The sequence below is a fragment of the Squalius cephalus genome (assembly GCF_949319135.1).
Source record: "Squalius cephalus genome assembly, chromosome: 5".
Classification (NCBI taxonomy): domain Eukaryota; kingdom Metazoa; phylum Chordata; class Actinopteri; order Cypriniformes; family Leuciscidae; genus Squalius; species Squalius cephalus.
Window position 1 is genome coordinate 43,282,821 of NC_137126.1, and position 60,948 is coordinate 43,343,768.

General features: G+C 36.3%; 4 protein-coding genes across 5 annotated transcripts; 2 read left to right on the top strand and 2 right to left on the bottom strand.

Moving 5' to 3' along the window:
* Nucleotides 1–311: 311 nt before the first annotated feature.
* Nucleotides 312–14,031, bottom strand: pes (pescadillo). The gene is made up of 15 exons (XM_079871774.1): nt 13,872–14,031; nt 13,468–13,547; nt 11,664–11,817; nt 10,482–10,591; nt 7,270–7,441; nt 7,077–7,166; nt 6,736–6,852; nt 6,559–6,636; nt 6,378–6,467; nt 4,992–5,122; nt 3,623–3,748; nt 1,957–2,141; nt 1,733–1,872; nt 1,420–1,587; nt 312–1,062 (listed from the first exon to the last, which is right to left on the bottom strand). The coding sequence occupies exons 1-15, from the start codon at nt 13,893–13,895 to the stop codon at nt 982–984; spliced, it is 1,746 nt and encodes a 581-aa protein (XP_079727900.1). The 5' UTR covers nt 13,896–14,031; the 3' UTR covers nt 312–981.
* Nucleotides 14,032–14,063: 32 nt separating this feature from the next.
* Nucleotides 14,064–21,645, top strand: p2rx2 (purinergic receptor P2X, ligand-gated ion channel, 2). Its single transcript, XM_079871775.1, has 12 exons — nt 14,064–14,932; nt 15,494–15,629; nt 15,864–15,935; nt 16,040–16,115; nt 16,823–16,919; nt 16,996–17,076; nt 19,135–19,273; nt 19,381–19,511; nt 19,814–19,904; nt 19,990–20,055; nt 20,284–20,361; nt 21,333–21,645. Exons 1-12 carry the CDS (start codon nt 14,739–14,741, stop codon nt 21,426–21,428), a joined length of 1,257 nt encoding a protein of 418 aa, XP_079727901.1. The 5' UTR covers nt 14,064–14,738; the 3' UTR covers nt 21,429–21,645.
* A 1,638-nt stretch (nt 21,646–23,283) lies between these two features.
* pole (polymerase (DNA directed), epsilon) lies at nt 23,284–50,069 on the bottom strand. Of its 2 annotated transcripts, none has more exons than XM_079872424.1 (49): nt 49,920–50,069; nt 48,802–48,937; nt 48,602–48,682; nt 48,371–48,415; nt 48,193–48,285; nt 46,689–46,843; nt 45,305–45,449; nt 45,128–45,208; nt 44,847–44,954; nt 44,604–44,714; nt 44,332–44,417; nt 44,043–44,162; nt 43,816–43,948; nt 43,174–43,287; nt 42,840–43,052; nt 42,637–42,744; nt 42,382–42,510; nt 42,126–42,228; nt 41,551–41,697; nt 41,253–41,398; nt 40,767–40,915; nt 40,518–40,610; nt 40,271–40,415; nt 39,968–40,125; nt 38,721–38,916; nt 38,333–38,547; nt 37,827–37,929; nt 37,617–37,697; nt 37,282–37,404; nt 36,989–37,198; nt 36,143–36,355; nt 34,703–34,846; nt 34,165–34,305; nt 33,798–33,951; nt 33,535–33,641; nt 32,967–33,143; nt 31,853–32,076; nt 31,258–31,478; nt 30,397–30,601; nt 30,107–30,280; nt 29,627–29,752; nt 28,421–28,553; nt 28,080–28,269; nt 27,532–27,663; nt 26,591–26,784; nt 25,793–25,993; nt 25,458–25,583; nt 25,243–25,332; nt 23,284–24,718 (listed from the first exon to the last, which is right to left on the bottom strand). In XM_079872424.1, exons 1-49 carry the CDS (start codon nt 49,979–49,981, stop codon nt 24,617–24,619), a joined length of 6,843 nt encoding a protein of 2,280 aa, XP_079728550.1. In that variant the 5' UTR covers nt 49,982–50,069; the 3' UTR covers nt 23,284–24,616. The 2 variants fall into 2 exon arrangements, with proteins under 2 accessions (XP_079728550.1, XP_079728549.1); XM_079872423.1 differs by having other exon boundaries at nt 28,080–28,284.
* Nucleotides 50,070–50,549: 480 nt separating this feature from the next.
* On the top strand, nt 50,550–60,340 carry lztr1 (leucine zipper like post translational regulator 1). Its single transcript, XM_079870966.1, has 20 exons — nt 50,550–51,072; nt 51,156–51,218; nt 51,299–51,355; nt 51,444–51,523; nt 51,927–52,035; nt 52,151–52,231; nt 52,322–52,379; nt 52,527–52,666; nt 52,973–53,174; nt 53,989–54,099; nt 54,186–54,278; nt 54,398–54,493; nt 54,865–55,048; nt 55,315–55,484; nt 55,572–55,728; nt 55,834–55,960; nt 57,566–57,715; nt 58,077–58,182; nt 58,792–58,872; nt 59,302–60,340. Exons 1-20 carry the CDS (start codon nt 50,903–50,905, stop codon nt 59,416–59,418), a joined length of 2,352 nt encoding a protein of 783 aa, XP_079727092.1. The 5' UTR covers nt 50,550–50,902; the 3' UTR covers nt 59,419–60,340.
* The last annotated feature ends 608 nt before the right edge of the window (nt 60,341–60,948 follow it).

Below are 60,948 nucleotides of genomic sequence, written 5' to 3' on the forward strand. Positions count from 1 at the left end.
TAGTATAAAAGTATATATATATATATATATATATAAATCTTATCTTCCACAGTTTTGTACTAGTATTTTATTATAGTAAAAAATAATTTTTAAAAATAATCGATTTAAAAGTTTTTAATATTTTATTATAGTATTGTATAAAAGTAGATAGATAGGTTTTTTAAACCTCGTTTAATTAAATTGGTTTCTAAACACTCTACACCATAGGAGGGATGTGCTTGACTTCCTGTCTGCAATCCAGATCTAGCTCTATTGAAAATGTACGGTCCATCATGAAAAGGAGAATCAAAAACAACGATGACCAGACTGTTGAGCAGATGTCTTGTATCAGGTGAGATTGGGCAAAAAGTCCACTTGCAAAACTTCAATTAATATCCTCAATTCCCAAACATTTAAAAAGTGTTATTAAAAAGTGTGACACAGTGGTAAACATGCCTGTGTTGCAGCCATCAAAATGGTTTATATTTACAAAAGACACTTAAGTTGGTCAGTGAAAACTTTTGTCAGTTAAATAAAGGTTCAAGAGAATTAACAAATCACAGATTCTTGATTTCATTGCATTTTACAAAATGTCCCAAATTCTCTGGATTTGGGGTTGTACTAACAATACTGTCATACCAGCTTGTAGTCAGCAGTTCGTTTTAGGCAAGTTGATTCTAAATGTAATTGCATTTATCCCAGCTAGTAAAATTTCACATGAAACAAAAAAAGAAATGAAACTTTAATTCATTTAAGATAATAATAATCTTCTTTTGTTTATTAGAAATGTTTCAAACAAAATTAGGCCCAACACATAGACAGACAAGAAATGCAGAATGAAAGTTCGGTAGTCACTGAAAATGACATCGAGTTCAGCGATTCATGTACAATCCCCATTAAATGCTGCAAGGAGTTGAAACCAGAGAAGAAACACTCCTCCAAGTCTCTTCACAGAGGGGGGAAAAAGCAAGAAGAACTTTAATACATGTAAAAATCAGTCCTTCAGCACTTTTTCTTTTTCTTCTTCTTGTCTTCCTTGCTGGCGTCATCATGGGCTTTCCTCTTAGCAGCTAGCTTGTTAGCCTGTTGGAAAGGGTGCATTAGACTCATGAACAATAAAGTCGATCAAGGTCACTGGAGCTCAAATAATGAGCCAAATGTAGGTCAAGCACCTTTTAAAAGGTCTTTGACAGCCACTGTTCCAGCTCTTAATTAGTGCCACCATTTACTCCTTTAACCATTAACCAAAGCACACATTTTCAACATCATAGACTTTCTTACTGCATAAAATAATAAGAAAAAAACCTAGGAAATAAAATAAAGCTCATTATTCTGTTAAATGGGTCTAGTTCTATACAATTCTTTTTTAAATTATTTACAAAAGAGAGCATATACGATTGTAAAATGGTACCTGGCACAACTATTTCAATGCAGTCTTACCTCTCTGACGTTTCTCTTCTTGCCAAACATGATCTTGTCATAGAGGTATTTCTCTCTCTTCTTCATCATCATGATGGCCAGCCTCTTCTCCTCTGCTTTCTCCTCCTCTGCGGCTCGCTTACGGTTCTCTGCTTTGGCTTTCCCAGGAGTCACCTTTACTGACAAGCTCTGAGGGAGAACCAGCACATGACAAACTTTTACACTTATCTTTTTTACATTTATTTAACATATTCCTCTAACTTTATGGGTTTAAATGAGTCAATGGCGTCAAAAAGCGAAACTGCAAAAATCTCCAAATTTAAAACTATCTTACTTTTCCCCGAGATCTCTTCTCCTCCATTTCAGCTAGATTTGCCTCATCTTCAGCCTCATCTTCTTCCTCACTTTGATCATCTTCCTCGTCGTCCTCCTCCTCTTCTTCCTCCTCCTCTTCCTCCTCATCTTCTTCCGTTTCTGTGAAGAGTCCATTTTTGAAGTCAACAATCACTCAACATTCACATATAATCATATCAAAATCAGTATGGCAAAAGCCCTCACGTGGCTTCTCTCCTCTCTGCAGGGCCATGAGCTTGAGCTTCTCAGGAGGCACATAATCTCCCTCAGTCTCCTCCACGAATGGTGACAGATGGGGCGGCAGTGTAACTCCCAGGAAGTATTCCTCTACAGGTAACAGTATTTTAGCGTTGACAGAGTCATACACCCACTGGGGCTGGATGTAGTACCTGCAAAGATGAGAAATGCATTAAGTACAAGAATATACATTATTGATGTTAACACCTGCCAATCATTTTTTATATAATATTAGGGGTGTAACGGTTCACAAAATTCACGGTGCGGTTCGATACGATACACTTGTGTCACGGTTCGGTTCGGTACGTTTTTGATACAGCAAAAAGAAAGAAATGCCAGAGAAATTTCCTTGATTTAATTTTTTTTTATTCTTTTTTTTTATTAAAACTAACATTATAAAGTATGATTTTTTTACTTTGAGCAATTCTAGAGCTATAATTGACTCTTCTTAGGAGCATATAAAACAAAACAGCTCCTTGGAAAAAATGAAATGTAATATTGTAGTAGTTATAAACAAAGGTTTATTTTAGTTCAGATTAACATTTGAGGGCAGCTGTACTCAATGTCAAAATAAAACCGACGTAATGTTACTTGAAGGCATTATGCCTACTATTCCTGCCAAACTTCCATGGTTGCAGTAAGTGTTACTACAGTAAATCCATGGTGGATGTTGCTGATCTGTGGACACTATAGTTCATTCATGGCACAATGTTTCTTCCTGGTTTCCATGCGCTGTTTGATCCGTTAATAACGGAGAAATGTGAATGTTTCTCACTAGATCTCGCAGCGATGTTATTACTTCTGAGGCGAATTCAAACGCTTTCTTTACTGGATCTCTTATTAGCGCTGTGTAGTGACAGTGTCACATGATCACGATCGGCTCGCGCTGCACTGGTCCAAACTGATAAACGGTCCGTCAACCACACAATAACGAGCAGTTTCGTTCAGCTTGCATTACGTTTGCCATTTGATGTTGGGCAATGTTGTGGTCGCGCCGGCGTCATTATGAGCGCGCTTGCCACGCGCCTACATTTGAAATAACGAAATTTTGGTCGGCAGGAAAAATGGTCCCACGAACCGTTCGGTTTGAAAATGCGTACCGAAAACCGAACCGAAAGCCTCGTACCGAAGGGTTCAATACGAATACGCATATCGTTACACCCCTATATAATATATATACTTTTTTCAATTGTTGCATTTTAAAAAGGCATGTGAAATGATAAACTAAGTGCAATGTAGTGTTGTGTACATGAAGCCGCCTCACAGTACTAAATTGAGTTCTTTTTCGCTGCTTATTGCGCTATTGTCAAAACACAAAATAATGTCAAAATACCAGTCTTTGCAAGTATTCACGCAAACACAGTTATGTTTTAAGTGAAAGTAAACAGTTGAGAAAAAATATGCATGTGTAACAGTATAATGGGGTATTAAAGTGACAGCAGCCTAATATACCTGCTGCCAAATTATGAGATAATATTAAAAAAAACATCTATATGGCAGTTTTTCCTCATGGTATCAGTCAAAATTGTGGCCAGTAAAAATGTAGAGTGGCTAGTAACTTTGGAAAACCACTAGCCACAGTGGCTGAAGTCCTAATTATTATGCATACAATCAGAGAGAGTTGGTGTCAGACCTGTTGATATACTGTTTGTCAATGCTGGGTCTGTCCACAATGTGATGTGTGATCGTTTCGTCTGTGGCATCATATGTGCTGCCAATGCACAGTGATTTATCCCAGGACACCTCTCCACCGAAACACCTGCACAATAGAAGACATTCTTACACAAAGACAAAGTAAAACTACACATACTATAGCCTTAGAAAAACACACACATCTATGAACAGTTACTTGTAAATCACAGAGTAAAACCAATCACACTGTAAACTTATGGCACTTTCCACAAATAGGGACTTCGTAAAAAAAATAAGGAAGATAAAATAAAATACATTTTGTTTTCTTTAATACAAGGTTTGCAATTTTAAAACCTAATTTGTTTAGCTTTTGCGTTTTTTTCGAATAAAAAAAAAAAAAAATTATATATATATATATATATATATATATATATATATACACACACACATTAGAAAAGGTAATTAGGTTTTAAAATGGCAAACAACTTATGTTTAGGTTTGTATATGAAGAGTTCAGATGCAAAAGCCTCTAAGTGCCATCTGAAATTTTTATCAAGGTCGTATATATAAGTTCAGATAATTTTACTTAAATGACAATTAATAGGCAATTTTCATTGCCATTTAAGTGAAATTACTGAACTTAAATATATGAGCTTGATAAAAGTGATCATTCTACAAGAAAATTTCAGATGGCACTTAGAGGCTTTTGCATGTGAACTCTTCATATGTATGTGTGTGTGTGTGTGTGTGTGTGTGTGTGTGTGTGTGTGTATATATATATATATATATATATATACGTGTGTGTGTGTGTGTGTGTGCGTATACACATATACACACAAATAAAATACATATTTTGCCTGAATAATGTAGTTTGGTAGCAAATGGTTGTTTGTAGTTACTAGTTATTGATAACATTATATTTTCAATCATTTAGAGAAAAAATATTGATTAGATAACTTTATTTGATTACAATAACTTTGATTATAGGGTTGAACAGTTGAACTTGAATACAAGTTGAGAAAATTCAATTATTCCTTTGTGTTCTCACCATGCTGTACAAATGATGTCACAGAGAACGATACATTTTTTAATTAAGGAAAATGTTACCTATGCAGTAATCATTTAAAAAATATTTCTACAGTGAACTGAATATCAATTAAACAGTCACAATTATGACATTATAGCATGATTTGTACTGCCACATTCATTTTTCACAAAAATATTATCAAAAATATCTAATACCTCTTAGGAACATGGGATTTGTGCCTTTATTCCTTTGAAAAAAACAACAACAAACCAATTTGTACCCTATTTAAGGAAAGTGCCATAGACAGAATGACGTGTGAGAAAAATGAGCTGGCATGTCACACCTGATCACAAAAGCCAGCGATTCCCTGGGAACTTCTCTGTTTAGGAAAAACTTCAGGCCCTCGAAGAACTTCTTCTGTTTGATCTGCTCCTGCTCCATCTTCTCTCTCACCTCCATCTTCTCCAGGTCCTCCTGTATTTGAAAGTGCATATATAAATAAAGCTCAATAAAAGCTGCATTAAATAATGAGGACAAAGTTCACCTGCAGTCACGCTGGTTTCATCAGAATGTTTTTTTAACACCTTCACCGTGTAACCATAGCAACAGTCTCCCTCAGTGAACATGAAACATGAGGTCCGTCCAAAACAACAATTAATCAAACCACCCGTTAAATGCTTCACTGACTCACTGACATCTTGTGATGTGTGACTAAATAACAAGCGTCTTGTGACACTTTCTTTTAGCGAACTTGAAGAGTGGAAAGTTATTGTGGATTCATATAGTTGCAGTAATTACAGAGGCCACGTGTGCTTTAGCGAGGAATCTGACGGCTTTGAGTTTGCTACCATACAGCTCTGCAAAATGCTTTCAATATTCTGACCTGTGAACCACTTGGAGCTGCATTTCATGAAAGGTGCTCTATAAATAACTTTTTTTATTAGTTATTAAATTTAAAAACTTTGAACTTTGCATCACGTTTTCATGTCTGCCATTTTTGCCTCAAACTATTTTTGAGCTATTTTAGGTCTAAATAACAACATTATTAATTTAAACTGTCCAAATAATCACTGGTAAATTTGGTTTTTAGTAAGTGCACAGGTTTTAAAGGGGTCATTCACTGTTGGCAAAATGGACATTTAATAAAACTTGGTTGCATATGTGGTAGAAAGGTGAATTTTTTTTAAATCGTTGCTACCTGACTAGAGAAAACAAGGCTGTGGTCTTCCCTTTTGCCAATTAGGTAGGAAAACTTTAACACCCACAATGCATTGAATATGTTACTGTCCAAGGCCACTCCCACCAGTCTGCTATAAGCTTAACAGAGTCATATAGCGCCTTGCTTGAGTAGGAAACACTTCTTAGAAAACTTTTATTCACAATGGTACCGACTTGTATTGTTCCCGAGTGCAAGAATTCATAGAGTAAACGTTTAGCAGGAGTGAGTTACTATCGGTTTCCAGTGAAGAATCCAGCGCCTTGTAGACAGTGACTAAAGGCTGCAAAGAATCGCAAATATGGAGAGAACGCTGTGAGGGAAAATCTGAAAAACCTCTGTTTATAGATGCCATTTCAAATTAGACAACTAAGAACAAATCTGAAAGAAACTGCTGTTCCATCAGTTACACAAAATACAAAAAATTTACTGTGACAAATACATTGGAATTTTTAAGTCCAGGTAACAAGGAGAAAGAGTCCCTTAAAATGAAGACAGCTGTCACTCGCTCACCCCTTCAATAGGGAAATGGTCCAGTTCTGTCTCCTCCTCCTCCGCTGATGGGACCATACGGGCCAGACTGGCACTCAACGCTGACAGTTTCTGGAGGGAGATGTGAAGAGGGAAGTCTTTAAACACACTGTAATATTTGGCACATGTTGATATGAAAAGAGAAAATGAACTAGTCTTGTACCTCAGTATAGCTTTCTGATTCCAGGGCATAATCTTCTTCAAACTCTGGCTTGAGACTGATCTCTCCTTGTCCATCAAGCTAAGATGGAAAAAAAAGAAGATAGAGATTCAATTCCCAACTGGAACAAATTGGAATTCTGAATAATATAAAGGCATTTAAAGGAAGCACATTTGTTACCTTTGGCGGATAGACAAGGTTGAGTGTCTGGTAAAGACGGAAGTTGACAAAGCCAAGCAGTGTTGTGTAGAATTCGGTAAACGTGGCCATGACTCTGTAGTCCACATCTGTAGGGTGCTGAGGAAAACAGGGAGCGTTATATTAAACGGTCATCATGAAAGACCTCAGCATTCAAAAAACTGCATTATACAAAGACACTGACCCAGGTGATCAATGATTTTAACATAGGTAACAACAGCAATATGATAAAGACCCTATTTGGGATCAAACCTGCTTCAAGTTTATTTCACGTGTGGTACTTCAGTAAAATAGGGCGGGAAAATCAACTATTTTATACTCACATCATGGGCAAACTGATATGGTATGATCCATGTGATGGTTTGCCCCAAGACCTCTGCCTGGTAGTAAATGCCCTTAATGGAAAGAAAAACCTGAAGGAAAAAATAAATCATAAAGAGTCAGAGAAGTGTAATATTAATGAATAATTCTTTTAAAATTCACACTTTTTCACTCTTAGCATATGCAATACAACACCTTTCTCAGGGAGCGTGAGGAGATAATGTAGTTCATCCACTCGACACTGAGTCTCCGGCACAGCTGAATTGTCTGAACGTGGCATTTTCCCGTGCGAGCAAATGTAGAGAACAGGAAACACATAGAGAGGGAATCATCTACATCTCGAAGAGCATCAATGAACGTGGGATATCTGGGAAAAACAAACTTATTTTATAAACCGTACACAACACACAAAAAACAGAAATTTGATCAATGTGGCAGCTGAACAAAACCAAGTGAATTTGAGACAAAGAAGCTAAAAATGGTGGCAGATTTTATAGAAGATTTGAGAAGTTATGGTAACAGTTTTGGAAATTTCCCCACTCAAGTAGATGTTAGAGGAAAACCGGAAAGAAGGCTGCACTTGTCAAGCAATTTCATGGTATTTTCTATTGAAATTAGGGGTGGGCGATATAGCCTCAAAATTATATCACGATATTTCAAGAATATTTGCGATAATGATATTTATGACGATATAAAAAAAAAATTTGACAATTTTTTTTATTACATTTATCTCACCTAAATGTTTGCTCACTCATTGTGTTTTTACAATTGGGTAATTTTGTATTTCAGAGTTTACACAACACAAGGAAGCTTGATTTCAATCTTTGAATTAAATTGAAAAAAGTTGCAAAACATATATACAAAATAATAAAGATACAAATAAAGAGAAACGTTTTTGGGTAGGTCTAACACTATTCAGAAATACTACAGAAACTGAATAAGGTAATCAAATGTAAAATAACACTAGTCCTGACTAAATTAAATTAAAGGCTATTAATTCTGATTCCTTACAATGAAAGCTATCTTTTGTTGTTTTGACGACAACATTAATGACAGACACATATGGCTGCTGTCACTTTTAGAGCTAGTGCCCGGATCCATTACTGTTATACTGTCTGTCACACTGTCACGCACGTTTTATGGTTATTTCAGACATAACCGACTGTTTACGAATATGCTAACCATGACCGGAATTTTTACACAATTTTGCGTGTTTTTTCCCCCGTTAAAGCAATATAATCCACGAAATAGAACTTTTGTTACTCGCGAGCTGTTTGTGAGGCGGCTTTACTGTATGCACGCAGAGTAAACATCTCTCAGAGAGCGCGCGAGAGTCCTGAATAGTTTAAAATCGCAAATGTTTAAACTGATAAGACTTAAAAAGAAGTGAAAATGATAAACTTTAGTTACGATGCAAGTGACAAAAGACAATTCCGTCATGTCCTGACTGCTAAACACAAGAGTGTGGTATCGACGCTTGACTTGTGCAACCCATTTTGAAAGCGAGAGAGAGAGAAGACGCGGCACCGCTGAAAACTCACGCGGTTTGTAAAATCAATATTTGCGGGGGAATTTCCCGCATTTTAAGTGGTAGACCTGCGGGAATTATTAAAATACTATTGAAGTAGCTCCTTTTTAGGTACTAAATCGTCATTGGAGGCTGACTTGCTGCTCTCGCGCTCAGACAGGTGTTGTTATTGTGCGTGCTAAGGAACGTAATGCGCCATACGTCATTGCATCGCTATATCAGTGATATCGCGATATGACACTTTTTTATCATGTAAAAATGTATACCGGTATTATCGTGGACGGTATGATATGGCACACCCCTAATTGAAATGAATATAAATTGCAAATACAAGTCTATATTGTAGTATTGCAAAATTTTCCCAGTCATAATAGTAACATTTATTTTTTTGTTTTTTCTTTGAAAGAAATGAATACGTTTATTCAGCAAGGATAAATTAAGAACGACAGTAAGGGCATTTATAATGATACAAAAGATGTATTTCAAATAAATGCTGTTCTTTTAAACTTTCTATTCATCAAAGAATCCTGAAAAAATCGTTTCCGCAGCACAAATGTTTTCAACACTGAAAATAGGAAATGTTTCTTGAGCAGCAAATCAGCATATTACAATGATTTCTGAACGATCCTGTGACACTAAAATACATTAAAACAGATCACTTTAAATTGTAATAATATTTCACAATATTACCAAATAAATGCAGCCTTGTTGAACACAAGATACTTTCAAAAACATTTCAAAATCTTACCGACCCCAAACTTTTGACCGGTATTGCATGTTCTACTTGGGGGATAAATAAATAAAAACTTCACATTCTAAATCCCAAACCCAAAACCTGCTGATGCAACAGTTGCGAACAGAGGCAGATGGACGGATGAAGAGACAAGCGGTCTACGAGACAGTGAGTCGGGCCAAGATAATTAAAGTATCGTATTCTTATGATTTCTCACAACTGATCTGTTTTGTGGACTCTTCCCAGGCTCACAACAGTGTTTAGACACAAATAGATGCTTATCACATAACACTGTCTGGACACACATACCCCTTTTCCACCAAGGCAGAGCTGGTGCTGGTTCGGAGCCAGAGCCTAGTTTCAAATCGGTTCTTTGTTTTTCCACCGCCAAAGCACCAGCTCCGAACCAGTAAAACTGGTTCTTAAGTAGCACCAAATCATTGCAGGGTCTAGAACGGAGCCAAGAAAGAACCGCTTGCGTCAGAGGCTGGGGGCGGGGTTACCGTGACCAACAAGACGAATAGAAACTTGTGACCGCCATTTTTAAATAGCAGCTAGTCGAGCTAATAGCAGCTCGATTATAATATTCGTCTATGTAAGTTACGGCGAGCTGCACGAACGCGTTGGATTCCGATGTATTTTTGCAAACCCATGAGCATCCATAGTATTGCAACGTCCGTTATTGTTGATGGCTTGTTCGAGATGCATCGGAGCGGCAAGGACCGATCGGAGCTGCGGGAGTGTTTGGAGAGCATACGACTCCTTGTGCTTTTAGATCGCTATCGCAGTGCTTTGATGTCATGCGGCGATCGATCTGCGAGAAGCCGATGCATCTCGAACAAGCCTGGCGTGTTTGTGTTTGGCGCTACCGCACTAGCGGTTGCTGGGCAACATGAGACGTATACAGTGACGTAAGATCTGGCTCTGTTGTGGCTCTCTAGCCGGTGGAAAGGCAAACCGGTTCTTAGTAAGCTCGTCAGTCGAACCAACTCTGAACCAGCTCTGGCTCTGGCTCTGAACCAGCACCCGGTTCTTGTTGGTGGAAAAGGGGTAACAGAAAAGTCTTTAACAGCATGTTGGTGTTGAGCGAGAGAGAGTTGAAGTGTGTCCTCTGCAGGCCACAGACAGCACTGCATATACGCTCACCTCTCCTTGATGATGTGGTCCAGTTTGTACACAGGCTTGTTCTCTTTCAGTCTCTCCACTCCACCCCACTCAGCCTTGCCATAAGCCTTCCGCAGTTTGCGCACAAAAATCTATAATCAAGTAATATACAGTGAGTACACAGACTGTCTGAGGGTGTGCAAATAATACTGCATAAGTTACTACTAGATATTTATCAGTCGATCAAAAACTAATTCTGGCCACAAGCATGAAAAGATCGGTTATTTAACACTGATGATTTATTAATAATAAGCTGGGTACATTTTTATGTCAGGTTTTTTCTGCTTCTAATATTAAAAAAATACCCAAATAAATGAAATCTGCAAAATTTAAGGCATGTTGTCGGATGCCCCTTGTACGCATTAAACAGGTTCTGTTGGTAAAGCTTCAGAGTTTGACAAGTTACTCTTGCAACTTTTCTACTTAAACAATAAAAAAAATCAGAATGTCATAATTTTTTTTTTCCAGAAGTTCATGTGGCAACTAATATGTGATCTACTTGCATTTCTTTAATATTAAAAAGCCTAAAAGAAAATTTTCTTCAGGACAGAAATTTTTCAAGCGTGACCTTTTCAACGTAATTGCGTATTACGTGACGTCACGAACGCGCATCACAGAACAGAGCAAGGTGAGCATTTGTCCTTATAAAACTTAAACTTTTTTATTTATTTTTGAAATGACCGATCGTTTCACTAGATAAGACCCTTATTCATCGTCTGGTATCGTTTAAAGCCCTTTGAAGCTGCACTGAAACTGTCATTTGGACCTTGAACCGTTTGGGTCCCATTGGAGTCCATTATATGGGGAAAAATCCTGGAATGTTTTCATCAAAAACCTTAATTTCTTTTCGACTGAAGAAAGAAAGACATGGACATCTTGGATGACATGGGGGTGAGTAAATTATCAGCAAAAGTTTTTTTAAAAGTGAACTAATCCTTTAAGGCTCGGCAATAAAAATGCCACTGCGAACGCCAAGCTAAATGTTTTTTTTTGGTCCGGACCAAAAAACAAAAAAACAAGCCAACCGAACTACAAGTGTGAACGCACCCTTATATTGTCACTGACATTTCTAAAAATATTTTTTTTTTATGTAATTCAAGACTTGAACATGAAAAAGTGATCAAAATGGGAAAGCTAAAACTGCTGTGTGTTTAGAGTTCTTACCTTGTACTCTCTGAACTTGCCAACGATGGGCTCATGCAGGAGGAAGCGGATGTCCTTCAGCAGGTAGAAGGTTCTAGGGGCTGTCGAGCCCTTGTTGACCTTCTTTTTGTGTTTGGGCTCATGAGGATAGATTCCTTTCAATATACACAATCGCCTATAAAATGAGGTGCATGTATTAATTTACAATGAATTTTACTAAATGCATAAATATGAAACAGAGCAGGTTACAGTACATACATACATCTGTGGTTCATAACACCAGGGAAGAAATACTAAAATGATAAAGCTAACTAACTGCATAACTGCCCTTACAAAATAAGTTTATAAGCGTGCAATTAATATACTTCTTTTAAACTAAAAATAAGTATACTTTCAGTCTACTTTTCATGTACTTCTCAGAAATATACTTAAAATTACACTCAAGTATACATGACTTATACTGATAGAAAAATCTAAGTATATTTTGATCGAGATATACTTAAAAGTATAAATAAGTATTGTCAGTATACTTGGCTTGTAGTTGTGTTTGCTCTTTTGATTGAGTAGTCTGTAAAATACTTTTTTCACATAGTTGCTGTCTTATCAGCTTACATTTTTTGAAAATATTGATTCATAATGAAAACAGATATGTTCCTAATTCTAAGTATGTGAATTTTTGTGTAGGCTAGTACACTGGTAGTGTACATATGAATATACTCAAAGTACAATTAAAGGTATATTTCAAGTATAAAAAATTATTACCTAAATAGGAACATAATTCAAATGCAAAAAATAATATATACACAGTAAACTACAAGTATGATGTTAATTTCACTTACAAGTATACTTGCAGAATTAAACTATTAAACTTGAAGTTTACTTAAAGAATACTTCAAAGTGTATTTTCATAAACTAAAAAAAATTGTATTTGACTAGTAAACTATCAGTATACAGTATCCTAAGTTAAATTGTAGTTGTAGTACAAGTGAAAAACGCAGTTGTAAACTAGTTGTGTACTCAAAGTTTACTACTGTTACACTTAAAGTATACTTTTATACACTAAAAAGTTGGCCAATTTAGACAAGTAGTATTAAAATAGTACACTTACAAGTATACCACTAGTAAATTGATATTAGTATACTTACTAAATAAACTTCAATTGAACTTTAAGTATACTTAATAAAATTAACTTATTTTTGTAAGTGTATATAGTTGAGAAGATGGCAAAATAAATAGGCTTAATATTATCTTTTTAAACTAACTTTTAAATACACTTTGTTGCTGATGCCAAAAGTCACATGTCCGCACAGATTTAGTTGTCATTTAGAAGCTAGTTAAAAACCACTGACATAGTACACTGCAATTAATATGTACATACCGCTGAATAAAGTAGGGCTGTCAAACGATTAATCGCGATTAATCGCATCCAAAATAAAAGTTTGTTTTTACATAATATATGTGTGTGTACGGTGTATAATTAATTTCTATATATAAATACACACACATGCATGTATATATTTAAGAAATATTTGCATGTATATACTATATATATTTATATTATATATAATTTATATTATATATAAATATTTTATATATAAATAACACATTTTTCTTAAATATATATGCATGTGTGTGTATTTATATATAGAAAATAATTATACTCCATACATACACACACATATGTAAACACAAACTTTTATTTTGGATGCGATTAATCGTTTGACAGCCCTAGAATAAAGTATATTCTATATGCACTATACAATTATGTAATATATGATGAATGTAAAATGACCATTAAATCTGATGCTTTGTTTTGTTAACTAACCTGAAATCAGCCAGACTCAGGCTCAGCTTCTTGCGGGCTTTATTCCTGGTGATGTAGTTAGTGGCTGATCCACTCTCATACTATACAGAAACAAATTACAGGTCAGCAAGTGCTCTGACATGACTCGAGGATGATTATACAGAAATAAACACCCATTTTCACTGCGTGTCAGATCTTCTGATGAATTAGGCTTAAGAACCCTTATTAAGCAAAGCAGCAAACAGCTGAAAAATCAAGTCACAATTATGCTGTAGATCTTCATACATATCTTTATCATATGTATGCATATTTAAAATGTTAGATGTATACAGTATAATGTGCTTAAGCACACACGTCTGCAGGGCCTTGCGCTCATCAACACATGTTTTGTTTACCGACAGTTTTGGTCTGAATCGCTGCCTTACCTTTTTCTTTTGTAATCCGCCCATTACAGCGGACGGTATTTCCACACGACAAAACCTAAAATAAAACCTATTGCAGTAAAACTGTAAAAAGATCCCAGATCAGAGCCAGTAGTAACGTGCTTCTTCCGAACACACGTGTTTTATGTGACGTCAGTCGGCTGAGACGCTAGGACCCTTGAAATGTATGCGCCCGCAGAAATGCCTGCATAGAAATGCATGACCGTGTCGTAGTGATAGAATACGTATGTCTGTGTAATACTAACTGCATGTGTAATATTACTATACTATATATAATATGTTTATGTGTTAATTTAAATACTCAATATATCTTTATCTAAGGCATAAATGAACAATACATAGCCTAAACACAATAGGCTACACTGAATATATAGGCTAATTGACTTGAAAATGTGGTAAAATGTAGGCTCATGTATAGTATTTTATTAATGTAGATCTATCTATCTATCTATCTATCTATCTATCTATCTATCTATCTATCTATCTATCTATCTATCTATCTATCTATCTATCTATCTATCTATCTATCTATCTATCTTAAATTGCATTTATAAATAGGCTACTTGTTATGCAACAAAGATACATTGTACCTCATCATCAAGTTTGCTGTTGTTCCATAGCCTAAGCTTTAGTAAAAATTACACAAATCTGAATTCTTTCAATAAAATAATGAACTTGATCATAATCAATATTTAACCACAGAAAAAAGGACAAGGCTGCCATCATTTGGGAGGGAGAGAGAGAGAGAGAGAGAGAGAGAGAGAGAGAGAGAGAGAGAGAGAGAGAGAGAGAGAGAGATGTAGTAGGCTACAGAAAGGGTATCACCATACAGCATCAGTTCAGCGGTGAATGGTGACGATTAAGACATTCATTTTGCAGGAACAAGTAAGGAATTTTATAAAAATGGGTTGTCTAAAATTCCTTAAAGACTTTTTCCTGGGTTTTTGGGACTATGAGACTCCACAAGTTATGGTGGTGAAGGACAGAAAACTAGGGGTCATATACAGAGCTGTGCAGTTGCTGGTGATCACATATTTCATTTGGTAAGAATCTACTTTCATCTGTCTCTGTTTTTTTAACTAAAAAATGACCTTTAGTCAATCAACAAAATTGATACTTTTAATTGGTCATAAATGATCTTTATTATATTTGCCTCTGAGGGATAAAACTGCAGAACAACAACACGGAAACTCAAAATAGAGTAATTTCAATGTCTCTTGAGTTTGTACTATAAACCTTTGCCTAAGGACTGGAGTAGTTTTTTTTTTCTGCATCTTGAAGAAGACAAAATATATGCAGTAGAAATGCAACAAAAATGTCAATAGCAATAAATAAGTGATATAGAGATTAATGCATCCTTATATAAATATTATGAAATGTCAAATCTAATTAGTTGTTCTTATGGTTATTCATATCTGATTTACAGACTTCTGTGAATTTATAGCTTTGGTTTTTGCATTTTCATTTATATCTTTGAATATGTTTAATCTTCTAATGTTGATCTTATAGTTCATGCAGCATTTATTCTGTTATACCCATGAAGGTGTTTTGCCTTTAAAGTCTGCAAATAATGGATGGATTGCTGTTATGTTTTATGTGTGCAGGTATGTATTTATCAGTCAGAAAGCATATCAGGAGACTGAGACGCGTCCAGAGAGCTCGGTGTACACTGAGATGAGAGGTGTGGCCATGCTGGGAGACTTCGTTCAGGACACTACAGAATATGTCAGACCATCTGAGGTGAGGGACCAAAAAACAAAAAATAAACTGTACATAAATTCATAACATTACATCATCCGTTTTTTACTTGAAGAAAGTTTCCAGGGCAGACCAGTTATCCTTTATTACTTCAGATACTGTAAAGTGATTAAATCATATTTTCCATGCTAGATCATAATATATAATCTTACTTGGTCAGCATTATATTAATTGGTTGTAAACTGATTAGAAACTAAATAATTTCTTCACGCACAGGGTGGTGATGTGATTAGTACAATTCTTAGAAGAGAAGTGACGTATGATCAGACGCAGGGCACATGTGCCGAGGTGAGAGCAAAAACTCAACAACAATATAAATACAAATATTCATATTTTGGTTGGAGTGCTTGGTCTGAGTCAAACAGCATTTTTTTTCTTCTGTGCTTTTTCAGCATTACAGTGTCGCCAATGCAAACTGCACAAAAGATTCTGACTGCACTCAAGGGGAAATTGATTTTGATGGTCATGGTGGGGTTTACATTCATAATGCATACATAAATACATACATACAGTACATACATACATACATGCATACAGTGGGGTCCAAAAAGCTGAGATCACTAGTTTAAAGTCACCATGAAATCAAAATGGATTTTTTTTTAATGGAATTTTCCAGTATTTATCATAAATAATTTATCTGTGCACATCATTCTTTTTTTTAAATTTTTTATCTTTAAGCAGAATAACTTTCCTCGTGCAGCGACATCTCTTCTCTTCTCTGATGACGTGTTTTCTGGCGAGAGGGCGGGGCAACCTGTCACTCACATGAAATCCACCAATAGCAAACCACAACTATCCAAATAATTCCTGATGGACAAAATCAAGTCCCGCCCTAATTTTTTTCTTTTTTGAGAAACTGTTATACTTGTTGCAATTGCAACTTCCGTTTCATGCCGACTTTAATATTAAACTTCTGATTTGATGCAATTTCTCAATACAAAAAAAATTCAACATTGAAAAAAGAAAATGTTTATGACTGTCAGAATTTGCTATAATTACTGCAGCACAAATGATTATTTTTGTATTTAAGTCCAAATCGAAATGAATTAATTAATTAAAAAAAAGGTTTTCAGTTGATGGCCCACTGTATAAATATGAATACCAAAATCACTTCAGCAAGTCTCAGAATAGTTTGAATATGACTTATATCAACATGTGAACATGTTTTTGAATAGGTCAAAGAACAGGACGGTGTATACCATACTACAACTACACATTCAAGACCTGTGAGATCAAAACCTGGTGTCCCATTGAGGAATATGCTGTTGTCAGGTATTGCGCTTTAATTAATTGATAAGTCAAAAATCAAGCAGAGAAATGCACTAAAAAGTCTTTCCTGTCTCCACAGGGAACCAGCTTTGGAAAAAGCCATTAACTTCACAGTGTTTATTAAGAATGCCATCCATTTCCCAAAGTTTAAAGTTCTGAGGTACGGTTATGAGTTTCAGAATATCTCATAAATCAGAGGATGTTTATCGAAAGCCACCATGTTTTTTTTTTAAATTTTTCAAAAATGTGAATTTTGTGTGACTAAAAAGGCATATAGAGTGGCATATTTTTTAGGCCAACTCGCAAATTAGCATCACACAGGTTCCCTCTACAAAAACCCAATAGGACTTTTCCATTGGCTTTTGGATTATTGTAGGAAATAAGCTCTGTGACCAGCAAAAGTGAATGTTTCTTACACATTCTGTTCATCACGATAATCTTCACAAATGAACAACACAACTTCTATGAATTGTGAAGTCTAAAAACAATTTCCAGGAGTAAAAAGCTAAACGTAGACTATAAAACGACACCATGATCACATGACTACCATCAAGTCTTTGGGATGTGCTGGAGGAGACTTTAAAGAGTGCTGGACTCTTGCATTGTCAATACAAGATCTTAACCAAAAATGAATGCTCCGCTTGATGGAAATAAACGTTTTGATGTTATTTCCATCAAGAGGTGCAACCACTTTCATGGTTGTTTAAGAAATGAAAAGCTACACACTCCATCAATTAGTGTTAGAAGAACTGTTGCCAAACATGTAAGATGCTACAAACATAATAATCACTGCAATAATGATCCAATCATTGACTCTTAAGCATTTGCCTATTTAAAGGGGTCATATAATGTCATTTTTGTACAAGCTAATATGATTCTTTAGGGTCTAAATTAAAAGTTTGTAATATACTTTAATTAAAAATTCTCATTAGTATTGTAAGAAAACACTCATTTTACCTGGTCAAAAACAACTCTGTTTTCAGCACGCCGTTTAAGTGCATGTCTCTTTAAATGATAATGAGCTTTGCTCACCCCGCCCCTCTGTTCTGTGTGTACACCGTTTCTAACACAATAACACAATAACCATAACGCGTTGTTCATTATAAACATGGGATTATGAATTATATTGAGAACGTCATACATAGAAAACATGCCATAATGTACCCTGAGTGTAAAGATAGCCGCATTCATAGTGAAGTGTGCAGCAAGCGATTTGCAAAGATTAATATAAATATTAATATAAAGGTTAATAAAATGTTACACTCACTTCAGTTCTTCTGGAGGTGCAGCAGGAACACGAATAGTTGGTACAGATCCTTTTTTCAGGAACAGCTTCTTAGCAAATAACCAGCTTTTTACTGACCTCGTTTGTAAAGCAGTCTGGTGAAATGATTCGCGCAAACATGAAAGCATTGATGTTGATCGTAGGGAATATTCCCTTCGAAAACAAACTCAGCCACTGCGTCTTCAGCTGTACGGATTTAGGAACATCAAAATGACTGCTGTGTTCGTTATTACTTTTATTTTTTTATTTTATTTTACCTTTATTTTACCAGGTAAAATAAAATAAAAAAATAAAAGTAATAACACACCCAAGAACAGAACACCACAATCGCTTAGACGCCATTCTGCTCATAGACAGTGCTCCAGCTATCAACAATGAACGCGATGATTGACAGCTCGCTCACGAGGGCGGGTCTGTGTTGAAACGCTGCTGTCAATCAACCATCGTGGGAGGGGCGCTGATTTTTTGACGTCACAAAATCGAACAGCTTGATTTGAGATGGGGGAAAACATATAAGAAGATTAAAAAAAAAAAACACTGGATGGATTTTGATCATTTTATGATGGTTGTGTACAGGCACTGCCAACACACATTTCAGTACAATCAACTTGTAAAAGTGCATGTAGCATTATATGACCCCTTTAAATCCAAACAGCAACCTTTTTTTTTGTGTGTCTGGGCAGTGTATCTTGAGCTTTTGTAAACCAAAAACCCATTAAAATCCCATTTACTTCAGGACAATGGAACCGGAAGTGCTAATTCGTTTACGTGTTTTGGCCTACAAACTAAATAAAAAAATAAAAAAACATTTCCTTGCAGCACTCTACAGTAAAACATGTTCAGAAATTCCTATATACAGTATCAATCAATCAATTTGTGTTATTTGATCTTAAAAATCGTTTGATCTAAAGTGAAATTGCCCATGGTTTACAGGGGCAATATCAAACCAAACAAGCCAAAGAAGTTGTTACGGTGTCATTATCACCCGGAGACCAACCCTTATTGTCCAGTGTTCAGCTTGGGCTTCATCGCAGCGCAAGCTAGAGAGAAATTCAGTGAACTTTGCTTAACGGTATGTATACGGTCTGTTGTCAAACAGCATACCAATAGTTTTTCTGCATTTTTACGCAACAGTAACCTTTCTATATGTAAGTTTAATGTACGTGTTAATGTGTCTAGGGCGGAGTAATCGGCGTGTTAATTAACTGGAAGTGTGATTTTGATGTGGATCCCTCAAAGTGCATTCCAACATATTCATTCAGACGTCTGGACATGAGAAGAAACCTGTCCAGCTCAGGTTATTTCGACAGGTACGGCTACTATTAACTTGTGGGACAATTAACAGGAACTTCCGTAATTGATTGTCATTTAAAATAAAGATCAGTTGATCATTAACATTACTATAGCAAGATGCATATGCAGGACATTACATTTACATTTTACATTTAGTAGACCAAAGCGACTTATAATTTAGGACTAAATTAAGCGAGTCATCGTGAAGAGGCAAAAACAACACAAGTGATCAAAATACAAAGTTCAGCACATAGTTGTTTCATCATTATTCTATAACAATAATAATTCCGTAGCTCAAAATCATTTTTTTACTTTTCAGGTTTGCAAAATATTACCATAAGGATGGTGTGGAGTACAGAACACTCATTAAAGCCTTTGGGATTCGCCTGGATGTCATTGTTCATGGACATGTGAGACCGTACAGGAAGTACATTAGTGCCTGTCTGACATGCTGACTGCACATACGCCTAATATTGAAACAGTATTTCCTTTCAGGCTGGAAGATTCAGTCTGATTCCAACTATCATCAACACAGTCACGGCCATGACGTCAGTGGGAATTGTAAGTTTTTGCTGAATGCATATTAAAAACATGGTCATTTGGGGTTAAAATGTGTGAGATAATGACAAGGATAGCAGACATAAACACTTCGCAAATTGCATTATGGGAATTATTCTCAGGTTTCGCTCAAATCGCTTGATCTGGCGTAACCCTGATGGAAAAAGGAAAGTGGCATTTATGGACATATACAGCTTGTCCTCACGCTTGATCTTATTTTCTCTCGTCTAGTGCTCAATCATCTGTGACTGGATCATGCTGACGTTTATCGATAAGAATGAAGTCTTCAGTGATAAGAAGTTTGATGATGTAAGTCAAGCAGGATGGAGAAGAAATTGAACTGACACACTGAAAAAAAAAAGATTTACTCAGAAATTGCTTGTAAATTTAAAAAATGATTACAGAGAGTAGCACATTGAGTTAAATGTGAATTTATGAAGCAGAACGTTTTCACTTGTAAAGCATATTCCAATATTCTTTTATTTACAACTGGTGTGTGTGGTTAGAATGTTATGGAAGCTTGTTTCCGCCACGGAATAAAAAATGTTAAAGATAATTGCGACTTTTTTTCTTACAATTGAGATATAAAATCAGAATTGCGTGACATAAAGTCGCAATTGTGAGAAATAAAATCAGATTTGCAAAATATAAACTCGCAATTCGGACCTTTTTCTCGCAATTCTGACTTTTCTCATAATTGTGAGTTATAAAGTCAGAATTGCGAGATAGTAAGTCAGAATCACAAGATATTAAGTCTGAATTGCGAGATTAAAACTCGCAATTGTGAGAGAATAAAAATAAGGATTGTGAGTTTATATTTTGCAAGTCTGAATTTATAACTCGCAATTCAGATTTTTTTTCTCTCGCAATTGCGAGTTTATATCTTGCAATTCTGACTTTATTTCTCGATTCTGACTTTATAACGCACATATTTGCTAGTTTATATGTAAAAAGTTGAAATTACCTTTTTTCTTATTCAGTGGCGAAAACAAACTTCCACAATATTTCTAAAATCAAATATTCGAAAGAGTTTGGCAAATCAGACTTTAAATGTATCAGCAGTATTTTTATTATGTTATATTATATTTATGTTCTCTAATTACCATCTGTTCGCCTTCATGCCATTCCAAACCATTGACTTTCTTTCTTCCATGGAGCACAAAACAGAAATATTTCACCGAAAATAACGTGAAAGAAAGTCATCCAGTTTGGAAAATGATGGTTGATTTTCTTTTTCTTGAACATGTTAATCAAAAGCCGTTTCTACTTTGTTTAACCAGGTCTCCAAGCAACCCAGTCGGCCAATGACAACAGACCTCACGCTTACAAGCTATGGCTCCACCCACTCTGACCTCTCAGATGGTGTGCCACTGTAAAACATCCTAACACCACCAAAACCGCTCCAGTCACGGCATGCCATGCCTAATATAGAGTATAGTACAATATTTTTACCTAAAGGACTGGATATTTTCCTGTCTGAGGAAGAGAAGTGTGGAATACAGCACAAAATGCCATATCTGAATATAGAAAAGCTTCAAAAAACATGTACAACCACATATGTAGCTTCGCTTCAATAAATATTAAACACTGATCAACAATTGACTTGCTTTTTTAATTCATCTACACAACAGGTTTGCATGTTTCTTCCATCTTTGAACAGTCATGGAACATGAAATGTTTTTCATTAAGTAAAAACTCATTGAATATTGTGTCTCATACAAATGTGTCACATGATTTGATTTCCAGGACCTAGAGAGGCGCTTGATTTTGATCGGACTGTTAAAATATTGACAAATATTTTTCTTTGGAATAGCGTGCTCAGACAAATCCCACAATAATGGTTTCATGATTGACTTTAAAGTTTGACACTGAACTTACCTGGTGATTTTTTTTTTTTTTAATGTTGGTATGAAAAGGAAGTTGTGATAGTCTGTTCTTTCTCTATTGTGATGGATATCCGAGTAAAACGGCTTCTCGGACAAGAAAAAAATGTAGGATGGGACTTGATTTTATCCCTCTGGAATTGATTGGATCATTGTGCTCATTTGCTATTGGTGGATCTCATGTGAGTGACAGGTTGTCCCGCCCTCATGCCAGTAAACACATCATCAGAGAAGAGAAGAGTTAAAAAAATTAATAATGATGTGCACAGATAAATCATTTATATTAAATATGGCAATGATCTATATAAAAATAAAATCAAAACAGGAATTGTCAATTTTGATTTCATGGTGACTTTATGTACTGGAAAAGATCAATCTGTTCCCAATAATCACCTCCTTTCCGGGAGCCTACATGCATCAAAAATCATCTTGCATAAGGAAAGATGAGATGGTTTTTCAGAAGAGAAGCACTCGGACTGCTAACAACTCCTCTTGTGATATTGGTTACAGTAATGAAATTTAGGGGAAGAGAAATTGCATCTGCCAAGATCTCTAAATGTGATTAATAGAAACCTATCGATTTATGCAGCTCACACATTTGAGGTTTATGGATCAGTCTTTTAAGTAATGATCAAGGGTGCATATAAAGCCTCATCTCCAGACAGGACGAGAGACTGAAACCAGATGCTAAAGAGGATGGACAGACAAATGAACTTAGCAGGACTATGTAACCGTTTGTCTACAGCATTCTTATATAGAATTATATATATTATACATACACTTATTTTAGTTAATTAAAATTAGAAGACAAGTAAATAATCTCATTCTAATTTCTGAATTTTTACCCAAATTGTTGTGTTGACTACATTTGTCAAACCTCAACCATTCTATCTTTTTAAGATTTACAACCATTTTTTATGTATTTGAAGCATCTTATGCTCACCAAGTCAGTAAAATACAGTAAAAATTATTGTGAAATATTATAATTTAAAATAACTTTTTGTATTTTTATATACTTTAAAATGTAAAAGCTGAATTTTCAGCATCATTACTCCAGTCTTCAGTGTCACATGATCCTTCAGAAATCATTCTAATATGATGATTTGCTGTTCAAGAAACATTTATTATTACTGTGTATGTTGACAACAGTTATGCTTAATATTTTCATGGAAATTATGATTTTTTTTTTTTTTTTACAATTATTTGTTGAATTTAAAGTTCAAAAGTGCAGCATTTTTTGTAACAATGTAAAAACTTTTGATCAATTTAACGCATCCTTGCTGAATAAAAGTATTCCTTTACAATAAGGTCTCATTAGTTAACATTAGCAATGACCAATGCATTTGTTACAGTATTTATTAATCTTTGTACATGTTAGTTAATAAACCACTGTTCATTTTTATAGTTCATATTAGCTCAGCTTGATTTCATCAATGCATTAGTAAATGTTGAAATTTATATTAATACATTTTTATTTATAAAGCTCCTTTCCCAAGCTCAAGGTTGCTGTACAAGAAGATAGCAAAAACAGATTAATAGATGCTTTAAAAATACTCTCCATTGTTAGTTCATGTTAACTAATGTTAAGAAATGAAGCCTTATTTTAAAGGTTTACGAAAAAAATAAAATAAATAAAATACATTTAATTATATGTACAGATCATAACCTTTTGACTGGTAAAGTTTATCAACAACTCCAAAGCAACATTAGTGATGCCCTACTGAATTACTGAATCTGCAATCCTATCACCCAATTATGCAGCACTTTTAATTATTTTTCTTTCTCTTTATTTAATATTTATTGCTATTATAATTTTTTTTTGTAAAAAATCAGGGTTTTAAACTGCATTTAGACATGCTCCAAATGTACAAGGTCGTACCAGGACATGCTCCAGGGTCACAAAAAACTGTAAAACTTGTAAAATAACAAATGAAATATGATTAAATAATTAATTTTTTAACAAGCATGTTCTGAATGTGAAGCACCTACTTCACATTCAGAAACTCTTTTAAAGCGTTTTAGACCCTATTCTGAAGAAAATGCTTTTTGCTCTTACATTTCAGTAAGTGTGAGTGCAGCAATGCCAATTCGCAATGGTTGGATTTCAAATTGCACATTGCACAGCATGTCATACATCTCCATGATGTCCAGGTCTTTGCCTCAGAGATAAGAAATCTAATTATAATGTGGTAATGTAAAGTGGGAAGGCAGAGCTATGGAGCCAGGCAGTGATGTGGACGTCTCATTAAATTAAACTGGCTATTGCAAACCTCAAATAGCCCTATATGTGGTTACAAAAACTAAAAGCCATATTCTTTACAGAATTAAACTCATAAACGTCAAAAAGAGGTGATATCCAAATGGACTATTACCACAGAGACATATTAGTCGCCACTGTGAGAAAGAGCCGTATCATTGCAGATTCAATTAGTAACCATAATGACCAAAATCATCATTTACACTTGGTTACTTAGTGAGAACTTAATGATTGAAGATCATTTTCAAAAGTGATTTCTTCATATACAAAATTATTTATTAACACACAAATAAAAAAAAGGTCCATTACCAAAACATTTCCCCCGTTATAATGTACACAAACTTCAAATGAATTCAGATCTGTACAAATGGCACAAACACACATAGTTTGGCACAACCGATGGAGAGTATCAGGTGAACAGCATCTATGCGTTCATACTAAGGACCCAGTCAATGGTCTCTAGCAGGAAGCTCATATTATAGTGGGCGGCAATGTTCCGGAACACTTCCACCTGCTCAGAGAAGCTCTGCAAACACATCCAAACAAGTGCAAATGAGAAAACATGACAGGTGGCCACTGGCTGTAAAGCATACACTACCATTTGGGTTTGGTAATATTTGTTAACGCTTTTGAAAGAAGTTCAAATAAAATATTATTACAATTTAAAAGTACTGTTTTCTATTTTAATATATTAAAAATGTAATTTATTCATGTGCTGGCAAAGCTGAATTTTCAGCACCACTACTCCAGTCTTCAGTGTCACATGATCTTTCAGAAATCATTCTAATATGATGATTTGCTGCTCAAGAAACTTTTATTATAAATGTTGAAAATGGTTGTGCTTGAGTGTTTTTTTTTGTTGATGAGTAGAAAGTTCAAAAGAACAATTTATTTGAAATGGAAATCTTTTCTTACATTATAAATATCTTTAGTGTCACTTTTGATCAATTTAATGCATCCTTGTTGAATAAAATCTTACTGACCCAAAACTTTTGAACTGTAATAATGCTAATACACAGAAGTATTAGCATATCAGTATCACACAAGTACCTTTGTGGTGAAGCTGAGGTTGAAATCTCCAGCACAGCTACAGTACAGCGGCATGTTTGCTTCCTTCACTCCTTTGCATTTGGCACATTCCTATGATGGGATAAAGTGCCATAAGTGCCATTTACAGAAGTAAAGGTCAATGGATGTGCATATACATTAAAGTCGGCAAAACGATAAATCTAAAACACTCTGAAAGTGGTAAATGTGTCTCTCACCAGGTCTTGTAGGGTGTAACTCATGAGTTTCTTCTGGAGCGCCTCCACCAGGGCCATTTCTATGGACTCTGTGTCATACTGGGCCTGACAGTTAGAACAGAACCACTGAGGAAGAACTGAACCATCCTACATGAGGAAAGAAGTGTGAAGAGAGAATATTATTGTCTTTTTTGGCTAGTTCCATCACATAACAAAAGAGTGAACATGTAGCAAAACACCAAGTGTAGTTGTAGCTTAACTCTTAAAAACCCGTAGTCAAACGTAAACATGAGTAGCAAACCATTAACCGCAGGCTTAAATATAACAAACTTTAACAGTGAGAGTCAGGTTATTACCTGGGAAACCGCAGGGTCTTTGCAGAGGTCAAGGTCACGACAGAAGTTACAGTGGTGGCAGATGACCTCTGGCAGGACGTAGGACTTGCAGGGGTCACGGAACTGGGCGTCCTCTGAGAATTCTCCAACATCCACCAATCGCAGAAGATCTCGCTTCAGTTTGTTCACCTGATTGACAATGTTGGCGTCCAGAGAGAGCACCTGGAGGGACATTACACACAGAAACATCTTCGTTACAATGTTCAAAAGTTTGAGGTCAGTAAGATTTTTTTTAATGTTTTTGAAAGAAGTCTCTTATGCTCACTAAGGCTGCATTTATTTGATCAAAAATACAGTAACACGGTAATATTGTGAAATATTATTACAATATAAAATAGCTGTTTTCTATTTTTCTATATTTTAAAATGTCATTTATTCCTGTGATGCAAAGCTGAATTTTCAGCATCATTCCTCCAGTCTTCAGTGTCACATGATCCTTCATTCTAATATGCTGATTTGATGATCAAGAAACATTTATTATGATTATCAAATGTTGAAAATAGTTTGTGCTGCTTGATATTTTTGTGGATAATTGTGATTCTTTGCAAGATTATTTGATGAATTAAAAGTTCAAAAGAACAGCATTCATTTGAAACAATTTTCTGAAATGCCTTTACTGTTACTTATGAGTTTTAGAAGTATGAAAGTATTCATAAAAAACTCAAACTTTTGAATGGTAGAGATATATTGTTACAACTTAAGGAGTTTAATACAAACAAAAAAAAAAACACAGGAGCAAGAGGTGCATGTTGATATTACCTGGCAGACATATTTAATAAACTCCAGAGCGGGGTTATTGAGGGGCAAGTGAGAACCAGGAAGAACAGGAAACATCTCAGAAGGGAGTGTAACACTGCGAGTGCTCGACACTTTCTTCTGAATCTTCTGAGTGATGGTGAAAAAATTCTGTGTGAGTTCACTTGACACGTACTCCTGGGAGAACGTGATCAAACCTAAACACAACAGACACAAGAAAAATAACTACATGAGTGAATCTTACAGAAGAGTAATGCTGGGTGGTATGACCAAAAATATAGATCATAGTATTTTTTTAAGATTCTGGCAGTTGCACGGTATATCACTGCATTTTCTTTTTTTGATGACTGGACCTTTATATAGGTTTATACTGGCTTATTCTTTCTGTCAGGGGTACATAGAATATAAAACACTAATGTCAAACACAAGTTTACAGTTTATAAAACGAACAATTTAATTCATCTTTTAAAACGATGAATCTTTTTGGCAGGTTGTAACTAAGACATATGAGTTTCTGCATTTTAATAAACAGAATTATTATTACTTGAAGTACACTCTACTGTGTAATAGTAATGTATTTCTCTCATAATTTGATAGTTTTATCAAATGAAATGTTGAAATGCCCATGAAGTTCATGTGTCCATGTCCTCATATACTGAGACGGCAGACACTGAAAACACCACGAGCGCTTCAGTGTGTGTGTGTTTTGCAATCTCTCTTGCAAAACATTTTAAGTTTAATAACATGAACAATTAAAAGGATGCTTTTCAATGTTTCATCTTTGAAAATATCAACCCTCCAAATTTTGCTTAACAAAATGAAAATATCAAATGACAGCCGTAATAATTCATCAGGATTAATCTCATGGGAAGTTTATTTGAGAATACAATCATAAATAACCCATTACAAAAGCATATAAAGCTGAAACTGTATATGTGTCTTACCAGGAAGTGCACTGACATCCCCAGTCGGCTGTTGGGATGCTTGGGTCGCTCCTCGTCTCTTAATGGGAGTAGCGCCAGGGGCGTTCCGCCGAAGCTCTTGTCTCATGCTGTGATAGACGGCTGCAATGTAGGCTGCAAACAACCAATCAATTATCATGATGAGAAATTATTAAAAAAATTATAAATTCACCTGTAATGTTTCTTGAGCAGCAAATCAGCATATTAGAATGATTTCTGAAGGATCATATGACACTGAAGACCAGAGTAATGATGCTGAGAATCTTAAGAATATATTAAAATAGAAAACAGTTATTTTAAATTGTAATATTTCACATGATTTCTGTTTTTAATGTATTTTTGATCAAATAAAAGCAGCCTTGAAGAACATAAGAGACTTCTTTCAAAAACATTTTTAAAATCTTACCGACAACAAACTTTTGATTGCTAGTGCACATGGAGCATAAAGACATAAAAGCGATTGCAGTTTTGGAAGGCTAAAAAAGGACAGTGTTGGGAATTTTGAAAACAAATGCAATCTGTAATGTTACCTGAAATGATCATAAGAAAGTATTTCTGACAGGATGCCGTCTGAGGAAGGTACTGCATGATGTTCCAGTTACTTTCAATCAGGTCTTCCACATCTTCTTCCCCGTCCTGTTCTTCATCCTCCTTTTGATTTTCTTCATCTTCATCCTCATCCTCACTTCCATCTCCCTCTGCTCCATCCTTTTTTGTCTTCTTTTCATTGCCATGCAAGAGTTGGTAAAAAATAAATTAAAATAAAATAAATGTGCGTTGAAACTCAACTTGAACGGTATAAAAGTCACCAATCTTTTTACACTGAAAAATTCCAAGTTGAAACAAGTTGTTTCTAGGCCTTGTGCTTTACCTCTCCATACAGAAGGCTAGAGGGCAGCTTTCCCTTCACTCCTCCATAGTTAGTAGGATCCATCCACAGCAGAAACTCCCAACAGCGTGAGAATGTGATGGACAGAGAGTGGAAGATTTCTTTTGAATGGATACTGACAAACAGCAAACAGAAAATTAATACCAAAGTTGGGACTTCAGAGACTTGCACATTGCACAAGAAACTTGGATTACAGTCTAGTAGGGTGACCACCTGCTAATAAGCCCAAGGGGGGACAAGGGGTATGTTTCTGAGGGACAATGTGGGACACTGCCTGGCGCGGCGGTGCCCCCACCCCACGGGCAGACTCACTGATAGTGGTTTACCAATTTCTAGCACATACCACCTTACATGGTAATAATGCCCTATTCCCCTAAACATGAGTAATTGCTGATGTATGCTCATTAATAGGCCAACCAATGTGTATTTTTTTTCTAAATAAAGATTCATAATATTTTGAACATTCAATGAATTGACAGATGTACTTCCACTTAAGATTTACTATTTAATTTTATTTATTTTTCATTACAATTTATTCACTTTAAATAAATTATAATATAAAATTATAGGATTAACAGGAATTGTAGTTGCTCAACACCACAGGAACAGTAAAAAAAAAAAGTATTTAAAAAAAATACGATTGACATCGTATTCCCCTCCATGTCCGATTGAGAAGGACGTTTTGCAAAGGTCACAAAAAGCCCTCTCGGTATCCCCCTCAACACCTTTCAGCCACAAATATTCATTTTCCCAGTCTTTCTTGTACCCACACCTTCTCTTTTTAATTGATGATGACGGTGCCTCTCAGTCTCTCTCTCGAATTTTTCGAATTGGAAAGCGCGCATCTAAAAGTTCCTTCCTTCCCAGTGTGTCTGGTATGCGCGTGCGTGCGCTGTCATGACAACAACGAAAAAGTTGACAACAACCTAGTCAGCAGTTCAACTGAGGGGTGGGTGTGGCAACAATAGCGTGCTGAAATGTCAAGTAATGTTCGTTTGGCTGCCTGGGGCTCGAGGATATAGAGCGACCAACTTTTTTTTGAGCAAGCATAGATTATGTGTGACACGGTCTCAATTTGCGGGACGCATGAATTGGGCTTCAAACGCTGTGTGCGCACGCGCTACGCGGGATGGGTGGTCACCCTACAGTCTAGACGAGAGAAAAAGAAAAAGAAAAGGGGTTTAAAACCTGTTAGTGATATACTCCACGTATGCAATGGAGTCATCAATGCGTCGTTTCTTGGTGCAGAGGATGAGACGGTTGAAGTTTCCATAGATCACAGATGATCCCAGGCGCTTAAACTCTGCCACAAGTCTGAAGTGTTTCAAATAAAGTGTTTAAAACCAGAAAAATATAAGTAGTCATCCTGTGGCTCAAACAGTAAAGCATGGTGCTAGCAACACCAAGATCATGGGTTTGATTCACAGGCAATACATAAACTGATCATTTAAACTTCGAAAGTTACTTTGGGCAAAAGTATCTGCCAAATGCATACATGTTTATACCAGAACAGAAAGCTGCTTGGTTTGAAATTGATTCCTGTGAGCTGTGCTTAATACAGACTACAGATCTTTTTTGGCTGCAAAATTTGCAAGAAACTTGGAGCAACTTTCTTTAACTCCAAACATCAAGTTGACATAAAACTGGTAGTCTGTAACCTGTACTCACTGTAGGAAGATCTTCTTCATCATGTTGAGGAGTGTGCGGTGCAGGGCCGGGTCGTACAGCAGAGAACTGGGTGATCGCAACCATCGATAAAAATGCATCACCTGGTTATCAGCGTAGACGTTATGATACTGCGTGATCTCTCGAACCCAACCAACAACCATACTCTTCAGAATCCTGCACAAAGACGGAAAACAGTGAGAACCCTTTTGTACAGAATGAGTTTTTGCAACAAAAAAAAAACAAGATGGTTTGATTGTGTTTACTAGCCTTACTCATTTATACATGCATACCTGAATGTGTTGGAGCAGAGCGCGGTCTCGTCATAGCTGGCCACCGCATTTGTCCCCTGATTCCCTGACATCATTTCCTCCAGTGATGCATGCTGAATGACATCAAAGCTGACGCCCATGCTGGCCCCGCCTTCCATGTCGTTAACGTGCTGGGACTGCAGAATGGTGTTCACTGCCAAACTCTGAATATCCAACTCCACACAAACTGGAAAAATAGGCAAAAAGTACTTTATAGAGATACATTTTTAAAAGTAATATTTTTACTAATATTAACTTTTCAACCAGATACGTAATCTGTTCTTTAATATCGTGTCTACCAATAGATAGGGTTATTTGGTGGGTCTCTAAAGAATAGCACATAAATGATATTTATAGGTAAAATAACAAATTGTTTTTTTATGCAGCATCAGTAATAATTTCTTTTTCAAATATAAGCCCTTAATTTCAACTGAGAAATGAAAGAAATTATCTATTTTAAAATAGCTTATTTTAAAAAAATACAAATATTTTTTTAAATAATTTTGCATAAATATGACATAAAACACCAGCAATTTCTGTATTTAATTAAAAAAAGCATTTAATTTATTTACCATAATTTTGCATAAATATATTAAGATAAACAAAAGCACCAGTAATAGTTATTTTCTATTTATATTCATAATGCATATTATGTTTATTATTGTTGTAGTCTAATAATGATGTAGTTGTGTCAAAAAGAAATAAAACAATTACAATAACAACTTAAGTGGATATTTAGGCTATACTGCCATCTCCTGCTACAAATGCAATATTCTCGCTGTGTCTTTAATATCTGCTGTACTCCTAGTCTGCGTGTCTGATCCTGTGTCTTAATTTGCTTACCTGTGGAGTAGCAGCCTTGGCTGTTGATCTCCATGGAGCCTCTCTCATCACTCTCCATCACCAGTCTGCTGTCGTCAGCCTCTTTCCCCCCAAGGTCCGGCCGTGCCGTAGGTGACAGCCACAACAGGTGGTTGTGCTTTCTCAGATGACGTGCAAGAAATAGATCTGATCCAAATATAGAAATATCCTGAGGCAGGTTTCCCACGGGAAGGTGATAGTACCTGCAGAGAGAAAGGACATTACAGTACATGAGTCTGACGTCAGCTTCTCCTAGCATGCTCCGTGATGTTGATTTTTGGGGGGGGTTTAAAGGCACAGTATGCAAGTTTCGCCACTAGAGGTCGCTTATTCAAAACAATATCAAAGGCATAGCTTGATGATGCTGTGAATGAGCGTGTAATCATGGGAGTTGTCGTCTTCACCTCCACAGAACACAACACAACCCCAAACATTTATTTCACACTGACTTGAGTGCAATTCATACTGTGCCTGAATAAAAAAAAGATAGCTTTCTACACTAATTAAATAAGTCTTACCTCATGGTCAATTTGAAATAAAACCACTAGTATGACAGTGACAAATTTGTGTGGTGTACCTCGCCATATCAAAAGCCTGTGAGAGGCAGCTATCCAGGTTCAGGTAGTGTTTGATCATGCGGCGAGCTCCGTGTCGTTGCCAGTCCAGTACATTGTAGCTTATCTCATCTATAACATGAACTGGCACCACCGGAAACTCCTCCAGTACAGTCATGCCGGCTGCCAGACGCCGCAGCTCCCAGTTAGACTGGACAGCGATCAGGGTTGGACCACGGCGCTCCTCCTGCACACACGTTCAGAAAAATGGCTGCTATTTACCTGCTGGACTGTGCAATTGGCTTTTTTTTTTTAAAGTGTTTCTATTATGCTTTTTTTGCATATTACCTTTCATGTAGTGTGTAATATAACAGTTTGTGAATGTAAAAGGTCTGCAAAGTTTTTATTTATTTAATACATTTTATTTATTTATTTATCGTCTCCCAAATGAAAGAACCGTTTCTGAACTGCCAGCAATTCCAGTCTCATTCCTGCACAAACCTATGTAGGTTTGTAACAAATCTACATAATGCCAGCCTACAGGTTTCAAATCACAGACAGAGTGTGATCCAACTCTAGAATAAAGAAAGCTAAAGAAATTAGCTTTCTATTTAAAAACACATTTAAAAAGAATGTCATGAAAAAGCCCAAACTTTAAAATCTCTAAAAAGCTGTCACTCATCTCAATTCATCGCAATCTATAAATCAATGAAGCTGGCTACACAATCAATCTCTTATTTAGCTTACATTTATCTACACTTTGTTTGTTAAAGTTAACTTATACTGATCAATGCTGCAAAAACACACTGTAAATGGAAACCTTTGACGCTCTCAAGAGCGCAAACACCAAATCTGTTTAGCCAATATGCTATTATTACGGAGAAAAACTGTTCCTAGACCAGCTGTTATGGGTAACATTTCCCTCTAAAAGCAATCAGAAGCAGCAGCAGTCAGTGGTTTAAGTGAAAAGGCTAAGCCTTGCCCTACACACGCTGCACCCATGGCTGACTATGAAAAACATCTCAGACACTGTGAGAAAAGCAGTGATGCTGCAATATACAGTAAATTAATAGCATATATAGGTATACATATAAATAGCATAATAGGGTCACTTTAAATAACATGTGGAGGCCGTACCTTATAGTTGAGGAGAATGCGCTGCAGTGCACGGTAGATGGCTTTGATGTCATTTTCAGCACGCACTTCAAACTGATGTTTCTCAGGAGGCAGAAGCTCCTCTGTGGTCTTCTCCAGCAATGCTGTGCGCTCTGCTCCGTACACTGAACTCAGGTTCGGCATCTGATTGCTGCGTACCTAACATTTGGTGTAAATTACAGTAGTGTAAACTGCATCATCATCTTTGCACTGTGTATTTCTTGCAGGAAAAAAACTTTTATTTATTAAATAAATAAACCGCAATAAATATTAGCATTGTAATGTTACAGTTGTACTGTAAAATTACAGTACAATACTAAACTGAAATATTACAATAGTAATGTTTCTTACTATGATTTATATTAATTTATTATCATAGTAATATTTATTATTTTGTTTGTTTTTATCTAGTAATGATAATAATAATAAAAATCATAATAATACTTATTATCATATAGTCATATTAATATAACCACAAAATTTGGCTTATTTTGGTTTGTCTCCTAGTTGAGTTTTTAGTTTATGTTTTAAGCTAAAATGTGGAGCTTACCGTGTCAAGAACAAAGACACTGGCTTTACGTTGAGACGGTATGAAGAGGCCAAAGAGAGCCTTATGGCCCTGACTGTGATGGTACAGGTAAATGTGCCTTACACTGCCTGTAACACATAAAACACACCCAAACATATTTTTTAGCTTAAACACTATTATTTTTAGCCACTAAACAGATGCACAAACATTACTATAGTGCATGTACAAATTTTGAAACCAATTACAAGCAAAACTAAAACCACACTGAAAGTGATTTATCTCACCTGGCTCGAGGTAGCTGAACTGGGCCAGGGATCTCATCTCTAGGTGTTCCAGGTCAAAGGTGTCAGCCTCTCTGCCAGCCAGGGCTCTGACCACCTGTTTATTGACCATACACATGCAGCCCAGCTGGACCAGAGCCCGGAACAGCAGCGGAACCTACAGGTTGTGTGAGATAGACACATGGAAATGACCTCTTTAGATACTGCACGATAAGGTCAATGCAGCACAGAGCAGAAACCCTCTCTGGAAATCACCAATTAGTCTAGAATATTCCAGGCTGACTACAAAACTAAAGACAAATTCATATACCATAATGGTAATTAAAAGACAAAATGTGATATTTTGGAAAAGGTTTTTTTTTTTTTTTACCTGTGTCTCATAGACACCCTCAATATCAGGAGCAGAGAGATCTGCATTGATCTCATTGATGTGTTCTTGGTACATGTCCTCAGGAACTGCATACTGATAAAGGTAATACACCACACTGGAACGTGGAAGTATCCGGTTCACCTGTCATTTAAATGGGTCAAAGTGAGATTAAGAGCACAGCTTTGATGGATGAGTTGAAATATCCATGTTGAATCATTGCAACACTCTTTGGAATACATGATTCTGAGCAAAATATAGGTCAATACAACATTAGCAATGATAATATTATTGTCAATAAATGTAAATTAATATTGTTGCAATATTCATCATCTTGCTAAGCAGATTTCTATACTGTGATGGACTCTTTGCCTTAAAGGAAGCTTTAAGCTAATCTCCAAGCAGGAATCAAACTCTTCACTGACACATTCGCTTGAATCTTTAACTGGCACTAATTTAATTTATAGTCAACAAGAACATGAAGATTTCTCCTTACACAGATCATGGACAAAATTGGTGTTGAAAATTGTATACAGCAGACCTTTTTGCAGGTAGCCCCCTCTTCTTGCTTGGGCACTCTCTGATTGACATAAAACACTCGAGGGATGTTGAGCTTCATGCAGTGCAAGTCACTGCCAATGACCGCCCACAACTTATAAAGACCCGGGTGACTGGTCTCTGCAATCTAGAGGTGGATAAAGATACACATCATGCATTGTGACAAAAAGAACAAAACAGTAGTCATGTTTAATAGTTTAGATACAATGGATAATTTTATTCAGCAAGGGCACATTAAGTTGATCAAAAGTGACAGTATAAAGACATTTATAATATTATAAAAAATTTCAGTCAAATCAGCATATTAGAATGATTTCTGAAGGATCATGTGACACTGAAGACTGGAGTAATGATGCTGAAAATTCAGCTTAGCATCGTAGGAATAAACTACATTTTAAAATATATATTCAAATAGAAAACAGTTATATAAAATTGTAATATGTCACTGTCACAGTATTACTATTTTCACTGTATTTTGATCAAATAAATGCAGCCTTGGTGAACATAAGAGACTACTTTAAAAAACAAACATTTGATCATTTGAGATCAGCTCTAACGTCACCCGAATCCACTGTTCATACCTATGACTTTCTCTGATTTAGATATCCGCACCTGATCGGCACATTACAGATGTTCTAATTCTCAGTGTTAAGCGTGATGATATGGTAAAATATTACAGGCTGCTTTCAAATAAACATTTATTTAAAGTAAAAGTGTTTCTTTGGCAAAATTACATTTCTTTAATAGCCTAAACAAAGGCTTTACACCCTTCAAACTTAAATAGTCACTGTTTCCATCACTGCAACTTCCACACACATAACAAATTAAATTTGTTCAGCCCAAGCAAAGTCTGGATATGGGCTTTATTAGTTTATTGTCATATAAATACGGCGCTTCACAGTCATTACATATCACACACCCAACACTTTATTCATCCTGATTAACTACACTAAAACTATCCCCACATGGTACTTTTCATTGCTTCAGTTTTTTTTTTCTTTGTTTTTAAATTTCTCCCGGATCTGTTTTGCCTACATTGCTGCTTAAACAAGTGGATCCCGCAACTGCGTAGCTCAATAAGTCTGCAAATTAGTGCGAAAAATTAAGCAATTAATTATTCTAAATCTTATCAGAATAATTTCTGTAAAATGTGTGTAAATAGTTAAAGCGGTTAAGTTATTAAGCAATATCTCTTGTAGGCTTCTTCTTCTAGTAGACAACTAGGAGGTGCTTTTCCGTTTATTAAAATCAACACATTTACTCATCCATTCACGACCCACCAATGGAAAAAGTGGAATGTTATTTTTTTACTTGGCCCGCCAGACCTGCAGATCATCTGCTATGTCCAAGGATATAACTACGATCACTAATGTACATGGAAAATGTTTTTACATTAAATCACTGAATTGCCAGTGTGACGTACCTGTACAATTTGCCAGGGCATGTCTAGAATGCTGCGGGCGGTTCTCCGCAGGAAGCTGCCTAGACCTGTTGTCGGTCCATCACGGATTACACCGCCCCCTGTCGGCTGAGATTCCCCATCAATCAAACGTCGTCGTTTCCGTCGTTCCTTCCTCTGGCGAATCTGCAGCTCCCATTTTTTCTTGTGGTAGCGCAACCAGACAAGAATTTCCTCCTATACACACACAAATATAGAACAATTTGCTGTGAAGCCTTCCTTTCATTTGATATGTCGATAAATTTAATCGAACATAATATCTGATCATATGTAACATGAGATAACAAATGCTCCATTTCAGCTGCAGGTGTCATCAATATATAGAGCTCAGACTTGACTTTTGCGGTTTATTAAAGTGCACATATTATGGTATTTTAAAGGTTCCTAATTTTGTTTTTTTTAACTCCTACAAAAAGTTTAAATGCATCCAAGGTCAATACCCTCTTTAATTTTCTTAGAATATATTATCTCTTTTCTCAGTGTCTGAAACAGGTCAATCAAGGATTCAGTCTCTAAACCCCTCCTTTCAGAGAGCCTACTCTGCACTGATTGTTCAGATGGCCCAGTCTGTTGTGATTGGTCTACTGCTTGCGTGGCTGGAATTACTGGCGACTCATTTCAGGCAGTTCAGAATCTGTACCTTTTGTATTGGGAAACATTAACTCACTTTATCGTGATCTTTGAAACATTTACATTCACAAACATATATATAACACACAACATGAAAGGTGATATCTGAAATTCATAATAGGCGATCTTTAATTGTAACTTGCAGTAAATGTTATTGCATTGCTATACTGTCTGTATTACCCGGGTGGCGCCCATGGCTGGCGGTGGCCCCAGTATTTCTCTCCAAGACTGTGTGAGTTCTTGTTCTTGAGACTCGGCCTGGCTGTCCTCTCCCTGAGATATCCTCTTCCTTTTTGTGCTGATTAGTATGGCAGGTTGCAAGGGGCGCTGAGGAGCACCGAAATCCTCCATATCAGGAGTCTCACCTGATGCTAGAGTTTGTTGGGCCACCTGAGAAAGACAGAAGAAGGTGTGCGTACAAAGGGGACAGGTAGACAGCAAGTTGTGAACGGTGTGTGTGACAGTAGACCTACCTGTCTCTTTCCCTCACTGGTAAAGAGCTCACTAATCTTCTTTTGCTTGTAGATGTCATTCTTTTCCAGAAGCTTCTTATGCAGCCAGTCTGGATGTCGTACCCTGGGTACTGGGTTTTTCACCTGAACAAAAATAGTAACTGTTAAGAACATGGAACTAAACAGAAGAGAATATAAATGCACACAGATAGCGACCAACAAATATTTGATGCTCGTCAAATTAGGTAGATTGGGTAAAAATTCAGATTATCGTAGAAGAAATATAGTGCTTGATTCTGGTTAGGACAGGTGTGACAGGACTGATATGAGTCTAAATGAGGTGCATGGTAATTTACCTGTTGTAGAGCTGCAGGAATAGTGATGATCTTCTGTATAGCACTGCCCAACCGCTCAATGTAGTAACTCCAGTCCAGAATCTTATATGGGAAAGACATGAAAAACAGTAATTAAAATGTAACAGCAGTAAAAAATACAACACTCCTGTAATTTCAACAATTTTGAAATTGTGACATTACAGCCAAAGTCAATGAATCAAATTAACTCACAGATCTAATGTCAAGGTCATGGAGGCTAGGCATCTTCAGCCATTTACGTAGGAAATGCTTTTTAACACTCTCTTCAGCCTGAAAAATGGCCAGAGGGATCGCCCTGTGTGTGAAAGAATACATTTTTTATATTTATTTATATTACAATTTAAAATAACATTTATTTTAATACATTTTGAAATGTAATTTATTTCTGTGATGGCAGAGCTGAACTTTCAGCATCATTACTCCAGTCTTCAGTGAAGAAGACTGAAACATCGTCAATAATCAATCAATGTTGAAAAAAGTTTTGCTGCTTAATATTTTGTAGAAACCGTTTTTTTTCAGAATTCTTTGATTAATAGATAAAAATAAAAATGAAATAGAAATATTTTGTAACAATGTAAAAGTCTTTACTGTCACTATAAATATGAATTATTTCTTATAAAGAAATACTATTTTTGCACTCTGTTTAAGCGGGAAACAACATTTTGAATAAGATGAAAATAACTATTTTAACGTCTCACCTCTCAGTGACGGGCGAGCCCTCCGGTTTTCGAGAGATGACATAGCGACAGCTGAGGCCGGCGTCCTTCACCATTTGATCGCCAAGGAACTCAGCAAGACGCTTGGCCGTGCTGATGGAGGTGGATTTCTGTTCTCCATAATCTTCCAGTTTACGGGACATTGAGCGATTTTCTGAAATCAGCTCAAATAACTCTGCATCTGGCATGTTAGCAGCCTTGAAAACAAAAGACAAGAACAACACTCTCATTGAGTGCCACTCCCATGTGGATTTGCCTTGTTAAAATAATAAACACCGGAGTAAATATTGTAATAAAATACAATGCAAGCAATTATTCCCATTATATTTCCACTTACACCTGTGGAAGATTGTGTGACCTTTGTCAATACCTTGCTGTAGAGCACATCAAGCCAGTAGTCAGCCACTTTAGCCACAGAGGCATAAACCTCATCTAGAGTCGTGCCTTTCAGGAAGGCCTCAAACACAGACGACTGGAAGATCTTAATGAGTTGAAGTTCTCCTCTCCTCTTCACCTCAAAGCCCTTTAGCTCAGCCAGAGACCCATCCTCGTTAAACACGGCATACCTGAGGATAGAGAAGATACTCAGAAACAAAGTATTTCTACAGGTTACAACCAAATACATTGAATAAAATATTTTTTTTCCCTACAGTTGAGGCTTTTATCCAAAGCAACTTACAGTAGTTTGGATCTACTAGTGACTTCAGGTACTGGTCAGACATGTCCAACAAAGTATGAATTTAAACCAACAAAGTAAAACCATGATGTAAACAAGAGATTAATTGTGCAGTATAGACAGATTTTTTTATTATAACAGGAGTTTTTACTCAGCTAGTGAGCTTGCGCATTAATAATGGTTACTATTTTATTGTAAGTAACGTTGCTTATCAACTAACTCTCTGAGTATTAGTAGACTGTTAGCGGTAGGGTTAGTAGAATAAGTTGATATGTACATGCAAAGTTATTAGTCAGTAGAATGTCTTTTGGGAAACCATAAAATAAAGTGCTAGCAGATATTAAAGGTGCTGTATGTAACTTTTTCACTCTACTAAAGCATAAAAATACCATAATATGTTTGCATACACTGAGGAAACATGCTAAGTGCACATACTCGTTTCTCTGAAAAACACTTCTACAGCCAGTTATTTTACTTTGAGAACATTTCCAGGCTGGAATGTTTGTTATTGTTTTGGTCTGTGATACTGCACGTTGCCAATTTGCCAATTGTCATTGTCCACTGCGCTCGTTCCTGTTGCGTGTGCTCAAACTAGCAATCCATGTGAGCGCCGTCCAGTCTGAGGAGCAGGTAGCAGGAGAAACGGCAATCTCCGATATTTTGAATTCGACTGCAGTACCTATTTCGACCACTAGTTGTCATTCTTACATACTGCACCTTTAAGAAGACAGTCTACTAATACTCTGAGAGTTAATTAACAAGTAGGTGCAACGTTACTTGTAGTTAACAGAATGTCTAAATGGGACATTCAAAATAAAGGTCTAACCACATCATGGTACCAAAATCCATGAAAACGACTACTAAAATTTTGGTACCTAGTCCTTTCAAAAGAGTGAAAATGAACAAGTAGCTTTAGTGTAGCTCAGATGTAGTTCTCTCACCTCTTCTTTAGCTTCTTTCCTTCTTCTTTGGAGGCGGGCAAGATCATAGCCAAATACGGCCCATCCACTTCAAAAAAGATGCTGTTCTCAGCTCTGGTCTCATATGTTAGAGATGCAGGGTCCACCAGCTCTTGATACTGATGATTTGTGAAACCCTCCTACACATACAAATGACAGGATCTTTTCAGATTATCATTAGTTATTCCCTTTTAACCATCTTTTTGAAGATATATTCCTTATTAATATATTATTAACCTGCTTTTAATGTGGTTTACTGCTCAAAAGAGAAGCAAGATAAATTACCTTGACCATGATATTGAGCATGGCTCCTGGATAACTGATGGTGACCTTTGACTTCTTCTCATTGGTGGATTTTATGACAAAGTTCTCAGGAAAGGTGTTGGGAAGAACACACCAGATACCATCAGTGTCCAACTCCAGAGGCCTCCTAAAGAAGAGGAGGATAAATTAATCAATCAATTACAATAAACTGGTGTTTAAATTAACCACAGCTCTGACAGTGTTTATGGGTTTGGTGTTAGAGCCTGACCCGATCTGCTCAATGAGCTCTCTGGCCTGGGTGATGATGTTGGCACCAGTATAACACACAATCCCAGCCATCTCCATCGAGTACCATCGTGCTCTGAGAAACATAATAAGAGCCATCATGTAAAACAGGAGTTAGAAAACAAAAAGTAATATCAGCAACTACAGAAGACAAGAAACTCCTCAGGTAGATCTTCTCTAGCACTGGGCAATAAAAGTGCCTTGAAAAGTGATGGCTCTGATTGTTCAATACCCTTTTCTCATGACGTATCCGTAGAAGGAGTTGAGGATGCACTTGTGCGCCAGTTGCAGAGACTCATAGAGAATCTCCATGTTCTTGCAGCGCTTCACCTCTGCTGCGTCCCCTTTATCCTGCGCTGAAGACAGCTTCTTCTTCCACACCTGGACAGATTAAAACAAATAAAAAGTGATTCCTTCCTGCATAGGTGAGCAGACTAAAATATCACATTAAAAGACGATATATCCTAGAAAAACATATCCTTTTGAAATAGAGGAGTCTGATGTACTACGTAAACAGACTCAGACTCAACTTTATGTCCCGCTCAGGGAAACTAAGATTGGTGCCAAACACTAACCACATCCATATAGTACATTTTAAAATACCATGAACTACAAAATTATAAACAAAATTTTACAGGTTGCATACAAAGAAATACCAAACTGTAACATTCATAACAAAAGAAACAATTCAACACCATTTAGGCCTGAATCCAGTTACCTTGTGGAGTCCTTTGAACTCATATCGACGGTCTCTGAAGGCTCGAACCGTGTCAACATAAAAGGAGTTCTCTCTCTGGCAAATGGTAGTGACTCTCTCCTCTAGTCTGGTCAGGTGAACCTTCTTATAGGCTTTTCTACAGTAGTCTAAGAAAACAAATACAAATGTAATAACGTGTCTCACTGTTCATCTATACAAGTGATGTACAAGTGCATAATTTAAGCTCATCTAGGTCTGACAACAGTCAGACAAAACCTAGATCCTTGCAGATGGGTATGAGAATCAAGAATATACTGACCTCCCAAGCGCTTCTTCTCATGACGAGCCTGTTCTTCTCTATTGAGCACATGGAAAGCGCGAGGTGGACCGTTTGGAAAGAGAGGGGGAAACTTCTCTGACTCCAATTGCTGCTGAATGCGGTGAAACTCACTCCTACTGGCCGGCACTATGAGGAAATAAAAAAACAGCCTGAACCTCACTGATAGCAAAACTGCATTAACGCTTTATAATAGTTAAAAGTTCAGCAATTATGAAGTATATTAATGTTATAATGTTTGTTTATGTTATTACTAAACAATGTAAATATTACTGGTTATGAGTAGTTTTGTCCTCACTTTATAAAGTATGTGACTATGGTTGGTTTTTGAGAGAAATCTCTCTTTTTGTGTGATTTTTCAGGATTATTTGATGAATAGAAAGTTCAAAAGAACAATTTATTTGAAATGGAAATATTTTGTAACATTATAAATTGCTGTCACTTTTGATTTAAAAAAATGTGTCCTTGCCAAATAGAGGTACTAATTTCAACCCAAGATGAAAACAATTGTGGCATTAAACGTCTCCTCAAAGATGTAAGAAGTTCAAATCACTCACTGATCTCTCCTCTCCACTGCCATGACATCTTGCGCTGACAGTTTGCACCAGGTTTATTAAAATCACAGGCGGCACAGGTCGCCTCGTCCACCATGGCAGAGGGCTAGGAGCAAAAAAAATAGATGGAGAAAAAGAGATGATTTAACTCACTTTATTCATATACAGCTGAAGGGAACAAACTAAAAGTTGTCTTAAAATGTCATTACAATGAAATTAACAACTTAAGCACCAGTATAAGCTGAGAACTGTATTGTACCTGTAGTCTGTTGGTGAGGATGATGTTGGGGTACATAGCCCCCACGTCCAGATGGTAAATAAGAGGACACTCGATTCTATTGGGCACTTCCTTCAGAGAGATCAGCTTCCTTTTGATCTCATCACACACCTGAAACAGGTAAGATTATTATGACAACTGGTATTTAACGTGATACATGTAAGCATGAAAAACATCATTCACAAAATAGGACCATGTGTCCATAAAAAACATCACTGAATACTGACTCTGACTGACCTCATTAAAGTTGGTGACCTGCTCAAGGGGAATATTCTCCTCTTCCTCAATCGCATGACGAAGAGTACGGTCTACCCTCTGAATCAAAAAGTCAAATGCTGCTGGATTCTGTAAGAACATAAATTATAAATAATTATGAAGATACGACACAAATAAAACAACTCAAAACAATGTGCTTTGATTAAAGATGGACTCCCAGTTACCATTTTAAAGCGACAGGGGATGTCACTGCGAAACACACCAGACTCCAGAGCCTCGACGTGGCCGCCCACATAGGTCTCAGAGTCGAGTACATGACCATCATCTGTGAGTTTATTAAAGATCTGCTCCTGCTTGTTTGGGAAGACAATGTTGGCATGGAAGGCCTGAACCATCAGCAAGGCTTCACACAGGGTACCGGAGCCTTTCCGCAAAACCTGTTTACACATTAGTGTGTCCAGACAGATATAAAGCAATCCATGATGTTAAAAACAATTATATTTACAGCTTTCTCATCACAATTAGTAACAATAAAACCAAGAATTCGTAAATACAGACCTCATCGGGTTCCATGGGAATAATGGTGCAGAGGGCAAAAATGAAGGGATGAACATATTTCATGTAAAGGTAGTATGTGGCCACAGCGTCAGACACTGAATAGGTGGCCAGAGTCTGAAAAACAATAATACAGCTCATAATACAAAAACAAGAACTGTCAAACACAAATCCATCAAATCCAAAAATGTAAATATTTCATTAAAACAATAAAATATATTAAAACTTTTATATTTAAAAATTATAATAATAAAGAAATAAGTAAATTATTCACAAAGTAACAAATTCATAGTCACTCAGAACCAATTTGATGGCTAATATGCAGCTACGCCAAGCAGGATTTTGGAACAATGTGATTTTATTGTTGGCCTCACAACACAATGAAAATCGAACTGACCAGCTAACTGACCACGTCTTGTTAGTTGTGGCTGGTAACATAGTATGGACAATGTATGGCGTTTCAATAAAACCTGTGTTAAAAATGAATTTATATTTTGCCTGACATTTTTCTGGAATGCTAAATTCATAAACCTCAGAAATAAAGTGTGTTGACTAAATGTTTATTGTGAAGTAAGTGAACGGTCATCCATGTAAATGATCAAAGTTGAGTGAAATGGTGAAAGTTGAGGAGTAGAGGAAGGGCACCTGTGATTCTTCAGTAGCCATACGGCACATCTCCTCTGGGTCCAGCTCTACGGGGTCATAACCTAACTTAGCTTTTGCTGCAGCCTTGAGGTTATGACTTCCTACAGGCAAGTAACTGTCTCTCTTTACCCACCTGAATGAAGAGAGAGGGTGAGACAGGGTGTATTTCCTAATATAAAGTCATACACAAGCCATTCATTAGAAAAAAACATTTAAGCCACTCTTACCTGAGGCAGTCCATGTGAATAGCTTGGCTGGCTTTATATTCTCCCTGATTGTCCTTCTGGAAGCCGATCTCCTGATGCATACTCAGGCCAAGTTGGGCCGCCCTGGTCTCTATAAATGGCCTGAGGACATAGAGACACAAACTCACCATCATCACATGCTACTTGTAAAAACACAAACAACTGTCAAAACCACATGTAAATGAAAAATAAAAACATTAAACAGTCAACAGGATTGTATGTGATATAATATCAGATAGTCTAACAGTAATAGTCTAAAAGCATGTCCTACCAGTCAAAGAAATCTCCGTTGTAAGTGACAAAAATGTTCGGCTTGGTCTCATGGACGTGTTCAAACCATCTCTGAATGAGAGAGGCCTGCAAGCAGACAGAAAAGGTCAAATAGGAAAGGCAAATATTTACCAAACTACAGAAAAGTAGTTTGACAACTTAATTTTCTCAAGCCTTGTTTTACAATTTACGACATTATATCAAGAATTGTTCAATTGTAGCACTGAGTACCAGTCTGGTAAACAATGCACATCATATACTGTTCAGCCTTACCTCATCAGGTTCATTAAATACTGTGAAAGGGCCCTCGTATTCAGGTTTAGGTGTGAACTCGAAGTCTTCAATGTCCTCAGAGACAATTTCTCTGTTTGTGATGAGGAAGCCCTAGGAAAATAGCACATACATTATAAACCATATCAAATATTAAACAGATCATGAATAAAACTGACAATTAAATTACTTATTTACTGTATGTAATTAATGACTGACCTATCGCAAGAGCGCAAAATACATTACCTGTCCATCTATCATGTATGATATCATCATGATCTGGTCTGTTTCAGCATCAGGAAACTTCAGAGGGAGTTTAGTGGTCTCAATATCAAATGCCAACACTACAGGGTCCTTAAAATGACAGAAAAATACTGCCATGAATAAGTGATTCATAATAATTAATGCAGGATCCTCAGTGAATAAACTGGATTGACATTATTGACAATCATTGCCAGAGACTAAGCAAAGATCTCAAGCATTTAAACTCTTTTAAGACATGCAGAAGCATTTGTTAAGATTCTTACAGGTCTTTCCACAAGATCATCCCTGCGCACAATCTCAGGAGGATAGGCACTTCCTCTGTACCGCACATTATACCAGTGAGCCTGTCAGAAAACAGAGCTGTCAGTCAAGAAGGTCTTGTTTAAAAATTAAACGTACTGTATAATCAGTCATGTAGCCTGTATGGGATGTTTCTTTACCACATGAATCTTCAGGTCAATAGAAACACGGACGTGATAGGGCACGTCATATTCTCGCATGTCCAAAATGTTGTCAAGCTGCTCAGTCATCTTCTTCGTCGAGCCATCCTTATGCTCCGTCACTACACTTCCACCAACCAAAGCACTGTAACATGCAAAAGAAGCATTTATAGGTCTGGATAACAATAGAGAACAATGTCAAGTGCATTATGGAAAGTCTTAAAAATTAATTTCTTGAATAAACTTATTTTCCTTATACACTGCTGCAACAAAGGTTTCAAAATAAGCAGGACATCTAAATTTACAGTGTGCTTTCTTAAAGGACAAGTTCGGTATTTTACACTTAAAGCCCTGTTTACAGATCGTTTCTGATGAAATAGAACGGATAAGATTAAAATTTGGACACATGCTCCTGTCCCATTCGTTGTAAAACTGTGGACCTATTTTTCCAAACGCCTCACATCCGTTGAGAGCTTGAATAATAGACACTCCTACAGAAAGAATACAAACAACCCCACTTCCGGCGGAGTAATACCGTACCTCACAGCACATCCAATACAAGTCAATGGAGTTGGACAAAAACTACGATAAAACCTGTTGGAAAGCATCTTTTGCAGCGATTTTTGTGTGAGCATATCAGTGAACACCCCTGACCACTCGGTGAGTTTCACGTCTTTGTAAACGAAAGTTTAATGCGTTTTTTGGAAGGATTGTTCCAGTGCCCATAGGCTCCCATTCTGGTAGTGGGGGGGGGGGGGGGGGGGGACGGGCGAAAGAAACTTAAAATTCTTGGGACAGCAGCATGTGTCCAAATTTTAATCTTAAAGGAGAACTCCGGTCAATTTTAACATTGAGCTCATTTTATTGTACATTTGGAGTGCTGTCAATACAGAGAACAACTACAAAAATCGGTGTTGCCTACACCGAGTTATTCTATTTTTAAAATTTGCACCCTGTTGACTTCAATGGGGCAAGTACTAAACCTGCTTTTAGCCTCTTAACATCCTTGATGTGTCATTACAAGTGCACAGAAAATGTGAGTGATTCCTTCTGAGTGAACACGAGTGGATCTGACTGCAGTAGATGTAAAAGATATGTATAAAAATGATGTTATTTAAGCCAGCGCAAATACCTGTGTTTACATCCTGTTTTTCGGTTGAAGTCCAAAGTAGTCGATTGCCGAGTTCACGCGCATAGGTTTAGTTACCTATGATTACGCGCGTGAACTCGGCAATCGACTAAAAATCTACAAAAAAATGAGCTCAATGTTAAAATTGACCGGAGTTCTCCTTTAACCGTTCTATTTCATCAGAAACAATCTGTAAACAGGGCTTTAAGTGTAAAATACCGAACTTGTCCTTTAACACTGCCAAAGTGTGAATACCTGGATAACATGCTTGTGTAGGCGTCATTGGACTTCTCTCTCTCTCTGTTCTTGCGGACAGCAGGTGAGATCTCCCTTTTCACTTTAACAAGGTCATCCACCGTGTTAAAATAAAGTTTGATGTAGCTCCTCTTCAGGCCCACCAGGTGATTAGGCTTTTAAAGACACATAACAATCAAATGAATGACAAAAATGACGAAAGAATGAGTAAAAACAAAATGGATCTATAAATGAACAAAATTGAAGTATTGATAAATAGATTTTGATTTATATTCATGTTATATAATGGCATCAGTGTCTTTTAAATTGATTTCTTCTTTTGTTAACACTGTTTAGCGTTATGATTGACCATGATGCCTTATGTTGTGTAATAGTGCTGTTTTAAGACGTATGCTGTAACGCTGAAGATATAGCGGTAGACATGATGAACCGGTGGAAATTTGTCAACCGGTGGGGATTTTGGACTATCGCCTCTATCGCAGTTATGCTCATGTGACATTGCTGTGCTGCGCAGTCACGAAAGCTTATCGTTTGCCTATGTTTTAAAGCATTGCGGTTTAAAAACAGATGATTTTAAACTGTTGAAGCACAATTAGCAGCTAAAGACAACTCATTTCAGAATATGAACGTGCTGTCTGAGAGACACGCGACATGAAGTCGCTGCTTAAAGCGAGCGAGTACTGAACTGAGTGCCACCTAATTAGGCTTGAATATTTAAATATGGTTAAGTGACAATGTATCTGCAAGTAAACAGTCAGTCATGTCTAAAGTGAACGTTAACTGTTGAGAGAGAAAGCGCACGAGTAGGCTATATTGGATCCGTGCAGTCGGTCTTAAAGTGAAAGCATCCAAATTTACCTGCTGTCATTATTAATGCTAATCAAACAACAAAAGAGAGAGAAAATCTCTCACTGCTCTTGACTGAATCACTTTTGTAACTTTAATAAGAATACATATATATTTAATTCACACAGTAAAGACTATGCATTGTTTTTCAATACATCTGATTATTGATACTTTATACATTTTATGTAGTATTTCTAGTGCTTGAGGTTTTTCAGGTAGGTCCATTTCATTTGTAGTTTGTTTTCTTTGATCTTTCTTTATCACAGTTTACATGTCTTCAGTAGGCTTGAGAGTTTTTTTTAGGTTAGTATTAGTTTTTTTAAATGATGTTGAAAAAGAATTATGAAATTTCAAAGGTATCAAAAATGTTGATATCATAAAAACCTTATTAAAAGCAAAAATAACTATATTGTGATGAATATATATTGTTATCGTGAAATAAAATTACTCATATCTTGATATAAGATTTTGGTCATATCACCCACCCTTACCCTGACAGTCTTTGTTATGTAATTTAGTGGTGTGTAAGCTTGTTTTATAATGTACAGCACATTTTAACTGTGCTTTAAAATAAATAGTCTTGGCTTGCCTTGCCTATCAGGAACATAAATGATGAAAACAAATTAGTAGAATTAATGTATGAAAGAACTTAACTTACCAGATCTAAATCTTCCTTTGGGACAACTTCAAGCTTCGCCACTTTCCCTTGGAACTTCTTTGACAGGAAGGAGATAACCTCTCTTTCACAGTTCTTTAACATATACAAAAAGACATACAGTATCATTCAATCCATCCAAACCAAAATGTTTTCATTCAGTAAAGAAGCTTAAACTCACCTTTTTAGTGGCTATGTAGAAATACGGCTTAAAAGGAAGAGCAACCTGTGGGAACACGTACACAAAAAGGGAAACTTACAACATCAGGACCTCTGCCAACATAACATTATTTTCATGCTCTATGATAATGTCATAAAGCATAAAACACATGTTTTAAAAAGTGGAGAAACCTTCAATGTTACATTTGAAAGAAAGAAATATGTATATTTGCAAACTGCTGTAATATCGCACTTTGAATCTGTTTCCATCTTCCTGTATGAAGTAATAGTCCACACAACTGATCATCCGCTTGTCATCATCCAGAATCTCAGTCTGAGAAGAAAAACAATCAAAACCTTCACAATATTGGCAAAATTATCAGAAAAAAGGCAGAAAGCACAGCTTACTGGTCATCTAATTACAGCGTTTGAATGTCTGACATTCATTCTTACCGGGTGCATGTTGATCAGCCATCCCGTCTTCTCACCAGGCTCCTTCATCCGTTCGAAGCCAAAGCGCTCGTCCATCCCATCAGTGAACTGACTGCGCTCCAGCCGCTTGACAGCGGACAAAGCAGATGCATCATCCCTAAAAACCAACAACAACATGAAATCTACTGCAACAAAACCTGTCGTCCACATTCAACAGACGTTTTGACAACTGCAAAAGCTGTCAGAGCACGCAATGAGAGAAAGGTTCACAGAAGAGATTGTGTTCTACTAATTAATAGTCTATGCTGGTAAACTAAAAGGCTGCAGGATTTGGTTTCAATCTAGGCAATTGTCAATTCTACCAAAGTTGTCATTTTGACATTTCAACCAGTGACAGCAGTGTCAGGCTATATTTGAGGTAAATTATTATTTTCCTAATTCTTGGATAATCATCTAACATTCAGTTTTTATGACTTCATATTAATGAGACATTGAATGGAATATTTGTAATGAAAATAATTTGTTGTACATGGTGCTATCGTTGACCAAAACTATTAAAAACTTTTTTGCTAAATATAATGAAGTCGTAAAAAAACATAAAATTTAGATGAACAATTTTGAAGAAGAAAAAAAAGTTACTAACTGAATTGAAAACAAATACATGTCTAATATTTAGAAACAAAAAAAAGTAATAAAAAAGACAAATGCACATAAAACAATTACTATAACTTAAAAAAACTGAAGATACACAAATAAAAACTGATCAGATATTAACAAAAACTATTAATAGATATAATAAAAACTATATATATATATATATATATATATATATATATATATATATATATATATATAGATAAAGTAATACTACCGGGACACAAGTGAACTGCAAAAAACTATTAAAATGTTGAAGAACAATTGTGTCCATGTTTCAAGCTACAATATACACATTTATAAAGATTTTAAACTAAAATCTTTATGTTAAAGAAAAGTGGTTATTTGTCAACTACCCAAACACTGTCTGCTTTACCAAACTGTACCACAGATACTTTATAACTGGTGCTTAGCACTACATTACCATTGTAACATTTTAGACTGAAATTTCTGTCGTGTCAACATTATATCATATATGCACTTACTGCTGGTTGTCCTGATCCCCGCCTCGGTCTGTTTTATATCGCCCACTGTTTTGTAAAACCATAGCTGACAAGAGTCTGCAAGACTCAAATCAGTCAGCAAATACAGCAGAACTAACTAGAGTTAGTTAGTTAAAAGCGTCACTCCACACAATTCGACCAACTTTCAGCGCGATGGACCTAATTTTAGACCTTCTGTTCGCATGAATTTCACTAATGTGCTGCGAACAGCGATAAACAAAAGTATGTGTCCTTATAAATGTACATACAATTCGCGTTGCCACCGGTCTACACAGAATATTACTGTAAATATATATTTCCGTTGTTCATACTGTGCCAAGGTAGAAATTTGGCGCGTTTTGAGTTGTTGCCGCGAGCTCCAGTCACCTTCCTGCTTTGATCCCGCCCCTCATAATTTCGACCAATGAAAATGCAACCTCGTGCGTACGGTTTTTACTAATGCTCCGTTTATACTTAAATTTCTATTTATTTTAGTATGTCTAGAAATGAGAACATTTAGGTGTGCGTAGTAAAAATATAAACGGAGACGTATAAAATATTAATAATTAATTTAGTGTGTTGTTTCTTGATGACGTCTACTGTGCTCTCCTCCATTCAAAGCTGTGAATCTGCGCATGTCAAGTAGCCTCGTCTCCTCCCTTGACGTCCAGGAGCAAGAAGCGATTTAATTCCTATCTGTATATATTCCATGATATTATTCCCTTCTATCAAATCGACGTGGTTAATTTAATGTTATGTTCATTTAAGGTGTTACGATTGTTATTAGACGTTTAGAGACAAAAATGACAGATGATCAGATACACTTGTAACGTTAGCTAGCTAACGTTAGTCGTATTGAAGGTAATCATAATAATCTTTTGGGCAACATGGTTCAGATGATCCCAAAACAGCTCAAACCGTCCGACAACTTACAAACAAATTAATTTTTTTTTCGGCTGGACAAAACCTTGCTAGATGTAAACTGAATGTCATGGTTTCCTGGAGCCATGTCTTGTAAATCTAAAGTTGCTCCCAGTGTTGATTTTGACCACAGCTGCTCTGACAGTGTTGAGTATTTGACACTCAACTTCGGGCCTTTCGAGACTGTCCACCGCTGGAGGAGGCTGCCACCATGTGATGAGTTTGTGGGTGCAAGGTACACATTTATACACGTTTTTCTCCATCTTTAACAATAGGGTTTGTATTCAGCTGTAAAAAACAGTGTATTGTTTCTTGCAGGCGTAGCAAACACACTGTTGTGGCATACAGGGATGCCATCTATGTTTTTGGAGGAGACAATGGGTGAGTATTTTGGATTTCCTCCATTTTCCTTTCACTCCAAAGATACAGAAAGATCTCACTCTGGTGATCATTTCTTTCAGTAAGAACATGCTTAATGACCTGTTGCGGTTTGATGTGAAGGACTGCTCGTGGTGTCGGTGAGGATTATATGTTAATGGCTTGAAGGTGCATGTGCTTAAATATATGTTTTTTGTACCCTCTAACATGAATTTACATTATTTATAGGGCGTTTACTACTGGCACCCCACCAGCACCAAGATATCACCATTCTGCAGTTGTGTATGGAAGCAGCATGTTTGTATTTGGTAGGTTTTCAATGTCAAGTCACTTTGATTTAATATTGATTTATATAATAGAGATTGTTTCGAAGCAGCTTCACAGTAATAAACAGGAAAATAATAGAATCAATGATCCAACTTCATCAAATTTGAGACCAATTTAAATAGGCTGTAAAGCAGTTCCAAAAAGACATTATTCAGCATTATTAAGTCAGTTCAGTGCAATAACTGTGTAAAGTTCGTCAATTATGAAATGAGTTCAATTCAGTTATAAGCAGCTCTACAGAAGACAGTGGTGTCGTTATTCAGCTTGAGTCAGTTCAATTTTGATTCAGCTCATTCATTCATTCATTCATTTAAAACTCGAGTGCCATTCTATGTCGTGTTTTCCTTTCCTGTGTGCGTAATGTATTCTTGCTTGTATTTTTAGGTGGCTACACTGGAGACATATATTCAAACTCTAACCTGAAAAACAAAAATGATCTATTTGAGTACAAGTTTGCTACCGGGCAGTGGACAGAATGGAAGGTGGAGGGACGGTAAATCACAAGTTTTCAACAATTATATATATTTTTGTCTTTCTCAGCGTTGTTGTGTTGTCTGTCTGACACTCAGTTTTGTTTGTTAATACTTTTTTGTTTTTTTATGTTCCAGTCTGGTTGCCAGATCGGCTCATGGAGCCACGGTCTATAACGACAAACTCTGGATTTTTGCTGGATATGATGGAAATGCCAGGCAAGCATGTTACTCCCCTCTTTACACGGCGTTGAATGGCAAAATGTAACTGTTAATATATGAATTAACTATTTTTTTGCTTTTCAACAGGCTGAATGACATGTGGACCATCAGTCTTCAGGATCGTGAGCAGGCATGCTGGGAAGAGGTGTCTATCTTTGCATGTTTAATTAAAATTTTGTCTAATTATATTATTATTTGACTTTAAGCTTTTTCTTAAGAGTTTGTGTTCACCTTTAAACTTATAAAATGCATAAGAACTTTTCTGATGTACTACTTTCTTTGTGTCTTATAGATTGAACAAAGCGGTGAAATCCCACCTTCCTGTTGTAACTTCCCAGTAGCCGTATGTCGGGATAAGATGTTTGTCTTCTCCGGTCAGAGTGGAGCAAAGATCACCAACAACCTCTTCCAGTTTGAATTCAAAGGCCACATGTGAGCACAGCAGAGAGGACATTGATAAATCTCATTTTATGTGTAATACTGAATGTGCATGAGTTTTTATTATGTCAGTTCACTTTTATTTATATAAGGCTTTAGATTGTTTCAAAGAAGCCTCACAGTAATAAACAGGAGAATAACAGAGTCAGTTATGAACCAATGTCAATTCCAGCTTTATAGCAGACAATATTGTCATTATTCATCTCATTCCAGTTAAATGTTGTTTCAATTATGTAAAATATTAAGGAAAGAGGAAGCACACAATTTTTGTACGCAATTAGCAATGTATTTTTTCCACAGATGGACCCGTATCCCGACTGAGCACTTACTGCGTGGCTCTCCTCCGCCCCCTCAGAGACGCTATGGACACACCATGGTGGCGTTTGACCGTCACCTGTATGTGTTTGGAGGAGCGGCAGACAACACTCTACCCAATGAACTGCACTGCTATGACGTGGACTCTCAGACCTGGGAGGTCATTCATCCCAGCACCGACAGCGAGGTATGACCTGGACACATAACACCAGCTAACATAATTACAACAAATCTATAATATTCCCATTGAAAATTAATGTTTGTTAACATACACTACCATTAAAAAGCTATGGGTCAGTCAGAATTTGTTTTGCTTTCATTCAGCAAATATGCATTAAATTGACCAAAAGTGGCAGTAAAGAAAATTGTCACAAATAATTTTTTATTCATTATACATTTTTTATTCATCAAAGAATCAAAAATAATAAGCAGCGCAACTGTTCAAGAAGCTGAAATGTTTAAGCAGCAAATCAACATATTAGAATGATTTCTGAAGGATCATGTGACACTGAAGACTGGAGTAATGATGCTGAAAATTCAGCTTTGCATCACAGGAATAAATTACATTTTAAACTATATTCTCATAGAAAGTGTTATTTTAAATTTTACTAATATTTCACAATATTACTGTTTTTATTGTATTTTTAATCAAATAAATGCAGCATAGTAATAGTGAGCACAAGAGACTTCTTTCAGAGAAATGTAAAAAATCTTACCAATCATAAGCTTTTGAATGGTAGTGTATTTGCTTGTAGCCATTTAAAAACACATGCAGTTTAATTAATTGTAATAAATCTGAACAATTATGGCTTTGACTGTACCTATAAATTGATAGCAACATCATAAGCATCCATGATTTCATGATCCATCAATTGTGGATGTTTTCAGCATTCATTTTGATGAGTTAATTGAGTTCCCCTGTAGTTTGGAAAAAGGGTTTGCCTTTTAGCTTGTGGTGTGTTTGTTCTTTGTAAATAAAGATTTTGACCCGTTTCTCTCAGATGCCAAGTGGGAGGCTGTTCCATGCAGCAGCTGTTATCCATGATGCCATGTACATCTTTGGAGGGACTGTGGACAATAATGTACGCAGTGGAGAAATGTACAGATTTCAGGTGAGTGCTTGACCTCATCTAATGCAATTAAACATACCATATTATTATTTAACTGTTCTTTTTTATTATTATTATTTTTGTCCTAGTTTTCTTGTTACCCAAAGTGCACACTTCATGAGGACTATGGCAAACTTTGGGAAAACCGTCAGTTCTGTGATGTAGAGTTTATCTTGGGGGAGGTTAGTTTGTCCTGTAAAAAAAAATTACTTGTTTTTATCTGATACACACTGTCATTCTGAATCATTGGCAACATTTTAGTTTTAGTAATAAATGACCTCTTTTTATTTTCTGTTAACAGAGGGAGGAAAAGGTCCTGGGTCATATTGCCATTGTAACAGCTCGCTGTAAGTGGCTCCGAAAGAAGATTCTACAGGCGAGAGATCGACAGAAACAGGTCTATTTCATATTTCATCATGTCTGATTTTGGATGCATCTTTGTTATCGAGAAATTTTACCTTTTTTTAAAAAAGGGGGGGAACAAAGTAAAATTTGTACTTATACCATGTTGTCCTATCACCTGTTGTCAAATGAGGGTTTTTAAAATAAATATTAATAAATGTTTATTAAATAAAAAATAAAAAGATTGTAGATATTTACCTTGTAACATTTGTATTATTTGCACACACACACACATTTTTTTTTTTTTTTTTTAAATCTCAATATTCCTCCATTTGATTACATTCTCTAAATGAATGCGAATTCCTGTCCAAAATTATTTACTTTTGTCTAATCAGAATGTGAATAATATTTAGCCTCTTTTTGCAGAAGAGTAAACTCGAATGCAATGAGGAGAGCGAGGAGTCTGGCTCAGGCAGTCAGAAGGACAACTCTGGAAAGTCATCTAGGGGTCTTCCTTTATTGGAAGTGTCAATCAGAGAGGCAGATGCTCAACCATTTGAGGTTTTGATGCAGTTCCTGTACACAGACAAGATACAGTACCCACGTAGAGGTAAGTCACACCACATCTTAAGATATGCCTTCTGTACCGAATCCTTGATTGAACCGTTTCAGAAACTGAGAAAAGAGATGCTGCAGTGTATATTATGAGAAAATGTGTGGTTTTTTTACCTTGGATGCATGTAAACCTATTGTAGGAGACCTTCAAAACAAATTTAGGAACCTTTAAAAAAGCGTAATTGGGGCACTTCAAGAAAAGACATAGAGGGTGTCATGGGGTCGTATTTTAAATCAGTCTTCCTTCTCTCTCTCCACAAGGTCATGTGCAGGATGTGCTGTTGATCATGGACGTTTATAAACTTGCTTTGAGTTTTAAACTGTCCAGACTGGAGCAGCTCTGTGTTCAGTACATTGAGGCATCGGTCGATCTGCAGAATGTCCTGAGCGTGTGTGAAAACGCAAACAAACTTCAGCTGGACCAGCTCAAGGTAAAGTTGATGACATACCTGAATACAAATAAACTAACCTTGTTAGAAAGTCAAATTCTCTTCTGTATCTATATTTCCGCCCCCCAGGAACATTGCCTGAACTTTGTGGTCAAGGAGAGTCACTTTAACCAGGTCATCATGACTAAAGAGTTTGAGCACCTGTCCACTCCGCTGATCGTGGAGATAGTGAGACGGAAACAGCAGCCTCCTCCTAGAGTCTATTCGGATCAGCCGGTGGACATAGGTGAAAATAAGCACACAAATACAAATACACACACATTTGCTTTCAGGACAGATCTAAAATTGGGGATGTGGCTCCAAAAATCAGGATGCCTTTTCTTTGTTTCAGGCACATCTCTGGTGCAGGACATGAAGGCTTGTCTGGAGGGGGCGGGCCATGAGTTCTGTGACATCATCCTTCTGCTAGATGGTCATCCGCGCCCTGCACATAAGGCTATACTTGCTGCTCGCTCCAGGTAATGGACACAGTAGTCACTAGGGCCTATAACAACAGCTCAATAAAGCTTTGAAGTATTAAAGGAGATGAGTGTATGGATATGTTCTTAATGGAATACTACCATAATTCTTACTAGATAGTATTAAACTACATTTACTGCATATTACTTTTTAAAATTAAAAGTGTGGGGCAGTATGCATTAAAAAATTAAACATCTACATTGAGCTATGTTGTTGTCATATGACATGATTTCAATGCATTCACATTAGTGGAGCGGCTAAGTCCTTATGTTTGGCAGAATCGTTCAGTTTATGATACAAGCGTGAAAATTGGCATGAGCAGTCTCCATAGGTCACTTGACAAGAAAATTGTCCGAGCCACTTGAAATTTCGAGATGGCGGCCATTTTTCAAGATGGCCGACACCAGCAGTTAAGTGATATAGTGGTTTATTTGGTGATACAAGCATGAAAATTGGCATGAGCAGTCTCTGTGGGTCACTTGACAATAAGCCACCTACAGCTACTTGAAATTTCAAGATGGCGGCCGTTTTTCAAGATGGCCACCACCTTAGTGGAGAAATTAGGCTCATGGCAATTTTAATGCTTGTATCACCAACTAAATGATTTCTTAAGCCTAATTGCTCCACTAAGGTGGTGGCCATCTTGAAAAATGGCCGCCATCTTGAAATTTCAAGTAGGTGTGGGTGGCTTATTGTCTAGTGACCATCAGAGACTGCTCATGCCAATTTTCATGCTTGTATCACCAAATAAACCACTATATCACTTAACTGCTCCACTAAGGTGTCGGCCATCTTGAAAAATGAAAAATCTTGAAATTTCAAGTGGCTCGGACAATTTTCTTGTCAAGTGACCCATGGAGACTGCTCATGCCAATTTTCATGCTTGTATCATAAACTGAACGATTATATCACTTAGCCGCTCCACTACATGGGCATTTAAGCAAATGATGTCCATCAAAGTGAATATGATTTTTTTTTTTGTCTTCCAATCAATGAGTTCGGTAAATCACGGTTGATATAACCATTCATCACCATGGAAGAGGACGGTCAAGTTGACAGCAGTGTATTCTGGTTCAGTGTTATTTTAGTGCCATTATTATAGTGTTCACTCATATTTTGAATTTAGTTTTTATTTTTATATTTTCCATTTTCATTTTAGTAATTTTGATTGTCTTTTTTGTCTGTTTTATTATTTGATTTATGTTAATATATTATTTCCTTTTAATTATTATTTCAGTTTTGTTATTTTTAACAAATGTAGGTAAAAATATTTAAAATTTTAGTATGTCAACTAAACGAAATTGAACATTTTTGCCTTTGCAGCTAATTGAAATATTTAGTTAAAAAAATAATAATAAAAAAATAATATATTATATTAAATTATCAATTAACTTTTTTTTTTTTTTCAATTAACAACAATAATAAAATTTCTTTGATTATGCAGTAAGTCGTCTGGGTATTTCATGAGCAAAATGCACAGTATTATTTTATTATTTAATTTTACAACATAAATAGAAACTAGTAGTAAGGCATTCCAAACATGTCTTGATCATTTTAACTGTCTTTTGATTTATCAGTTGATCACTGCCTCAATTCTTTCTCAGTTATTTTGAGGCCATGTTCCGCTCCTTCATGCCAGAGGACGGGCAGGTGAACATTTCAATAGGTGAAATGGTTCCTAGCACACAGGCCTTTGAGTCTATGCTGCGCTACATTTATTATGGGGACGTCAACATGCCTCCAGAGGACTCACTGTATCCTCATTACCGCTTCATGTTCTACATTTTATATTGTAATGTGCAATCTTTCTTTCTGAGACCATGCATAATGCTTTGTTGTAATGCTTTGTTGACTCCCTTTTATATTATTATTTTTAGATGTTTATTTGTCATATTAATGTCATCTAATGTTTATTTGTCATCTAACTCGCATGCTAGAAACATGAATGATAGCTCAAATAGAGTAGCTTGTTGAGGAGAGATGTGCTGTTACTTTTGCTAACGACCAGACTTGCGATTTCTCACCTGGCAGATGATGAAACGGAATGAAGAATGACGGAAGAACTTGAGCTGTATCAAATTTTAAATGATGTATTTGCCCTTAACTAGTGCACAGATACCTGTTTGCAGCACCTTATTACTACGGTTTCTCCAACAACAGACTGCAGGCATACTGCAAGCAAAATCTGGAGATGAACGTTACTGTAGAGAATGTCTTACAGGTATGTATCGTATATCATACACTATCGTTCAAACGTTTGGCGTCAGTAAGAAATTCATATTTTTATTTGGCAAGGATATATTTCAAATAATTAAATAGTGACATTTTTCAGATTTTTTTGTTACAAAAATAATTCTATTTCAAATAAATGCTGAACTTTGTTCATCAAATAATCCAGAAAAAAAATCATTATGGTAGTTTCCACAAAAATATTAAGCAGCACAACTGTTTTCAACATTAATAATAATATTAAGATATATTTCTTGAGCAGCAAATCAAGATATTAGAATGATTTCTGAAGGATCATGTGACACTGAAGACTGGAGGAATGATGCTTAAAATTCAGCTTTGCATCACAAGAATAAATGACATTTTAAAATATATTCACATATAAAACAGTTATTTTAAATAGTAATAATATTTCACAATATTACAGTTTTTACAGCATTTTTGATCGAGTAACTGCAGCCCTGGTGAGCAGAAGAGACTTCTTTTAAAAACATTAAACCTTACTAACCCCAAACTTTTGAAAGTTAATGTGTCATAACGTTTAAACCCTTTAATGATAAAGAACAGCAGTCACATGCTATCATCCCTCCTTTATCCTCAGATCTTGGAGGCGGCTGATAAGACTCAAGCTCTGGACATGAAGAAACACTGCCTGCATATTATAGTCCATCAGTTCACCAAGGTGGGTGTGCTATTGACCACAGCTCTAAGCGTGTGCTGGCTTCCTCGCCACGGTTAAAAACACGGCACCAAAATATCCTGTCCAATGTGGATAACCTCTACAAGCTCTTTAATGTCTACGATATTCTGGTCAGAGAGAAATGTACTGTCAGGCAAAGTTTGATATGCATTTAGACCTATTTATCATGTTATCAGTGTTATCCATCACGCATATTTACTTCAATAGTGATAAACTGTCCCACTTTCAGCTACACTAAACAATTCTAGTATTTATAAATGCCATTGAGTGCCTTTGTGAACATAATTTGACATCCTGGTGTTATTTGGCCCTGTTAGCTTATCAGTTTATTTTTGGTTGTTTATTTGCGGTCTATTGCATGGCCTGTGTTGTTTACCATTTATTTCTTTGGTTCTCCTTCCTTCCCTGAAGGTGTCCAAGCTCCCCAACTTGCGATCGCTCAGCCAACCGCTGCTGTTGGACATCATTGACTCGCTGGCATCCCACATATCAGACAAACAGTGCACTGAGATGAGCTCTGATATATAGTCTCTCCTCCCCTTTCACATCCCATCCAATACTTTATGAGCTTTTTCATTAACGCTTCTGCTCCATTTCCTTCCCTTTTCATCCAGCACCTCCTCCCAACCCTTATAATTATGCTTCACACCCCTCCTGTTCGCTGCATCACATTCCTCTGGATTTTATTTACCAAATTGTGTTTAAGAGACTGGGTGATTGTTCAGTTTCATTCGGTTTCAATACCTTTTTTATTAGTAGCGCACATCAAATCAGTTGACGGCCCACAACGTTGTTTAATTAGACATGCAATTATGTGTCCAATAAAACATGTCCAGGTAACCTTTCATTTCAAAATCCAAAGAAAAAAATGAAATGTTATATTGCATAGAAGAAAATGAACTCATTTTATAGCCACCCATATCTTTTTTGCCTTTTTATAATGACAATTATGAACATTTTAGCGCCAAATTATGATTCAATAAATGATTTCATCAGGTTCTTATAAATTAAATAAATTAAAATAAAGTGCAAACAAATAATACCATTGTGTATAAATAAAAAATCATTAACAATTAAATATTCTTTTTGCATTACAGCATCATGAGAATTCGATTTTTTTTTTTTTTACTATGCATATGTTCATTCTTTAAGCAAAATATTTCTTATTGTTTTCTTTTTTTGTATCATTAAATATGACCTGGATTTGATCTACTGCACTTTATGAATATAGTAGACCATTATTTATTCCTGAGCCTTGTAGTGATTTTGTGCTGCTGCTGCTGTTCTGAGTTATGTCAGTGCTCGTAATTATGCAGTTATGGCATAATATAATTATATAAGGGGATCAACACATCAACAGTCAACTCATGTATGCTTTACTGTAATCATTGAGATGTTCTGTTGGTCCTGTGGGAACTATGCCTTAATAAATAGTGCAACATCAGCAGACTGTTTTGTGGTTTTATTTTCTGTGTATATATTATGTATACGGTAAAAGAATGTAGAAGAGATAATTTGAGTTAATGTGGATGATGGATGGCTATGACAAATCTGTAAGTATCTATTTATTTTTTTGTATTTTTGTATATTTATATTTTTTGTGATTGATAAGATTACATTTAACATGCTATTTGTTAATAACAACATTTAATGGTTCTGTGAGCGAATGTTTTCGAATACCATGTATAAACTTTCTTTACTAGCTGTCCTGACCTGAAGCCCAATGCTCGCAGTCAAATACATCAACTTTGATGAAATTATTCAAATGATAAGTTGACAGAGATGTAAAGAGTCCCTGAAAACCAAAGTAAGAGATACAGCAAACAACTGAGATACAGCTAAGTACATTACTCATCACAACTGTATTGGAGTAAAGAGTACATACACTCACCTAAAGGATTATTAGGAACACCATACTAATACTGTGTTTGACCCCCTTTCGCCTTCAGAACTGCCTTAATTCTACGTGGCATTGATTCAACAAGGTGCTGAAAGCATTCTTTAGAAATGTTGGCCCATATTGATAGGATAGCATCTTGCAGTTGATGGAGATTTGTG

What these genes read in the sequence shown, in the direction of transcription:
- pes (XM_079871774.1), bottom strand. Translation starts at nt 13,895, where the DNA reads ATGGGCGGATTACAAAAGAAAAAG. An exon ending in GACCACATCATCAAGGAGAG is followed by an intron (nt 7,442 to 10,481) that starts GTGAGCGTATAT and finishes TGTTTTTCCCAG; the next exon opens with ATATCCCACGTTCATTGATG. An exon ending in AGAAGAGAAACGTCAGAGAG is followed by an intron (nt 1,063 to 1,419) that starts GTAAGACTGCAT and finishes CCTTTCCAACAG; the next exon opens with GCTAACAAGCTAGCTGCTAA.
- p2rx2 (XM_079871775.1), top strand. Translation starts at nt 14,739, where the DNA reads ATGGTGACGATTAAGACATTCATTTTGCAGGAACAAGTAAGGAATTTT. An exon ending in CGCAGGGCACATGTGCCGAG is followed by an intron (nt 15,936 to 16,039) that starts GTGAGAGCAAAA and finishes GTGCTTTTTCAG; the next exon opens with CATTACAGTGTCGCCAATGC. An exon ending in ATGTCATTGTTCATGGACAT is followed by an intron (nt 19,905 to 19,989) that starts GTGAGACCGTAC and finishes ATTTCCTTTCAG; the next exon opens with GCTGGAAGATTCAGTCTGAT.
- pole (XM_079872423.1), bottom strand. Translation starts at nt 49,981, where the DNA reads ATGGTTTTACAAAACAGTGGGCGATATAAAACAGACCGAGGCGGGGAT. An exon ending in TATTTAATGAACCTGATGAG is followed by an intron (nt 44,418 to 44,603) that starts GTAAGGCTGAAC and finishes GTCTGCTTGCAG; the next exon opens with GCCTCTCTCATTCAGAGATG. An exon ending in GAGCTCATTGAGCAGATCGG is followed by an intron (nt 40,416 to 40,517) that starts GTCAGGCTCTAA and finishes CCTCTTCTTTAG; the next exon opens with GAGGCCTCTGGAGTTGGACA.
- lztr1 (XM_079870966.1), top strand. Translation starts at nt 50,903, where the DNA reads ATGTCATGGTTTCCTGGAGCCATGTCTTGTAAATCTAAAGTTGCTCCC. An exon ending in AAGGACTGCTCGTGGTGTCG is followed by an intron (nt 51,356 to 51,443) that starts GTGAGGATTATA and finishes CATTATTTATAG; the next exon opens with GGCGTTTACTACTGGCACCC. An exon ending in GGATATGATGGAAATGCCAG is followed by an intron (nt 52,232 to 52,321) that starts GCAAGCATGTTA and finishes GCTTTTCAACAG; the next exon opens with GCTGAATGACATGTGGACCA.